Source organism: Mustela putorius, unplaced genomic scaffold (genome assembly GCF_011764305.1).
Source record: "Mustela putorius furo isolate JIRA1106 unplaced genomic scaffold, ASM1176430v1.1 tig00000788_pilon_pilon_pilon, whole genome shotgun sequence".
Lineage (NCBI taxonomy): Eukaryota > Metazoa > Chordata > Mammalia > Carnivora > Mustelidae > Mustela > Mustela putorius.
In genome coordinates this window covers 1,272,054-1,333,001 of record NW_025421481.1, presented here as the reverse complement: position 1 = coordinate 1,333,001, position 60,948 = coordinate 1,272,054, and the positions used below count along the sequence as shown (strand labels likewise).

Here is a 60,948-nt window from a genome sequence, read left to right as displayed (position 1 = left end):
AAAGTATATAATCTGCAAAAAGTAAGAGTTTGACTTCTTTTTTGCTGATTCGGATGCCTTTTATTTCTTTCTATTGTCTGCTGAGGTTAGGACTTCTAGTACTATGTGAACAGCAGTGGTGATAGTGGACATCCCTGCCGTGTTCCTCACCTTAGGGAAATAGCTCTCAGTTTTTCTCCATTGAGAAGATACTTGCTGTGGGTTTTTCATAGATGGCTTTTATGATATTGAGGCATGTATCCTCTATCCCTACACTGTGAGGATTTCAATTAAGAAAGGATGCTGTACTTTGTCAAATGCTTTTTCTGCATCTATTGAGAGTATTGCTGCATGTGGCTGCAAAAGGAGAATTACAGAATCAATCCCACTTGGTTGTGGTGAATAATCCTTTTAATGTACTGTTGAAGTCTATTGGCTAGTATTTTGGTGAGAATTTTTGCATCCGTGTTCATCAGGGATATTGGTGTGCTATTCTTTTTGATGGGGTCTTTATCTGGTTTGGGGATCAGGGTCTTTATCTGGTTTGGCCTCATAAAATGAGTTTGAACATTTTCCTTCCATTTCTCTTTTTTGGAACAGTTTCAGAAGAATAGGTATTAATTCTTTAAATGTTTGGTAGATTTCCACTGGGAAGCCATCTGGCCCTGGGCTCTTGTTTTTTTGGGAGATTTTTGATTATTGCTTCAATTTCCTTTCTGGTTTTGGGTCTGTTCAGGTTTTCTATTTCTTCCTGGTTCAGTTTTGGTAGTTTATATGTCTCTAGGACTGCATCCATTTCTTCCAGATTGTCTAATTTGTTGGCATATAGTTGTTCATAATATGTTGTATAATTGTTTGTATTTCTTTGGTGTTGGTTGTGATCTCTCCTTTCTTCTCTTTTTGATCAAGTCCGGCCAGGTGTTTACCAGTCTTACTATTAATTCTTTCAAAGAACCAACTCCTAGTTTCATTGACTTGTTCTACTGTTATTTTGGTTTCTGTTTCATTGATTTCTGCTCTGATCTTTATGATTTCTCTTCTCCTGCTGGGTTTAGGCTTTATTTGCTGTTCTTTCTCCAGCTCCTTTAGGTGTAGGGTTTGGTTGTGCGTATTTGAGACTTCTCTTGTTTCTTGAGAAAGGCTTGTATTGCTATATACTTTTGTCTTAGTACCATTTTTGCTGCATCCCAAAGATTTTGAACAGTTCTGTTTTCATTTTCATTTGTTTACATGAATTTTTAAAATTATTTAATTTCCTGGTTGACCCATTCATTCCTTAGTAGGATGCTCTTTAGCGTCCATGTATTCGAGATCTTTCCAACTTTACTCTTGTGATTGAGTTCAAGTTTCAAAGCATTTTGGTCCAAAAATATTCAGGAAATGATCCCAGTCTTTTGGTACTGGGTGAGACCTGATTTGTGACCCAGGATGTGATCTGTTATGGATAATGTTCCATGTGCACTAGAAAAGAATGTGTATTCTGTTGCTTTGGGATGAAATGTTCTGAATAGATCTGTGAAGTCGATGGACTTCACAGTCCAATGAACACTGGTCCAGTGTGTCATTTAAAGCCCTTATTTCCTTGTTGATCTTTTTTCTTTTCAGTGTTCGAGAATTCATTGTTTATGCAGCACACCCAGTGCTCCATGCAATATGTGCCCCGCATAATACCCACCACCAGGCTCACCACCCCCCCAAAACCCTCAGTTTGTTTCTCAGAGTCCACAGTCTCTCATGTTTTGTCTCCCCATCCAATTTCCCCCAGCTCATCTCTCTCCATCTCCCAATGCCCTCCATGTTATTCTTTATGCTCCACAAGTAGGTAAAACCATATAATTGACTCTCTCTGCTTGACTTATTTCACTCAGCATAATCTCTTACAGTCCTGTCCATGTTGATAACAAAAGTTGGGTATTCATCCTTTCTGATGGAGCCATAATACTCCATTGTATATACGGACCATATCTTATCTTCTTTATCCATTTGTCCATTGAAGGGCATCTTGGCTCTTTCCACCGTTTGGTGACTGTGACCATTGCTGCTATGAACATTGAGGTACAGATGGCCCTTCTTTTCACTACATCTTATCTTTGGGGTAAATACCTAGTAGTGCAATTGCAGGGTCATAGGGAAGCTCCATTTTTAATTTCTTAAGGAATCTCCACACTGTTTTCCAAAGTGGCTGTACTAACTTGTCCTTGTTGATCTTTTGATGATCTGTCCATTTCAGTGAGGGGGTTGCTAAGTCCCCTATTATTATTGTATGTTTAATTTTTTCATTAACTGGCTTATATAATTGGCTGCTCTTATGTTAGGGGCGTAAATATTTATAATTGTTAAATCTTCTTGTTGGATAGACCCTTTAAGTATGATAATAGTGTCCTTCCTCATCTCTTATTCCAGCTTCCTTTTGATGTCCATTAGCATGGTAAATGGTTTTCCCACCCCCTCACTTTAAATCTGGAGGTGTCTTTGGGTCGAAAATGAGTTCCTTGCAGACAGCATATTGATGTGTCTTTTTTTTTTATCCATTCTGATACTCTGTGTCTTTTGACTGGGACATTTAGCCCATTAACTTTCAGTGTAACTATCAAAAGATATGAATTTAGTGTCACGGTTAGAGGACCCCTTTCAGTATTTCCTGTAGGTCTGGTTTGGTGGTTGCAAATTCTTTGTTTCTGTTTATCCTGAAAGCTTTTTATTTCTTTCTATTTTTAATGACAGCCTCGCTGGATATAGTATCCTTGGCTGCATATTTTTCTCATTTAGTACCCTAAGTCTTACACTTCTTAAAAAAAGGTAGTCTGACAGGGTAGCTAACCAACCAGAGGCAGTGCTGGGAAATGAAAACTGGTGTGAATAGCTGGCTAAGAAAAAGGCCCCGTTTTTCCATCCTCCCGCGTTTCATTTACAGGACACTTAATTTTTCATTGTGCTTTCGTTTGGTAAATGTAAAGAAAGGGGAAGTTACCTATTTTTTTCTAAATTCTAAAATTTCTTAAAAATATATAACATGCAAAAGAATATATAATATGTATGTACTATATGGAGAATAAAAACAGAACAATTCAGTAGCCACCATCTGAGCATCCGCCTCAGATGCTCCCATTGTTCCTCCTCAGCTCTCAGCTCCCCTTTCCACTCCAGAGGAAGCCGTAAGATGCAGAGTTTTGATGGTAACTATTCATTCCTTTTCTCTAGTGTCATAACCTCTCTGTATTTTTCTAAACAACATGGTGGTGGTTTGCCTATTTTTTTAATAATTAATATAAAAGGACTTGTTTCTGAAATCCGTCCATGTTGATGGATGATAGCTATAGTTCATTTAGTTTTATTTCTCTAGTATTCGGTTGATGACATGTGGGTCATTTCCAAATTTGGTATACTATGAACAGGGCTACTGTAACTTATTGATATGTGTTAAGAATTTCTCCATGTTTGTACCCACAAGTGAATCTGCTAGGTAGCAGGGCTAAATACAAGCGCAATGGCTCCAATACCCGGCTTCTTCCTTCCCAGCAGTGGAGGAGGCTCCCCATCACTCCATCCCACCAACAGCCTCATTCCTACCATCTGGTGAACATATAATATTGCAGTGGTTTTAATGTGCATTTCCTTGATTATAATAGGAAATTGAATGTATTTCCGTTCAGAAACCCTTTTATTTTTATTCTATGAAATGCTTTTCTGACTTTTTCTGTTTTGTTTTTAATGTATTTTATATATTCTGGGTAGCATTTTTTATTGGTCATCTGTGCTTGCTTAATAAGCTCAGTTAATTTTGTGTTTTCATTCTCTATGATGTCCCCCCCCCCATAGTTTTTTGATAAGTAGTTTTAATGTACTGGATTTCAGGCTTTTTTTTTTTTTTCCTTATCATTTGCATGCTTTGTGACTTAACTAAGCCACAAGTTTTTTAAAAGTTACGTTAATGAAAAAAGTAGTTTCTAACAATATTGTTCACGATTAGATTCTTCCCTCCCACCATGAACAATGCTAAACAAGAAAAAAATTCAGGGGACTGTGGCTCTTGACACCTATCAGAGAACTTAGTAATTTAATGTAGTTATGATATACAACTTTTTGTAAGGTATCAGTTAACACTGAACTAATAATTTCATGGTATATCTCCTGCTGGCTTAGATCAGTTCATTTTGTCTCTAATGGTGTATACACAGTATAGATGACCCTATAACAATTTTGGATTAGAAAAATTGTTCTATTAATTCAGAAAATAGCCATACAAAGCAAAAAAAAAAAAAAAAAAAAGAGAGAGAGAGAGAGAGAGAAACAATGATAATTTTTATTTGCTAGCATTTATTGCTAGGTTAATTTATTACAAAGACAGTGATACTCTGTTGAACTTGGTTATAATTAAACACACTGTGCCAATTCAAGACCATTACACTTATTTCATAGGTAGAGGTGGAAACAGAAATTTTGTACCAAGCCCCACAACCAGCCGTGCTTCAAGTGAGTTTTAAAATTAATTGGTCCCTTCCTTGAGGAGGGTCTGGCTCAGAGGAATCAGGAACTGGCAGAGCTTCACTCTGTCCACCACTAAAAATATCTAAAGGTCTGTAAACTTGTGAATGCTGGTTCTTAAGTTTCCACTGTAAAATCGAACATCTTTTGTGGTACTCATCTGCTAGTCTTTTTATTGCTTGTCTGGAAAAATTATCCAAACTAGACCTGCATTTTTGCTAGTGCTCAGGCCTCAAAGCAGGGCATGTCACCTAACTGCACAAATTAATGCTATTAGGTCCAAATGTGAGATAAGTTTGATTATAAATACACAATTTCTGGAGTGACAGGCACTTAAAGCTCATTAAGTCAAATATAAAAATAGATTATATTAATAGGAAATATTTAGTGTTTATCAAATTATAAATCTAGGTTTTTGCCATTTTTAAAAAAGGGTACTGGAAACTGAAGAGATGACATTTGAATAAAGTGAACAATGCATTTTTTCATTAATTTTCATTCTGAGCGCTGAACACCACAATCTAAGGAAAAGACTTACCACAAAGCACCTAAAGTAACATTTGTAGATGGGTAGGAATGTTGTCAACCATTTCGAACTGTTTCCCTCCCATCTCTCAGTATCAAGGCATCCAGAGGACATTCCACAAGCGATTGTCAGCATTCTGAAACCAGGTCATGGGCCTGTATGTCAGAGAAGTTGAAAACCCTTAAGGAGGTAGCTCTCCTTCCTGGGTGCTCTTCCCCCAAAGGCCCAAGAGAGTTATGCTTCAGATTCTGCGCCTCTATTTTCACTTGGACTTCCATCATCTGGTTGCTCGTTTAACAGTACATATTTTCCGTCATTGGTTAGTGGTACGGACAGCATTAACTGAGCCAACGCTTCTGGATCCTGAAGTTAGGGGAGTTTAAGAAGGAGAAAAGAAAATGCTTAAAATGCACTTAAGAACCCCTGTGGGCTTGGCATTCGTGATGTCCTATAATCTAGCCTCACTTCTTCTGTTGTGTGTGCCTTCAGGTGAGTCTCCGTGCTTCTCCGAAAAAACTCAATTGTATTATTTCTAAAATCTAGAGCAAGGTTTTGTTTTCAGCCAAAATATTTTTCACACAAATCATAACTGTCTTTCCAGAAGGAATCCAGAGAGGAACTTACAAGACCTTTGTCTTCTAGGTCTTTAGCTTTTCTCTCTCTTTCACACTATACCAAGAGTTGGCAAACTATGGTCATCTGGGCTCATTGCCGGTTTTATTTATTTTATTTTATTTATTTATTCGAGTAAAATAAAATTCTATTTTATTAAATAAAATAAAATTCTATTTTATTTATTTAAGTGAAGTTTTATTGGAACACAGCCATTCATTGATATACTTTATTTGGCTGCTTTTGTGCTACAGTTGCTGAGTTGAGTAGTTGCAACAGATGTGAGCTTAAAAGCTTTACTATCTTGCCCTTTACAGAAAGTTTGTCAATCCCTGAAATATATCGTAAAATACTCACTTGTGCTCCTTGCTACTCTTGCATGCATATTGCTGTTAGTCCTTGGCCTTCCTGCCCTCCCCCAACAGACTGGAACTGCGCATACAGTACTAACTGTATGTTACTGCGCAAATTAAAACTTAAAAATCCAGTTCCTCAGTCACATTAGCTACATTCAGTCTGCATATTAAACAGTGCAGGTATAGGTCATCTCCATTATTAAAGTTCTGGACAATGCTGAACTAGAATCCTTCAGGGGAGGAACCAGAACTGTATTAATTACAGCTGTAATTCCAAGGTCTTCCCTTCAAACATGGCTCTCAAAATCTGTTTGGTGAATGAAAGACTGTAAGTAGCTGACAGACTGGGACGTGTGGGAATCTTCATGTCTAGTACATTTTCAGGTGAGGTCTGTCCGTGCTCTCAGGGACAAGACCTTTGAGCACATGGTAGATACTTAAAGTTCCTACCATCTTAATTTGAAAGAAAGAATATCTAGACAACAGTAGCAAGCACAAAACTGATAATATAAAGCAGGATTGTGGCAGTGATTATTAAGAACTCCACATGGGTTACCAGTGACATCGGACCTCTAGCAAGTTTGGTGGTCAGAATGCTTAAAAGGAAATCTCAAATTTGGCCACACTGCCTAGTGAACATCCTTGCTCCTTTTGAAAGAAATCTTAGTATGTAGAGAGAGTTGGAGCAGTTGTTAAAACCAGCACTAAAAGGCACCTTACCTTCTGAACCTCAATGATTTCTTTTCCCAAATTAATAGCGTAACATATCTGCAAGACAAGAAGAGTAGTTTGGCAAAGGTAGAAAAGGATAAAGAACTTTAGGAGGAAAATGTGACTGTGGAAGTACAGTGAGGTCACTGTTCCTTTCAGCGTGGGGACCGAGGACTTGGCCGTAGGAGACTCATCACGTGGGGTTCTGAACATTAGTGTCCACCTCTCCTGGTCTCCTGTGGCCCATTTGTGCTTAACAAAAATGTCCAGGTTCAGTGGCAACTGAAGTCACTCCGATGCTTAAAATTCTTAATGGAATACTTTATTCCTTTCTCTCTAAATCACACTCAGCTACCACATGTTCATGCACACAGTAGCAAACAGGTGTTTGCTAAAAGAGCTCATTAATTTTGATTAATACTAAGTAGCAAATACCGTCATAAAATTTTTCATACCAAAGGAGAAGAGTTTCCTGATGTCTGTTTCCTTGGTTTGCTCTGAGACTAGATTTTCTCCATTGTAACTTTTAATTTTTTTTAAAGAAAGAACAAACTTGAAGGCAACTGCTTTTTTAACATTTCCCGATATCTCTTCTAAACAACTGTATCCCACCCCACCATTAACACTCTTCATCACTCTGTTGAGGACAACATGCATTTTCCCCAGGGAAACTGTATTCTAGCTGGTTTTCTTTCAGTGGGGCCTTCCTAGAGGTATTCTCTAACCTCCTCAATAGGAAACAAGGAACAGTCAACTAAATATCCAGGGGATGGTGCAAAAACCCCTGTAAGTATCTGGACAGAGAGATTAGGGAGTCTTAAAATGAAAAAAATGAGACCTTTTCGCCTTCTGAGTTGCTTTCAAAAACGTATGTGCTCAGAGCCTCTCCCCCAGTGGATTCAGGCGTGCGGACCACAAAGCCAACCAGTCTTTTGTTCTCTTGATGAGCCGCGAACTGGGTAATGCTGGTGAGTTCAAACTGGAAATAACAGGAGCAGACCGAATATCGCACAACTGTTACGCAAAACCAAACCAGTTGTTCTCTGTGGAAACCATCATGGGAAGAGCGCACTACTAGGAGACAGGCAAAATCGGTGAAGTGCCTACTTTGAATTAAGGAATAACTGCTAAAGCCAGTGAGCATGTGGTACTTACATTGGCTCTTGTTACTTGAGTCTGAGGATCTATCAACCTGAAATTTGAAGAGAGTCGTCATATCACACAAGCTGGATACACTTATATTCTTAGAAGCATCTATAGAAGTTGCCAATGAAATCACACAAGTACACTTCAAATATGAAAACAGAAGGCCTGGCTGAGGGCAAGGCGGCACGGCTCCATGTGACTATCCAAAGGGAGGACATGCCATGGTTCCTGGCTCTGTGCAACCTGAGTAGTTAAAGCTCAGTGTGTATCTTCATGGAAGAACATAATAGAAAATTTCCCTTTTTTTTTTTTTTTTTTTTTAAGATTTTATTTCTCAGAGAGAGCACAAGCAGGTGGAGCGGCAGGCAGAGGGAAAAGCAGGCTCCCGCTGAACAAGGAACCTGATGCAGGACACGATCCCAGGACCCTGAGATTGTGACCCGAGCTGAAGGCAGATCTGCTTAACCAACTGAGCCACCCTGGCGCCCCGACAATTTCACATTTCAGTGCTTATCCAGAAAGGCCGCATTATAGTTCCGTATATGCATGGGTCATATCCTGAATAGTCGGCTGCTCAACAGCCATTTACTGACTACGGGTTTTCCTTTGAAGCGTTTGAGATACATCTTTTTTTTTTTTTTTTTTTTTTTTTAAATATGGGGTGAGGTAAGAGAATAGTGAATAGATTTTAACAAAACTATTCTATGTCAGTTTTGGTGTGGGAAGTACTATTTATGGAGCTGTTCTAGATGTATCTTGAATGGCACTCGGAGCACCTAATAATCAGGTTGATGTATCTAGGCAAATACACTAGATTACAGAATCCCTTGCTATCATATATATATATATACACAAATTTCTACTTTCTAAATGTGGTATTATCTATTGCTAATAGGCTATAAATTCTGTGGGTAAAAGCAAAAAAAATATATTGTGTTAAAAAAAAAAAAAGTTGCAATTCCATTTATATGAAATGTTCCAAATAGACAAATCTACAGACATAGAAGATGAGCGGCTAATGGCTGCCGCAGGCTGGGGTTTCAAGGGAAAGGGAGCGAGTGCTAATGGGTATGGTTTTCCTTGGGGATAATGAAGATGTCTGGAAACTGTGGTGATGGCTGCACAATTATGAATATATTAAAAACGCTCTGAATGGGTGAACTGTATTGGGAGTTCTGCCTCAGCAAAGCGGTTCTCTCCCCCACTGGCTACAGTCGGAAATACAAGCAGTTACACTTGGAAAAGCATCAGCTTTATGATCAGGGCTCTAACCTGCTGCTCAGCCCTGGTCCTGTGCAGGTCACCCTGACTTCTCACAACTGCCTCAGCTGTAAAATGGGGATAATAACCCTCCCACTTGGAAGACGTGGTGAAGGCAAGGAGAAATGTGTATGGAAAATGTGTATGGAATTTTAGCTCTACAGAGCTAAATAAATGTTACTTTTTATTTATGTCCCTATTAATGAACATGAATTTAAAGATTTAAAAAATATACATCATAAACAAGTTCCCTCAAATTGGGCTAAGTTCCCTTACTTAGTTAGGTATTTTGTAAAATTTTTTCATAAATAGAAACTTAAAACATATTTTCTGAGTAACTTAAGAGATTGCTGTCTAAATCAGGTAACATGGATTTGCCTCTTAATATCAGATTTCCTGGGTGCCTGGGTGGCTCAGTCGGTAAGCGTCTGCCTTTAGCTTGGGTCAGGGTCCCAGGGTTCTGCGATCAAGCCCCGCATCAGGCTCCCTGCTCAGCGGGAAGCCTGCTTCTCCCTCTCCCACTCCCCCCGCTTGTGTTCCCTCTCTCACTGTCCCTCTCTCTGTGAAATAAATAAAATCTTTTTAAAAAATCAGATTTTCTGTGGGACTTCTAAATTGTCTCAAAACATGAATTCCAGTTCCGGGATATGTGTGCATATACTGCGGTAAAATATACCCGACATAAAACTGACCACTGTCGACAATGCGTCCGTTTACCACACTGTACAACCATTACCGCTCTCAGGCTCCTAAACCATCTTCATCACCTCACCAGGGGGCTCCAAACACATTAAGGAGTCCCTCTCCATTTCTTCCCTCTCAGCTTCCGGCAAGCAGTCACCTGCTTTCTGTCTTTGGATTTGGCTACCGTGGACTTTTCATGTAAATGCTCATACAAAACAGCTGACACTCACGTCTGGCTTCTTTCACTTAGCAGAATGTTTTCAGAGTTCAACTATGTTGTACCTCATGTCAGAACTTCATTCTTCTTTAAGCCTGAATCATACTCCACTATATGTAAAATACCACATTTTGGGTAAAAATTTGTTGACAGACATCTGGATTGTTTCTACTTTTTAGCTATCATGAATTGCAAACATGCATATATATTTTTATCTGAACACTTGTTTTCAGATCTTTTGGGTATCTGCCAGGAGTGGGATTCTAGGTTTAATTCATGGAGGAACTGCCAGACTTTCCCCCGGAATGGCTGAACTGTCTTAACAATTCCCACCAGTGACAGATTCTGATTTTTTCACATCCTTACTAACACCTGTTACTTTACTTTTTTTTTTAATTACAGCCATCCTAGTGAGTATGAAGTGATACCTCCTTATGGAGCTGATTTGCATTTCCCTAATAACTAATGACAGAGCATCTTTTTATGTGCTTGTCGGCCATTTGTGTATCTCCTCTGGAGAAATGTCTACTCAGGGCCTTTGTCCATTTTTTGTTTTTTGGTCTTTTCGTTGATTCTTATAAGAGTTCTTTATAAATTATGAACATATACTTCTATTAAATACATGACTTGCAAATATTTCCTCCCATTCTGTGGACTGTCCTTGTGCTTTGATAGTGTTCTTGGATGTACTGACATTTTTCACAATGCTTTTACACGTATTTACTCTTGACATTTTTGGTGAAGATTATAAGAACAGTAAGCCAGTGCCCATAAAAAAGTGCAGGACAGACTTGGAGAAAAGTTCTAAATAAGTAAATATAAGGTTTTATTTGTAAGAAACTTATTCTCAGTATAAGGTTTATAATAAATGAAAAGGACTGATTTTAATGAATGGAAGACACTATATTCTGGTATTTAACAAAGTCCCAGTTAACTTTTTTTTTTTTTAAAGATTTTATTTGTTTGAAAGAGATCACAAGTAGGCAGAGAGGCAGACAGAGAGAGGAAGGGAAGCAGGCTCCCCACTGAGCAGAGAGCCCGATGCTGGGCTCGATCCCAGGACCCTGGGATCATGACCTGAGCAGAAGGCAGAGGCTTTAACTCACTGAGCCACCCAGGCACCGCCCCCCCCCCCCCCAGTTAACTTTTTTGAAGCTAACATTTAACTGAGCACTTTCCATTCTGTCAGCTGTGGTTGTAAATATTTTGTGTGTATTAACTCATTTACTCCTCATGACAACATAATGAGGTATAAATATGGTTATTTTCATCTTATAGCTGAAGAAACCAATGCACAGAGAGGAAAACTTGCCCAGGTCATACAACTAACAAACACCAAAAGCCAGAGGTAAACCTAGAAATTCTGGCTCTAAAGCAGTGCTGTCATCTCAGAGAAATCAAATGTAAACTTCATATATAATATAAAATTTTCTAGCAGCCACATCAAAGAGTGAATCAGGTGAAATAATGTACTTTATTTAATCTACAAGGTCTAAAATAATACTAGCTAGACATGTTATTAATATAAAAGTTGATGGGATATTTTGCATTTTGGGGGGTTAGTATGAGGTCTTAGAAATTTATTGTTTTTTACATTTAAAACATTCAGCTCAAACTTCAGTTCTGTTTCAAGTGCTGCATGTGGACCCAACACTGGACGGTGCGGCTTGTGCGGAAGCTGATGCGAACCATGGTGTGACCGTCCTCTGCTGTTGCTCGTATCCATCTTACCACCTGAGACCCCAAGTAATGTTGGTAACAGCACTTGGTGTCTTTATCTTCCCCCCAACAGATACTCATCAGACTTTATTTGTGGGGGTCTAGTCATCTCGGGCAGGTTCATGTTCTGTTTTCACTGTTAATTTTTATAAATAGTACATTCAGAAAGGAGCAAACCCTTCCTTTTTCAAGCTCTGAGATACACGGAGCAACTCCTGAGTGACGACGTCTTTGTGAACAGTAGGATTCACTCACCACTAAATTCCGGAAAGTATCAGTTCCTTAGGGGAGCACCTCCTACCCAACGTGTCTTATAAAATCAAACTGTAAAAACGAGTAGGGCAGAAACGGGAGTGACAGCCTCACGTACTCCGATCAAATACTCTCAGTGTGAACCTTCTAGATGAGTAAATGTGCCTTGCGTGGGCAACCAGATCAAGCTGTGAGAAGTCTGAAACGAACCAACATACCTCAGAGTCTGACTGGTGACCATCAGGTGGGACTCCGTCGTGCGGAAGATGTTGTGAATAGCCCGAGCGGCCAGTACTTGTCTCATCGCTTCATAAATCACTTCGGTAGTGTTGTCTGTTTTAACTGCCATGGATCCCAGAAACCGAACTATAAACATCTGTTGCAAAAGGGAATCTGCAAGACAGCATTTTCCACTCAGGAGCACACTCGCTTCCTGCTGGGCTGGCCCGTGCACCCCTCAGAGGGGCGGGTCGGAGAACCTGCTGGAAACCTCCCCCACACAGCTTCCTACCCGGCTTCTCAACAAACCCGCACTGCCAAAGCCCCGAGCCTCCTGCTGTCCGCATCTGGTCTCTCTGGAATTACTTCATTGGACTAGACAAGCACCTCTTACTGCATCTACACAATGAGACGGCAGAGCCACAAGGACATCCTTCCGGCGTGAAAACTTGGGTGACTAACGTAGGTGGCACTAGATGCATCTTTTCTCTGAAAATACGAGTGTCTCCACTCAGACAACAGAAAATGCAGTACTTTGGCCCTTGATAAAATCCTCTTAAAGGAGAAAATCTAAGGAATGGAAGACCTGATGGGATTCAAGTCGGTTCACGCACATCGTGTGTTCTGAAGGGCTGTGCATTCGCTTCCCCACCATTTTAAACGAAGAGGACTACTTTTCCCTCACTTGCTGTATTAATGTCTTTGCCCTTAAAAATAACTTAAGTAACAAAAGACTAGGAAAATGTAACTGATATAAAATTGTAAGTAGTTACTCCCATACGAAGATACTTTTTATAAGTTTGAAGGTTTAGTTTTATAGAGTTACGATGTGGAGTATATGGAAAGTCAGCCAGAGACAAGCGGGCAGATCTGAGCAGACCTGTTAGCTTCCTTCCTCTCCGCCTCCCGCCCCAACACTCTTCTGCCTAATTCTGTAAGGAGAACCGACTCTCAAGTGCTACTTTTACATTTAAGGAAGTGGCAACTCTAGTGATATTCTTTGGCTCCAGTCATGGGGTGTTAGAACGAGGTCTCGCCAGCACCTGTAGCTCCTAAGTTGCCTCGGCTGGGACCCAAGTGCTGCTCTCTGAGGCACAAGGTTATGTCAGCTCCACTGTAAGAATGCACGTCACACATCAAATATCTGAACTTGAATGAAGTAAATACCGTTCACTCATGTCCTCCTCAAATTCAAGAATAAATTGTGTGTCTTTGGCTAAAATGGAACCGCCTATTTGTGACTCACCCGGACTGCATTTTGCTGTGGCCCTTTCATCCCCTATCAGTCCATTCTGGAGTCCCCTGACACCGGATTTAGGCTCGGCAGCTTTCTTCGCAAGAGCTACCAAAAGGATGTGCGTGAGGCCAACGGTACACCTGTAGAAAATCTGTCTACTTCCCTTCAGTTTTCATCCAAGACCTGCCTTCGCTGCACATGCCCTACTGAGTTTCCAGGGAGCAACAAATCTGTGGGTCATAATTTTGCTTCACAGTCCAAGTCCTGGCTCCCCGGAATGTGACTTCACGTCTCACTTCAAGGACTCGTCATGCTGAGGGGAAAGGGTGAGCGCACCAAACCAGCCACTCACCTTCTGCTTCTGGAAATGTCTCGTCCTCGGTCTCACCAAAAGGGTTGATGCGCCTAGGGGAATGAATGGCCAGAGTCCAACAATCAAGACCTTTTCGGCTAAAAGGACACTAACTCTCCAACTAGAAGTCAGAACAGCAACAGTCTTGGCAGATGGGTGCCGACACAGAGACCCCAAGTGTACCTTCATTTCTCCCAGAGACGGCCTCCCTTAGCCCGTACCTGCTGCCCCTGTTCTGATCCAGGAATTCGGAGGCAGGAAGGACGATATCGAATTGGATGGGTGTCCCAGGTGCGATGAGCTCATCAGCGTCAGGGACAGGGACTGCTGCTGTGGGAACCATCTTGTCGTTCTCCAGCTCTACATTTCTCAGGTGCTGGCTGCGGTATAAAAGAGCGAGGGAAAAATCAAATCCCATTTAGCCTTATTTATGCCTTTACAATCACGTGAACACGTGCTGAATACTGATTCGACTTTTACAGATGGACAAGGGGACGATTTCAGTCCTTCAACTCGTTCTACAAATAAATCTTTACCGAACATCATTCGAGTCCTCGGTAAACAGCTTGAGGACCACCCCCTCCCCCCAGTTAGCTCTGCCGCACAGTATTCTGCATTAGGTTCTGTTACTTAGCACGTTACCTACTGCTCTAGGTCTTTCTTCCTGTCAGACAGGTTTTGGAGAGCGGGGGCTTTAGCTAAATCCTGTTTATTACATGGTACACAGAAGGCGCTCAAAAATGTTAACAGACTAAATACATCTTGGCCCAGCATTCACCACGTGGCTCTTTCTCCTCCACGCACCCTCCCTTGGAGCTACCCCACACTTCGCCTCGTTTCCTCCTCCATCCCAACCCCCCCTTTCCAACACCAGCTCCGATTCCTATTCCTCTACTAAGGCTTTCAAGCCAGCCCCGACCCGCCGTGCGTTCCCGTGCTGCTTCTCTGAGAGGCCCAGGGACAGTCTTGCACGGCGGCGTGCCCCCGAGCTCTGCTCTGTGCGCACACACGCGTCTGACACGTCTGACAGGACAGAGGGGGACCATCAGTACGGTGACCGGTCACGTGCCACCATGCCTCCTCCCTTTCAGTGTCAGGCTGTTGTAATTTAGCTTTTCACATCTTCCTGATCTTTTCCCCCCAGCTCGAGGGTAAGCTCCTTTGAGGGACAAAGGATGTCAAAGTATTTTGATTTCTTACACTATTTGGAGCACGAGGACGGCTCTGGATATCTCTGTTCATTTCTCTCAAATATGTCAACAACTGAATATACGTGTGAAATGACCTTAAAATAGCCACCTGACAGGTAAGCACGCGGACCGGGAAGTGGCTAGAAATACAACATGGGTGTGGAGACTGTCACTGCAAGGAGAGACTCTGCTTCACCATGGCCAGGACAGGGAAGCGCGGTCTCTAGGGAAGAAATCCTGAGGGCTCCTCGCTGCCAGCTTAATGTTCCCCCGACCCCGACGTCATATTGCCTCAGTCCAGAAGGGCAGAATCACGTCTGCCAGCTCCCTCAGTCTCTAAGGCAGGGCAGGAGTTCGTATGTGGAGAGCAACGGAGGAAGGGAGAAGTAGAAGCTTAAAGGGAGAAAAGTGAGTCCAAGATTCTGGCTCCCCAGACAGTCTATAAGGAGAGAATATAGGCAGTGACCCCATGGGGTGGGGTCTGCCCTTGAGTCTACAGCATCGGGAGCCACGGGAGACCCTGAACACAGGAGTGACACAGGGGAGCATCACCTGTGACCTCCATGTCACCCACTCTGATGGACACGTGCTTCCCGAGCATGTCCTGCTTCAAACACCCGCATCAAAGCAGCTCACAGAGCTGAGCTCTCCTCCCTTCTTGGTTCCTACTGACACCACTTTCCTTCATGTTTCTTGGTGGCTTTGTGGCCACCTTCCCTTCTGCGACAAATGCTGGAGTTCTTCAGGAATCTGTCCGAGGCTCCCGTCTTCTCCTACACTCCCTCCCTCGACGATCTCTTCCACGGCCATGTCCATTCCGTGGAGCTCCTGATTCGTATACTATACGCAGCCCTGGGATGGCCCATGTGCTCTAGAAGTGTGTCATCCGTTGACCACGTGACACTTGCTGGGCTACGTCGCGGGCCCCTCAATCTTGTGTCCAGAAGTGAACACTACCAACTCCTTTCACTCCCTGAATATGCCACCTTCTGCCCAGGTGCTCAACCCAGACGGTGGCTGTCGTCTGATTTGTCCTGTCCCTTCCACTCACACCTCACCATACCGTAAGTCCAGTAGATTTCGCCTCCCAAACAAGTCCCCGAGCTAGCTACTTTTTATGTCCTCTGCCACGATCCTAGTTTAAGACACCATCGCCGTCACCCGGACTGCTGCCACGGGTCCCTGACTCAACACCTACTTGCCCAGCTCTGAGTTCCGTGTCCCCCACCGCAGCCAGAGCTGCCCTTAGATCACGCACAGCGGCTCCACTCTGTCGGACACGCCCACGTCTGCCTCTCTGCACCCTTCGACGACTCCCCAGGGCCCTGACCATGACTTCTCGATCCGTTCTGCCTGCCTCCCTCCCTCCCCGGCCGCCCCCGCCCCGCCATCCCCGCGCGCCCACACTGTGCTTACAGTGGCCTCCTTCCAGTTTCTCAAACGCGCTAAGCTCTCTCCTGCCTTCCGGCCTCCAGACTGCTACCGGGAATGCAGGAGTCTGGCTCTTTGCAAGGGTGGCCAGTTCTCGTGGTTCACTTCTCAGTCTGATACTGTCTCCACAGGCAGGCCTCTCCGTGACAGCACCTTCGTCTCGAACACCGGAGCGCTTTCCTCCATTTTAACTAAGTATGTACCTTCTGCTGGTCTTCACCGACAAGACTCAGCTTTCTGACCTGGCCCAGGCCTGGGGCACAGAGCAGACACTCCGCGAATGAACCGGTACTGGACCAGCTGGAGGGATGAACGTGCATCAGAGCCGTGTTATCCGTGGAGTGAGGGAAGGCCACACATGGTATTTGCTTAGAAGTGAGTGGCAGTTTCTTCCCACGAACAGTTTCTCTGCTGCTTTCCCCTGTCATCAAAACATTTCTTTATTCCTAATGAGCTGGCCCTGAGAGGGACAGGAGCCCTCCCGCCGTCTCCACAGCTCTGGGCCGCCTGGCAGCCACATCCGTCACCCTCCCAGTCTCTTTGCTGATTCAGCTGCCTGGCTAGAGGTCTTTTTTGTTTCATGATTCTTCTGTGTGATTTACTTATTCCACAACAGGGAGAAAAATCAGTTACTGAATAATTAAATCTGAGGTACAAACTCTGTGGCTACAAACTAAAAAACCCAAACACAGTCTGGGTTGAGGTTTTTTTTGAAAGCCAGTCACACCTTTAATTACTAATACTAGTCAAATGATACATCGGCACCCTAGACAGTGTTAGAAGTGCAAAGGGACTGGGGAGGTCACCTAGTTTCGCATATTCTTGTGTCACAAATTCAAGGAGACAGAGGCCCAGAGAGCTGAGCCTCGTCAGCTCATCTAGCCGCGTTGAAGGCAGAGCCACCAGAAGCTCTCAGAATTCCAAGCCAGCATTCTCCAGCGTGCCTAGCTCGCTGTGCAGCTCACAGCTTTACAGAGGAGGCCAGTGTGTTCACCCACGACGAGGCTCATGGCCTAGCTCACTGGCCCGATCGGTGTTTCCAGTTCCATCAGAGCGCCCTCCGTAGAGCTGCCCTTCACGCACATGCTGCCTGCGTCAACGATGAAACCCAGCACTCAAGTGTCACCTGTTGCCCCTTGTCCATTTTTTACTACCTCTGCTCAGCTTCTCCTGTGCTGTCTTAGATACTCCAGCAGCAGCCCGTCGGGCGTCCCTGCCCTGTCCTTCGCCCCACCACGCCCCAGATCCAATATGCGCTATGTGCAGAGAGCCGCATGACAGCCTGTCCACCCCGGCTGCGACACGCCACTCGCCTCAGTCTGCAGTTCTGCTCCATGGCCCAGAGCCTAAGCAGGGTCCCCAATCACTGACATCAGACTCATGGCCACTTTCTGGCCTTCTCTTCTGCTCCTTCCCGCACACCAAGGTCTCCGCGTATGCACACTGGCAACCTGCCAAACAGCCCCGAGGTCCTGGGAACTGAACTCCTAGCTTTCTAATGACATCTGTCTGGACTAGGAGACAGTATCTGTGAACATTTATTTAATGGGTTCTTTCTACCATGCCACAGAAAAATGGGACACCACATACAGTCCTAATCGTAACCCATCTTTGGTGTGACCAATAATGCAGTTCTCTATTAGTTAACCAATTGGAAACTCCCATTAAGACAAAAGGTGAGATTCTTGGAATAAACCTTAAAGCTGTATTCAAGACAAGAGCGAAGCTAGATGCACGAAAGTGTTCACTGTACATGACTGTAGCAAACAGAGGGAAGGAGGCTGCCTAAATATTCAACAGCTAATAATAATAAATCACGGAAGAGTGTGGAGACTTACTAAAGAACAATTATAAGAAATGTAAAAACATGAAAAATATATGTGAAAAGAAAAATTTAACGCACATGTGAAAGTATCTATACACGTGCAGATAAGGCCTGGGCAGTAACACAGATGCAAAAAAGGTCATTTTGTTCCTTATTTAAGTTTCCTTTTGGTTCCAGAACTTTGTTGATGCTGACAGAAAAATGCAAGAAGCCCTGACCAGCAGACCTTCGAGGCAAGTCCTGTTTGCCCGGGCTGTGGCTGCACAGCCCAGGGGAAGGGTGGTGCCAGGGTCACCCAGGGTGCCGCGGCCGTGGCTCCCGGTTCTGCCCCTCACAGGTGACGTCACCGTGCGCAAACACCCCACCTCTCCCGGCAGCCTGAGCTCCCCCGCTAGGTGGTACGTGCGGAGAAATAACTGCTGTCCAATTCCTAGCTCACAACTATAGGCAAGCCGCTTTCCCACCGTCCTCTAATTACCTGGGACACGGGCTTTCTTGCTTTTTTCCGAAACTTGTAATGGGAGTCACTGCTTGGAGCGCCGTCTGATTCAACTTGATGGCGACTGCCTACAAACGCGTGGGGGGACAGGCTCAGTCCCGGGAGGGGCGCTCACCCTTCAGACAGAGCGAGGGCCGCGGATGCGGGGAAGGCAGCGCGAGTTACCTCTGGGTTGTCGGTCAGGTAGATCTGTCTGGAGATGTTGTTTATGGCGCATATCCACTGTGGAGAGAGGCCGTTACAAAATCTGCCGGACCCCGGTCACCGCTAGACTAGGACAGAAGTGGAAGAACAAACCCTACCTCCTCATTCTCCTTTCTGCTTTCTGCCTGGAGGATGATTCCCCTGCAATAAAGCACATCCACGTCAGTGCCTCCCGGGCCTCTGCCTGAGGCTTAGTCCACACACGCTGAACTCAGCTGGGTCCCAAAGGGAAGGGCCAGGAAGGCAGGATGACAGGAAGGGAAGAAAATGGGGTTCAGGCTCCCTGTTCATTTGCTGTGCGATCCTGGACAGATACTTCCCGAGGGATGTGAGTAGCTGGGCTTGGATCTACTAGCTCGAGGCTGGCGGTCCACAAGCCTGGACATGTTGGCTTCTCAGGTGACTGGGGCCACCAGGAGTCCGGCCCAGAGGCATTGGCAGACCCCCCCGCCGCCAAACCCATGGAGGGGAGAGGGGAACTGGACACAAATACCACTGCCCTTCCACTGGGGAGGGCTCCACCCTATCCAGGGACCCCACGGTGGTCGGGGCGGGGAGCATGGCTCTTATCCTGTTTTACAGAGAAGACCAAGGAGTTAGGTAACCGGGACTGGGATCCCAGGCCACTCCTGTCACCCAGGAGGGAGGACAAGGTCTAAAACAGCTCTGCCAACCACGCAGACGGTCTGCACTAAACTGACTTGGCCGGACACACTCCTGTCAACACAGGAGCTCAGTTCAGAGCCCCACATGGGAGCAAATGGAAGCAGAGCAGCCACAACTGAAGGGCGGGCGGTCCCTGCGGATGACCCCAAGTGATCTCTTCTGGGCCCCTGCAGTACATGGGGGTCTGCGGGACAGTACGGGGCCTGAGTGCACCAGCCATCTCGGGTTTCGGCCGGAGCAAAGAGCTCCACTCAGGCAGGTCTGGGGGACCTCCTCCTGCGCGCCCCCCCCCCGCTGCTCCCCAAAGAGGCCCCTGGCAGGGGCAGAGTCAATAGACCCCCGCCCAGCCTACGATTTCCCGTTGGGCGTGGTGATCTGGAAGCAGTAGCGGCGGTCTTCACAGTCCACGGCCATCACCGAGCAGTTGTCCAGGTCCTGGATCAGGCCTCCGGCCACAGCGCCCCGCGGCTGACACATGAGGTTCCCGCCTTGCGTGAAGAAGTAAAGCCTCTCCCAGGTGGTGGTGACCAGCCCTGTTTTACTGGAAGAACTGTGGTTTTAGAACACCCGCCAGTATGAGGAAGCCCGCGCAGCACCTCAAGGTCTGGCTGCCTCTCCCTGAGTACTGGTGACATTCTAGAAATAGTATTTCTTTACATCAAAGCAAAACTGCTTTGGAAAGAATCCAATGCAGAGGGGCAGATGAGGCGCAATTCAGCCTGGGTGACCCGGGAGTTAGGGGCTCTGCTCACACAGGAGATGCAGCCCGGGGCCAGCCCTGCGTGCCGGTGGCAGTCACCGCCCCCACCCGCCCAACGGCAGCCAAACACTGGCTTCTTGCAAGATCTGGAAACAGAATGAGTCCATCCCCGTTCGGAACTGAAAACCTAGATGCTCATTCCTCTAAGACATGGACCTGAACTGCTCTGAGTCCAGTGAGAGTCACCAGGATCCCCTCAGCTCCCGGCACCCGGAATCCTGGCGGCGTTTACCACACTGAGTTTTGCTCTTATTGGATGTTTTGTGCGCTGCTTCCAAGAGAAGTATCCAGTACCTGGCAAACACCACCAGCCCTGTAAGGTTTTCTAGCCAACACAGACTGACAGATATTTAACTTGTGATCTCAACGAGCTGGAAGAGCTTTGAGGAGCTCCACCTTGATAAGAAAACAGCTGGCCGTTCCTCTCTGTAGATCCTCCATTTGGGAAATATCTGGTACACTTACCTGATTCAGTGTTTATCAAGTAGCAGCTTTGTGCAAGGCACGAGGCATCCTGCCTCAATCATTAGTTATTTCCAAAAACTGGTACTAGCTAGCGTCCGAGTGCTTCCTACCTACTGGAAATGGCTTCATTTGGTCCTTGTAACAACTTTTTTCAGTAGGTGTGGTCATCGGCTCTATTTTGCACATAACGTGATTGAGGCCCAGCTAAGGCGGGGGTGACAGAACCAAATCAGGGTCCTCACCACACCAAATGGCCTCAGTCTGCTCCCGGACACAAGGAAGCCTGAGCCGCCTCCCTTCAAGCCAACGGGCCGCTAGTGTTACAGCGTGATTCTGTGTGTGAGAACCTGGAGGACCCCGAGGCTGGCTGACCCTCGGACTCCGGCCTCAGTGGCAGGCCTTGAGCACACGGCTCTCACCTGTCTGGGGCCAGGGCCAAGGGCGGGATGGGACAGAAACTCCTTACAGTCCAGGATGATGATGGTTAAGAACAGGCTATCTGCATACAGTCCCCGCGACCAGGGACAGGGACAGCCCAGCGCTCGGAGTCGGCACACCAGGTTCTTCTGAGTCTGGTTCACGCCCACCTCTCGGTGACCAGGGCGGCGTGGGGGTGGGAGTTCTTCCCCAGCACCAGCCACCCTCCCGACGACGCCGTCTAGCCTCCTGAGGGAAAACAGACTTCAGAAAAAGAGGCACGCAGGGGCATTCTCACCTTCTGAGATTAAGGTAACCAGCCTTCTGGATGAGGTTCCTGTTGATCTGTGGCGCGGCCACGTCAAAGTCTGGGGCGTAAACAGACTCATCAACAGAGAGCAGCTCCTGCTGGGACACGCGCATCTTCTCCGCTTCGGCTTCTAGTTCCACCTGAATGCTTAAGACAGAAGGCGTCAGGTCAGCTGCTCCTCACGCCGACCCAGCACGGCTGAGCAGCCCACGGCGAGCTGTGCCAGGCCTTCCTGCCCCATGGGGCTTCCTGCCCCGGAAGATAGACACGGTGGGACTCGAGTCTGCTCTGCTAGAAGTGGTCCTATATGGCCGCTGTTTTAGAACAGAACATGAGGAATACCACCGGACGATGCCTGAACCCAGCGAAACAACTTCTCTGCTGACAAAGTGGTATCCAGGCTTAGAACTGTTGATGCAATTTTCTTTTAAAAGACTCATTCATGGGGCACCTGGGTGGCTCAGTGGGTTAAGCCGCTGCCTTCGGCTCAGGTCATGATCTCAGGGTCCTGGGATCAAGTCCCGCATCGGGCTCTCTGCTCAGTGGGGAGCCTGCTTCCCTTCCACTCTCTCTGCCTGCCTCTCTGCCTACTTGTGATCTCAGTCTGTCAAATAAATAAATAAAATCTTTTAAAAAAAAAAAAACCTCATGCATCCATTGTAGAGAAAGGAGGAGGGGGAGAGAAAGAGCCTGCGCACACAAGGAGGGCGGAGCCTGACATGGGGCTCAACCCCGTCACCCTGAAATCACCACCGGAGCCAAAACCAAGAATCAGAGTCTTAAATGACTGAGCCACCAAGGCGCCCCATGCTGATGCAAACTTTAGGAGAAAAGCTTTGATGAGCCCATCCTCAGGGCTGCCATGCAGGCGCCTACGCTGGAAGAGAAGGACGGTGGGAGGGAAGGAAGGAAACCGCGGTCATGCCTGCCCTCCAGGCCGGCCCCAGGCGCCCCTAAGGGGAAAAACGGCCACTGGAGACTGGTCCCACCTCCTGCTCGTTTTTTTTTTTTTTTTTTAAGATTTTATTTATTTATTTGACAGACAGAAATCACAAGTAGGCAGAGAGGCAGGTAGAGAGAGAGAGAGAGAGAGGAGAAAGCAGGCTCCCTGCTGAGCAGAGAGCCCAATGTAGGGCTCGATCCCAGGACCCTGGGATCATGACCTGAGCCAAAGGTAGAGGCTTTAACCCACTGAGCCACCCAGGTGCCCCCCTCCTGGTCATTTTCCCAAGTGCAGTGACAATGACAAAGGCAATGCTTTCCCTTTTATGGCAGCCCTGCCACTGAGCCTGGGCAGCTCAGCCGTTGAAGCATTTGACTCTTCCTTTTGGCTCAGGTCATGATCTCAGGGTTGAGTCCTGAGATCCAGCCCCGCATCGGGCTCTGTGCAGAGTCTGCTAAAGTTATTCTCTGCCTCCCTCTGCCCCTCCCTGCACTTGCTCACTTGCTCTAAAATAAATTTTATTTTAAAGGTATCTTGAACTACAACATCCTCAAGAAAAAGAGCAACCTTCCTCTGTTTTTCCACACGACATAGAATCCCACACTCCTACTTCCATTGTGTCTGTCTGCTTCTCAGCTGCTCTCTCCCTTGCCCATGCTCCAGGAATCACGGAGCACTCCCAGAAACAGATCTGCAGTGTAAAGGAAACAAGCCTCCTTGGGGCTCGCTGTCGTGCACACTGGCAATGGAGGCAAGCCTGGCAGGACAGCCTGAAGAGAGGATGGTGTATTTTTAAAAAATAAGCATTTGAGGGGCGCCTGGGTGGCTCAGTGGGTTAAGCCTCTGCCTTCATCTCAGGTCATGATCTCAGGGTCCTGGGATGGAGCCCCACATCGGGCTCTCTGCTCAGCGGGGAGCCTGCTTCCTCCTTTCTCTCTGCCTGCCTCTCTGCCTACTTGTGATTGATCTCTGTCAAATAAATAAATAAAATCTTAAAAAAAAAAAAAAAAGCATTTGTGAGGCTGAGGAGTGATTTGTTAAATTAATTCCAAAAAAGCATAAAGCCCCACGATCAGTCATAAATGGCCATGATGGCCAGTTTCCTAAAGAGTCCCAGCACTTCCGGCTGTCAGCCCCTTGGTTCCAAAGGGGAAACAAGGCCACGTCTAAATCCACAGCCAGCCTACACCGGGCCCACGGACCGTGGAGGCCACTGTGACACAGGGAAGACCTCCCTCAGCACGGGCACTGGGACTTGACGGGAAAGTCCCTTCACAGATGCTTCATCTTTTCTTTAAGCTATATAATCTGTTCACGTGGTGGGCACACCTCTGGGCTCCCCACACAGTGGGGGCGGGGGTACACAGAAGGCCTTACTTTCCAACCTCAGGATTCCCGAATACCGGCAGCTCAGAAGGGGCCCGCTGCCCAGAGTCCCCATGGTGGCGGGGCTCCGTCCCTCCCTCCCAGCAGGAAAGGCAGAGGCCCCCGGACCCAGAGTGGAGTGCAGCCTTACCTCTGGACCATGTCCGCAACTGAGGATAAAAAGCTGTTCATATTTTGGGAAAACATCTCTGCTCCCTTCTTGAAGAAGTTAATCTGAAAGACAGGATGGTGATGTTCTGAAGGTCGCCTAGGAAAGGTGACCAGTGAGCGCATCCAGCGTGGGACTGAGCATGGGGGTAGCGACCCTGGCTGGCCAGCCGAGCTCCCCCACCCCCACGTCCGCGGAGTTCCTCCCAACCCAGTGCACTGCAGCCTGGGGACACTGGGAGCTCTTACGGACAGGCGGGGGAACATCAGGGATAATGTGAGTTCCCTGCCTGGCACATACTAGGTGAGGTGCGTCGGGAGTTCCTACTGACAATTATTTCCGTTGGTCTCATCGTCAGCTCTTCTCCTCTGCGAATTCTGTGAATTTTGGATAGAAAGCTTCTAGGGGGGCAAGGAGCGGGTCTACACCTCGGCGTCCCCAGGGGCTTCCATCAGCGGGTGACAGCTGACGTGCACGGCCAGAACCAGGCGAGCACTGGGTGGAGTGCGGCAGGAGGTGCTCAGAGCAGCAAACCCAGAGGCTGCCGTGAGCCCGTCAGTGAGTCATGCACGGCTTGAAACACGGGCTGGACAGAGGATGCGGCCGGGATGCTGCCCTTCCAACCCCGACGTCAACCCAGTGGGGACCGTGGGTGTGAAGGAGGCAGCACAGCTCTGGGCCTGAACAGCTGCCTGGACGGGTGAGCTCCCTTCCGGCCCCCAGCGTTCTGGGATGCGGGCTCTCTGTGCTCAGGGGAGGGTGGCCCCAGGAGGGCTCCATCTCCTTTGAAAATGAAACTTCAATTGCTGGCTTTTGGGGAACAAATAAAAAGCAAGTCCTTACTTCCTGTGATTCCAGGGTGTTCACTTTCCAGAAGGCTGGGTTGCCTCACAAGCCCTGATGGGCAGGGCACAGGGAGGGGCCTGCCTCTGTGCATGACTGACATCTGTCACCATCCCGCCCCAAAGCTCAAGTCTCCATTTCTTCCCATGGCCAAGGCTTTAAAAAATCCGAATACTGGGGGTGACCTGTTCCATCTTACGTGCCTAATCACAGAAAGGTAAGAGTTGAAAGCCTGAGTCATGAGTAAAGGGAAAAAAGGCTTAGTTTTGGACATGGGACTTCTCTCACATTCTGGGCCAGCTCAGGTGTCTGATCTGGAAGCAGCCCCTGCCCTGTGCGGTGGGCACGGAACCCGCCCACGCACCCTGGTGAGGCTGGCGGGCTTCGCATGCTCACATCCTGGGGAAGGATGTACCCCCATGCCCTTAGTTTTCACAGGAAGAGAACAGGATGATCACGATTATCCTAATGTAAGGTAATCATGTGGGGCCCTGCTCTGGCCCCGTGATCTTTTAATCATATGGAGATCAAAACAGCAAATGCCCTTCTGAATCTCTGAAACCTCAAACATCAAAGTCTGTTCAAGGAGCCTTCTGCATTTCTAAGGACACAGCCTCCCAGTGGCTTTCCTCTTTCCCCTCCCTGAACTCCCTGGAATTTATACTCCAAATTCCATGGCTTAGCTCCTCTGCTATTCTGTAAGTTCGGGGGGGTGCGGGTGGGGGGCTGCTCCTGCAATCCCTCAGTCTGATCCGAAGGGACGGCAGGGAGGGACGGATGAGATCCTGGCTGCTCCAGCCGCCGGCCATCGGATCTACCCTGTGACTACTATCCTGGACTTGATTTCTGGGATCTCATAAACCTGTACAGGTTTGCAAAACCCGTTTCAGGCATGACGACTGAATGGTGATCTCAGTGCAAACCTGTTCAACAAGGGCCAGGGGAGGCAGAAATGAAGTCAAACAGCCTGCACTGAAGCGGGTGGTGCCGAGAAGCCTGACTCAGTGCCGCATTATCCAGAGACCCAGATTCTCGGGCCTTCGGAGCCGCAGGAAGTACAGTGGTCTGACGGCCACCAACCAAAAAGGTGGACGCTTAGTCAACATGTATTTAAAATGGCTGATGAGGCTGGAGGAGAGCGAATGCTTTGGAATCATCCAAAAGATTTATGGGTTAGACAACAACTGGTCTAAGCAAAGGAGTTATAGTTTTCTGCAGGATGTGAAGTTTGCAGTGGGAGGGGTTTTCTAGTCTTGGTCTTGAAATCTTGGTACTTTGCACATGAAAAGGGAAATAGGCCTCCTCAGTCCTCAAAGATGCTGCTGCTGCCACCCATCAATGACTGCGGCATGCTCTGCTCTGTGTCCCCAGGCCTGGGGCGGGGTGGGGGGCAGTTTGCTAGCACCGCTGGGGGTGGCATTCACTTAGCTGACCCCCGGCTCTTTAGAGGCCAGGACTCGTGCTCCACAGGCCACCACTGTCAATCCAGGAAGAACAGACAGAACAGGAGGCATTCATGAGACAGCACAGGCAGCACCGGCGCTCTCCAGCACCCGGGCCCTCCGCCTGGCAGAGGTGTGAGAACGAAGGAGAGAGGCAGCACCAGCGCCCACCGCGAGCAGCTGGACGTTGCAGGGGTCCACTGTGGACCGGAGCCTAGGGCGGGACAGGGCCAGCTTTGGGTTTAACCCGGCTTTACCCAGAGGACACAGACAGATTATAGCACTCTGCTTAAATATCACCCCTGAAGGCAGAAGCCGTCTTGAGTTACCTCGCCTTTCAACGTCACAACCACATGAAAAGACGGATCCCTGAGCTTGAACGCCTGAAGATCCTCCCCTGCTCCCCTTTCCCAAACTGAAGGATACTGATGCTGTTTTCTGAAATACATGTATTTTTTAACATGTATTTTAAAAGAATAGATGCTCACACATGTGGCGTTTTAAATAAAAAGTTGCTGTTTTCTTCTCAACATTCTGCTTCCTGACATCCCCTTCTATTCCTAGGTTGTCAACTGAGAGAAGATATCCGGGTGTGTTTCCTGCATGCTGGGGTGCGGTGTTAGAGTCTGTGTAAGTGGGGCTCCAGCAGGGCAGGGATGGGGGGGTGCCATCCACCATGAATGGACACTCACTCCTGTCCCTGCCAGGGCCCCGCCCTGCCACTGGAGACTCCGGACAGACGAGTGTTCAGGAGACCACTAACGGGGGAAGAAGCCACATCCATCCCGGACAGACTTCAGCAAGCTACAGCAGTATTTTGCCACGGCCCAGATGCCAAGGTGCCGGCGATGACCTCAGCAGTGAGAAGAGCCCAGCTGAGGGTGAGCCTCGCCACACAGAGCAGCAGGGGACTGTGTGTGGGTCCTAAGCTAAAGGCCCAGGTCTACCAACCTGAGCAGTTCTGCTTCTCAGAACATTAGACCAGGCCTGGCTCTCGCCTGGCTCAGAGACAAAGTGTCATGCCAGCCCCCCCCTCCGGCCCCATGGGAGGCTTGGGACGGAGGCCGTCACTGCCTGCACGTCCAGCCTAACAATCGCCCCCCTGGAAGCTTTCCACGTGCATACATGGAGCCGTCTTGAGTTACCACCCAAGGTGGTGCGTACGTGTTTCTTCCTCTGAAACATGCTTCGGTTTCTCCTAAACGCTAGCTCAGCGGGCACACCGAGTGGTTCTCCCCAGCTGGCTCAGGGCTCAGGGCTCAGCCCTCAGGGGACGGGCACGGCCTACCTGTCCGTGGGCAAAGCCTATCATGGGCTCCATCATGGCCACGCGCTTCCTGTCCTGCAGCGCATTGAGAGCGCAGTAGTACTGGAGGGAAGAGAGGTGCTGTTTGCGTCGCGCGGCCGCCACCTCCTTCACGACATCCATCTTTACCTGGGTGAGAGGCGAAGGCAAACGTCAGGCTGTCTGAGGATGGGGCCGTTCGCAAGAGCATGAAGCTTCAGCAGTGTGTGTTTACTCATGAGACCCATTTCTGTGACCGATACAATAAAACTCAGATAAGGTTCCCCTTTATGTTTTAAAAACTCCCAATTAAAGAAGTATTAGCATCTCCGTGCTTATGAGGCTTCCCCGGGGTGAGGCCAAGTACTCCCCGAGCCTTTAGGAGAACAACTCAGGGGCCTGCACTGAAAGCCACAAACATTTTAGTTCACTCCTAAGACTGTATTCCAAGGAAGTAATTTAGCTCAAGGAAATCATGCAACAGAAGTAGGAATTTAGATGCATTCAAATGGGCAATATCATCTACAGCAGCAAAAAAGCACGAGTTAGAGAAGTGGAGCCAGCACCCATGGCAAGAAATTCAAGTGACCTGAATACGTATGCGGCAGATAAGCACAAGGTATCGAGCTAATCTGAAATCATTGTGCAAATGTAATTACACAGTGGTTCCAAGTTGCTGTCTAATAAACCACGTTGAAAAGCTAGAATAGGAAGGTAGAAGACTACTTATGAGATTCAGAATAATTAAAAATCTACGTATATGAAAGAAGAAAAAGAATTCATCAAGGTACCCCCACTGCCATGAACTCACAGCAGGAATGTAGGAAAGGAGCTTAAGTAAGTGAGGTGAGAAACACCATGTCACGTAGCTATTCTTACCTTCTCATTCTCCTTTTTTTTAGGCAGCCTGCTATATTTTGCCATTGAGAGGTCATGCTCTAAAAATAAAGAGGCATTTTAGCACCCAGATGGGTTGAAAGGCAAGAACATTCATTCAGCATCTCCACCCACACACATACTAAACCCACGCGCCAAGAACGGAGAGGATGCCTACCATTACTGGCGAGTCCAAAAAGATCCTTTAAAGTGCTAACCTCTGAACAAGAGAGAAAAAAAAAATAATCTTAGAGCAAAGGAAAGTAAAATATGCCAACCCCATATTGGCACATGCTTCCCCAAGAAATAAAAGTCCATGTGCAGAAGGAAGACGGCTCTGTGAGCCCCTCCTCCGGGCCTCTGCCCTCACATGGCTCTGGCCTCCTGGTCTGACTGGAGTTTGTGGCTTCAGCTGCATCCCAAACTTGGGAGCCTGACTGACCGTGACCACCCACTCCTTGTTGACAGCATCTGGGGGGTCCATGAAGCAGAGGGTCCCTGGGGGAAGTGGGCTGGAGTGTGCGGTGGACAGGTGCTCTTCAGGGAGACCTGGAGTATACAGCGAAGCTCGGACTCTCCTGCCCCCCACAAAAGAGTGTTCTAATTAATACCTCTTTCCTCATAATATCTGGACCATACTTAGAACCTAGAAAGGCCCTTTGGCTGGCCATTTTTAACATCTGGCAAAGCCACCACTAACAAAGGAATATGGGGGTGCTTATTTGCAAGAGCAAGTGCACGAGCAGGGGGGAAGGGCAGACGTGGAAGGAGAAGCAGGCTCCCCACTGAGGGACTCCCGGGATCATGACCTGAGCCAACGGCAGCTGCTTAACCGACTGAGCCACCCAGGCGCCCAGGGTATTTGTTTTAATGACAAAGTCTGAAGCTATCTAGCACAGGGTACCTGCGACAAGCCAACACACACCACCATTTCCTCCTGTGGGTGCCACGTGCCTCACGCATGAGGACATATAACAAAGTCCAAGACCGAGAAGAAAAAATGATGAGGTCAATGAGGGTGATGGCTGTCCAAGATTTTAAAAAAAAAAAACCACAGAGACATCTAGAAGAAAGCAATACTTTCTACGACTCTGCCACGATCAGTTTTGCTTCATCAAACAAAGGAAAGCATTTTCATACCTTTTATGTCTTTTTATGTTTGCCTCAAAACTGCCTCCAGCTTTCTAATCTCTCCTCATGTTATTCTTACGCCTTCCGGTATCGGCTGCTTTCTTTCCCTTTCTTCCCCTCTCCCTTTCACTTCCTACCGGAGCACTCTCCGGGGGCTTCCCTTCCCGGGTCAAAGAGCTTCCTTAATCGGTCTGTTCTCTTCATTTAGATATGTCCTTGGATCGGTGCAGAAATGGAAAAGGAGGCGAAACGTCAGGTAAAAACCAGCACGTGGAGGGGAGGCCAGGTTCTAGGCTGGTTCTCGAGCTGACTCAAGCATGACCTGGGCCAAACGCTTCACACTTGCATGCTGGTGTCGTCAGAGAAGGTTACTGTGATTCACTGTTTCCAAAGATACCGAAGAGGCTTCTCTTTTTACTATTACCACATAGTTTTATTCTCTTTAAAAAAAAAATCGCCATCCTAGGCAAATACTACTAATCCACACTTGGGTCCTACAGGCCCGACAAGGCCTGGTCATTATCACTGCCGGGACCCTCTGGCCCGGGCTGCCCCCCACCCCAAAGCTGAAAGACACAAATCTGACAACGCAGGTCGGGGTTGGGGGGGAGATTATTTTCTGTCTAAAAGACTCGGAGTTTGTTCTTAAAACGATATCCCCACACATTTCTATGATTTTAGTTAGAGAAAATCTTTATGAAAAAATGCACTAAGACTCTCAGTTCATACTGGATAATCAGCACAGGACTACATGCAGCTTTGGGATTTGCATGCTATTACAGACGAGCAACATACAAAACCGCTAAAAGTCCTGCTCAAGCAAGGCTTCTCTTCACACAAGATGACCTATCATTTATTGTTCTTTGTTATGTTTCAGCGCTGTCACACTGCCCCTGGCAAATGATCAGGTCTACCCCTGCTCCCTAGAGCCTCAGATGACATGATCACAGGGAATCTCCATATGGGTGGGTGTGGGGAGAAGACCATCTTTAAGATGTGCTGTGTCTTTCCTGCCTGAATAAAGTTTACATTTTAAGGTGAGTATATATATATACATATATATATGTATATATATGTGTGTGTATATATATATATGTATATATATATGACTTCATTTAAGGTGAAAATATATATATGTGTATATATATGACTTCATTTAAGGTGAAAATATATATATGCATATATATATGACTTCATTTAAGGTGAAAATATATATATATATGTATATATATATATGACTTCAGTTCAGAGCAAGAGAGCGGGAGAGCGAGCACGAGGCGGGTGGGGGAAGAAGGCAGAGGGAGAAGCTGAATTCCCAGTGAGCAGGGATTCTGATGTGGGGGTCGATCCCAGGACCCCAGGATCATGACCTGAGTCGAAGACAGACACTTAACCAACTCAGCCACCCAGGTGCCCCTGAAGAGGCAGTACTATACTGAACAGATCTCGGAGTACTTGGTTTAGATTTCTTTGGCCAGCAATTTTTATATCGGTGTTCTAGAAAATACAATTCTTCCATCTCTAAGCAGTGAATATTTTCAGTGACATAAAAAACAAAAAGACTAGAAAGTTTGGGTTCCCTTTCCTATTATCAACTACTTTTTCCCCCCAAGATTTTGGGTTCTTTTTAATTCATTTTTGGACTACCTTGATTTCCAAGAGATAGAAAATTACTCTAAAGCTTTGTTTTACTTTTTCATTGAAGAACCAAAAATAGTCTAGAAGGGCAACCAGACTCTCTGAACCAGTCCCAGATCTACCGACCCACTAAAATGTGAGCTCCAGGAAAACAGGGAGCTTGTCTGCCTTGTTCGTGGCTGCAGCTCAGGGTCTAGCACAGGTAAAGCGTGGTCCCTGCCCCTCTGTCCCTCTCTAAGCCACCCACATTACATTCCAAAGCATTCATGGCTCCCCCAAAACAGCATGCCTCCTATAAATGCTCCAAACCAGTAATACAAACCTTGCCATCTTTGTCTCCTTGGTAAACACTTATTCATCTTTCAAAACCCAGCACAGAGATCACCTCCTCCAGGAAGCCCTCTCTGGCACCCTAACTTCAAAAGGGTAATCACACCTTTCCGTGTGCTGTTTTTATTCCTTGTACCTCTCTTTCCGGCTGCCCTCATCACATAATGTTATGATTGTTTCCAAGTCAGTTTTTCTCATTAGCCTGTAACCTTCCTTTAGGGGAGCCAAGAACATAGTGGAGATTCAGTGGAAGTTAGCTAAACTGAAGTGCTCCAAAAAAGAAAGGCATTTCTCAATGATGCACAGATTTAAAGAAATTAATACAGTCAGAACAATTATGAAATGAATTGATGTTTTGCAGGTAACTGGCACCAAACTCAGCAACTTTACCTGTGAGATCCTTTTCTCGAAATTGTATAATAGGTAGAATCATTGTGTCTGCCAACTGTTTCGCCAGCTCTGTATGGAGAACATTAAGCTGAAAAAAGAGAGAAATCTTATTGAGAAAAATTAAACCCACTATAAAGAACACTTCTTTCCACACAGGATCACACTGGACAATTCTGTGTGTTTCAAGAGTTCTGCTACATTTCCTCAGCAAATAAACAACACTTCATGAAGCTGCAAATGATACAGGCCCAGAGGTACTCAAAACTAAATGCAAGGTTCTGAGCGGGCCTCAGTTAGGTTTGCTAAAGCAGTCTCTGAGCCCATGGCTACGGTCTGTGTACGGTGCAATCCAGGCTGAGCCACACCAGCTGGAGGAGAACGCGTTCATGTCCTTGCAGTGAGCACAGCTCACTGGGAGCACTCACCTTAGGTCACACGTTATCAGTCACAGTGCGCATGCTCCCCCTCAGAAGGGCTGAGGTCATACTTGCAAGACCGGCCTGCTAGGAGCCTACTAACCCTAAAACCACAGCAGCTGCAGGCCTGGGAGTTACTCTGGAGAGTTACATGCTTTGTATCCCTTGGTTCTCAGCCACTCTGAGAGTCCGGTCTTACTGACTGTACCCATGTACCAGGTGGACAAACAACTCTCCACATCCAGACAGCAAAGAGGCAGAACGGTTGGGATTTTCATCCTGGGCTACTGGAATCCGAACTCCAGGTTTCTCCCATTATACCGTGTTGGATAGAGAGTCTTGTGCTCACGAAGTTGCCCAAACTTCAAATGTCTGGTAGTCTAGACATCAGCAACGAACACATATTACTAAAGATGTTTTGGGATTCCTGCTTGGGGAACAAAGGGAAATCACCCAGCAGTCTTTTTGGCAGTGTGCATCTGGCCAAGCTTCTTTCAGCGATGACAGCAGTCACATACGAGCCCCCTCTGTACCCACAGCTCTCCCACCAACAGATCTGGTCCTTCAGGGCTGTACTTCCAGAACTGCTCTGAAAAGCTTACAGACAATCATTTGCCAGGCAGGGGAGCTGGAGGCCAAGCAGTTAATGTCCTGTCTTTCAATCATCAAGACAAAGCACGGCAGCTTTGTTCTGCTGAGAACGCAGGAGGACACACATGCCAATAAATGCCACCAAGACAGAATGTGTTAACTACTTTTCCTGAATAACTTCAGGGAGAAATGTACTGTTTTTTTTACTAACAGTTAAGTGAATGAAAGTCAATCAGTGTACCTACTATGTGTCTGGCTGTGTGTTCAATGCCCTGATACACATTATCTCATTTACATTTAATCTACAACAGCCCAGTTAGATGGGCTTTCTCGCTGCTGCCACTTACAAATGAAGACACCAAAATCAGGGTGATTACGTGGTTTTCTAGGCATCATTCACTTTTGGAATGGTAAATTTCCTATCGACTCATTGTCTTCCTTATTTCTTAAGGATCAAGGGGTTTGGCACCAACTTTTTGCCCTGGGGTTTTTGAGAGGGAAGGGACAATCACTTCTAACCACCGTGCCTTAGCTCAAGAGAGTGCAAAGAGATTACCTCTCGGCACTTCAATATCGTCATCCTGAAAATAAACCATTCCCTGCATGGTTACCGTGATGACAAAATAGTAACCTGAATAGAAAACACTCAGAGTAGAGGGCCTGACGCACACTCGCACACTCGTCGGCATATCCATAATGATGGTGAATTCCTGTTTCGGGTGCACTCAGTGGAAGTGATCTAGGAACCCTGCCTTTGGGGAAATCAACAAGGACAGAAATTTCTATATGCATACAACACGGAGTGTCTGGTTCCTAGGGATTCCATTAAAAATATGAGCCACAAAAAATCTCTACTTTTAGTTGTGTTTTTTCTGAGTCAAGTCACTTGTCTTGAAAATTTTCCAACCTGATACAGGCCCCGGTAGAGAAAACAACCTGAAAATCTACTCAGAAGCCGCCCACCTGAGCTAACGGCTTTCATGCACATAGGTCTCCACACCAAGAGGCTTGTTTGAGAAGCCCCGACAGGGCCGAGCTTCAGGGAGGCGGTCACACCACCTGTAACATCACACTCCCAGCCGTCCAGCCTTTGGGAATGATTCACTCCCCACCTAAAGCATCATCATTCCTGCCCATGAATGGAGGGTTATAAGTAAGTCTCTTAAACTGGAAATATCGGTTCTGGGTGTCTGACAACTAACCACATTTCCTTAGCAACTGGCTCTGGTCAAGCAAAGACCTGACTTCAGAGGGTGTAGTCAGCTGCTTCTCCCCCTGGGCTCCTCATTCATGGCTAATTAGGAAACATTTGTCTCCTCGCTTCCAAAAAAATTACTTTTTACTCCTCTATTACTTTTTTCCATTCATGCTCCTCCTCTTCTGGAAAAGACATCTAACCATTTTAAACATACACTGTGAAAAGAGTCAGAGTCGTGGAGAAAGTATGAAGCTGAAAAAGAACTGGACGACCGTTCTTTTATATCCTGTTATATCTCCCTTTACAACCTTTTATATCTGTTACAGCCCCAGTGCCTACAACAGTACTTACTACACAGCAGGTGGTCAATACGTGTTTGCTGAACAAGTATCAACGTGTTGGGTTGACTTGTGGACAGAATGACCCTGCAATGTTAGTTTCACATTTTATGAACTGAAGACGGTATCTCTTCTACACCAGCGCCTGGACAGCGAAACGGCACCTGCATATTCTTTTGCTTCTTCATCATCATTTTCTGCTGTGAGAACTGCAAGCTCCTTGAATGATGAAATACAATTTCGTACTGACCCAGTTCTGAAGAGGGTTCTGCTCAGCACCAGGAGCATCTGAGCTGCAGTGTTTATCATAACTGGGATTTATGTACTTCTCTTATAACAATTACCTGTTTTTCACAAATGTTCCCAATGTATTATGCAGTACAGCTACGACGACGGTTGCATGACACCCTCTGTGGTGGCGTGAATCCTGCCCACCCTCATCCTCCCCCAAAGAAAAGTCCAAGCAGAACATGTGAGTCTTCAGAAACGAGGTCTTCCCAGATGTGGTGACGGACCTCCAAATGAGACCACCCTCAGTTATCCAGGTAGGCCTTAATTCAATGACAAGTGTCCTTACACAAAGAAGAGACACAGAGGGAAGGAGTGAAGTGGGGTTGGGAGGAGGCCATGGCAAGGTGGAGACTGGATGCAGCCACTTGCCATGGGACAGTCAGGGGCAACAGAAGCCGGAAGAGGCCACGGAAGATTCCGCCTCGGGCCTCTGGAGGGAGCCTGGCCTTGCCAACAACTTGATTTCATACTCTGGCCTCCAGAAGTATGGGAGAGAATAAATGTCTACTGTTTTAAGCCACCTACTTGTAATTTATTACAAGCAGCTGGAGAAACCAATACACCCTTCTTAGGAAATGGAATTCTCAGAAATCTCTCTTGGTCCATTGTTCACGTATAACAAAGCTTTTCTCCTCACACCAGGAACAAACATAATCGCATACAACTTGTCCTATGAAATGAGCCTTGGAAGATCAGCAAGTTGAGATATACTCTGAGATATTTAAGGAGATATCTAAAATGGAAAGTGGGCCAACACAAAGATGAAATAAAGTTCAGGAAGGAATCAAATCAAATTTTGCCATGTTGTGATCTTACCTCATCTACCACTTTGGCAAAATAGTGGAGTGTAGAAATTACTTCTTCATCGCCTTTGCCAAGAGCAAAATTCTAAGACCAGAGAATAAAAGACCCGGGTATTAAGGCTTGGGGAGTCGGCGCTACCACCCCACCCACGTCCCACCACCCTCCACACCAGTCCCCACTCTGCCCCCGAGCACACAAGGTGTCGCGGTGTCTGGATGCAGAAAACGAGTGCGCTAGCCTCGTCCTGCCCCGCGACGCTCTCAGTCGCCCCTCCCTGACGATCCCTTCGTTGGCCATCGCCCTTCTGTCTGGTCATAACATCATCTTTGAGTTTAGTTCCTGGAACTGGGTTATTTCCTGGAATTTGATTCCTCAGATCACGAACCCTCAAGGCAGTGGGTGACTTCTGTAGGCTAATTAGAATATACCACAAAGACTTTGGGATAATCACCCCAATTAGAATTTATCAGGGGAAAGGAAAAGGCAAGACAAGAGAAAAAACAGGAGTGGACCACAAACGAAAAGAAAGAAGGAAATCAAAGCCTCTCAAGGATGCCCTTGGAGAATTCCTTACAAGACTACCACTCACGAGGGCCCCGAGCACAGCTTCACATGCCAGGTGAGTCCCCAGTTACCTGTTTCTCATACGCCAGCAGCTGCTTCGAGAGCTGGTGGGTGGCCAGGCACATCTCATTCTGCAGGGAGAGGAGAAAAGCAGGTAAGATGTGTCCAACACACACACAGGCACCAGAGAAACGTCACCTCAGAGAATCCCCTAAAAAAAATGTATGTGTGTGTCTGTGAAATAATTGTTCAGAAATTATTTGGAAAACAAGAGCAAAACAAATTAAAAGGGTTAAAGCTTGTTTCCCCCCACCCCCGCCAATTTACAAATTACTGCTCCTTCTGGTCAGTCAGTACAAAAAAATGCAGCGAGCAATTACGCTGTGCCCAGCATCCAAGAAAGACGCCGTCCCTGTCCTCACAGGATTTACTGGGGGAGCAGACATCAAAAAATGGTTACAAGCATGATGAGAACTGCAAAGGAAATCGCGGACATGTTAGGACTATAGTAGGAGCACGCAGATGGTCTCTGAGGAAGAGAGGTTCTAAGCGGACCCCTGAAGACAGACGAGGACTTAGCCATGGGAACCAGCTTTCTGGAGGAGAGACTTGCATGTGTAAAGCAGCACAGGCTGTCTTATCCAGGGAGGCCTTAATTCAATGACAAATGTCCTTATACAAAGAGAAGACAGCAGAGTGTAGTTGGAGCAGGGGGTGCAGGTGTGCAGGCGAGACGAGGCTGGCTGTGCGGGCAGAGGGCACACAAACTCCAGGGTCCACATCTGGCCTGGATTCTAAGTGCAGTGGGAATTTCAGCAGCACTGGGACCTGATCAGATCCAGCAAACCCAAGAGGGCTAGGTCGGTCCTGCTGGACAGGAACACGGAAGCACAGCTGCCCTGTCCTGGAAGGCCTGTTTTGTGCCACTTTTCACTGGCCTATATTGTTCATCTTCCTCTTCTCCGATTTATCCCTCTAATCTCTGGATGTGGGGCAGTTTTCCACCACTAGCCTCCCACAGTCGATGCCCTCCGTCTAGAACACGTGTTTTCCATCTCTAAAGCTCACTGAAAGCTTCTCTTCGGATTCAGGACTCACTCCTAGCAGAGGAGAGAGCCACAGGGTCTGACTGGAGAGGAGGGGAGGGCACCGGCTGGTCTTGGCCTTGGCCTTCACTTACTTTCTAATTCTAGGCTTGCTGTTCCTTTAGGGGCAAGGCCTGAACTCTGCAGGGGCTTGTTTTCTTTACCTTGGTTTTCCTTTGCAAGACCCATAGGAGTCCTAATCCTACTTTTTTCAGCCCTCTTTGCTGGCCGCCAGCCAACCTGTTCCCAGACTTCCTTCACTGGCCCCAAGGAATAGGCACTAATTGGCCCTGAAACATGGCTATCCCCCCTTTCCCCCGGAATAAAACAAACACATATAATAAAAGTTCCCGGCTTTGGCATCCTACCAGGGTGTCCCTCCTTTCAAAACAAACGAGAGCTGGTGGCCACAGAGCCAAGAGGAGGCAGGTGAACAGATGCACAAGCACTAGCCCCCCACCGGGGGAGGGGACGCGATGGCTGCCAGCACATGGCAGCCTCTCAACAAATGTGCTGATGAGTGAGTGAGCAAACACGGTTTAATACAACACTCGGAATCAGAGGTCAGAGGAAAATACCTCTAACCCCACAAGGTAACATCACAATGTGGGGGGGGGGGCAGGTACAATAAAATACCAAGAATGGACACGCATAAAACAATCTGCCAAGAAACAGTGCCTGTCGATCATCTCCAGCAGTGCCGTTTGGAAGATCAGACAGAGTGCACGGGCACAAGGGTCTTGGCCCACTCACTGGGATGATCGCCTGTTGTGTCAGAAAATCCCTTGCTCCTCTTCTCGGAGTTAGTGATGGGAGGGTTTAAGGTGGATTTGCTCAAGCTACTTTGGCATCTGCCTGGGGGCAGCGCCATGTGGACTGGGATTTGCAGACCTACAGACTTACCCTAACAGTAGCAGCTAACACGCAGAGCATTTAATCCATGACAGATGCCACACCAAGTGTATTCCATGCATTACCTCATTTAGTTCTGACAACCCCGTAGGTTAGGTTCTGATTTTACAGATGAAGTAACTATGGCACAGAGAGGTTAAGACACTTGCTGAAGGTCACACAGCCAGTTCGCAGCAGGGTTGGGATGTGAGCCCACATCTGTTCCATTCTAAGATATACTACCCTCCAGGATCCCAAGTCTTGCTAAGAGCTGAGGCCGCCTATGCTTTAGCCTAAAGTTGACAAACTTTTCCTCGAAGGGCCCGGACAGACATTAATTTTGGACATCGTCTCTCACAACTACTCACTCTGCTGCTGGAACATGAAACAGCCATAACAAGACAGAAATGAATGAGTGTGCCTTCCTTGTTTAAACATTATTTATAAAAACAGGAAGCCAGCCCAAGGGTGTAAATTGCTGATTCTGCTTTAGACACTAAATGTCTCTAGAGACCCACCCTCAGGATGCTCTCCATTAAACTATAATATTTCAAGTTCAAGGAACATATTCTATTTTTTTTTTAAGATTTTATTTATTTATTTGAGAGAGAGAAAACACAAGCAGGGGGTTGGGGTGGGCATAGGCAGAGAGAGAAGCAGGCTCCAGCTGAGTAAGCAGCGTGATGTGGGGCTCAGTCCCAGGACCCCGGGATCGTGACCTGAGCCAAAGGCAGACACTTAACCGACTGAGCCACTAAGCTGCCCCTGTTTTCTACTTTCTTAGGTCATTCTTTATCTTAGCTAAACCTAAAATATTACTGCCCTATATCTCTATCCTATAGCAACTGGTTAATATGCATGCCTTCAAACTAAGCAAGAAACACCAGCTACCTGAATTCTTCCTGACCACTTAGGGGCAAATGTCCCAAATGGAATGGGAAAAAACCTGGCTCCCAGGGGGGGGTGCACCTGGGCTCCCTGCCCAAAGCAAAGAAGGGGGCCCAACATTCGCCGCTGCTTTCCGCAACTGCTGCGTACAGCTGGACTCTGCCAGGTCTCACCCAGAAATTTCACCCTGTGACAATCCTGTGCCTTTTTCAGATGTGTGTGATTTCAGGCTGCACGATTCAGCTCCGCCAGTGGGATCTCACTGGGAACAGACGACAGGTCCAAACGACCTGTCACCTGCCCTGAAAAGAAGTGAACTCTGGGCGGAGCACATGCCGTGAAAAAATCTTTTGAACTAAACCAACTTTAATCTTACTCACACTTAATCTATTGTACACAGAGGTTTTATGAAACGCTTTGCCAACATCAGCCAATTACCCCACACCCTGTGAGGTCGGCCCACACGATTATCTCTGCGGCAAGGCTTGCAGCCCTGGAGCTGGGGTGCAGAGTAAGAAATACCAGTAACACAGACACCCGCAAACGTGCAGTGAGTCTTTTCTAGGTTCTTGATGGAGCTGTTAAGTGCCTGTCGTATATTATCACATTTAATCCTTTCAATGCTCCTACAGGTGAGGACTATCGCCATCCTCATTTTACAGACGAGGAGACAAAGGCTCAGAAAGGGCAGTAACTTTCTAAAATCACAACCAATACCCAGCAAGGCAAAGACCCAACGCAGATCTGCTGGACCTAAAATCGACACACGGCGTTTTTAACACCACGCTACTTCCAATCTAAAGGGCAAACGTGTTATCTGGCTGGCACTCAGTGGGCATGTCTCACGGGGCCCAGGGCTAGGAACATAAATCCCATACTTTTAGTTAGCTGTGGTTCAACGACAGAAGTGGCCTAAAATTCCGACTCTAAATGGAGTTCCGCGAGTAAGATTTTCTGTGACATTCTGGAACCACTCTGGCTATTAACGATGCTATTCAATGTCTCCTAAGTATCCTTAAAAAAGACCACTTCAGGAAGCATTCGCTGACAGCATCTCCTGTATCCCACAGCCCCTCCGTGGCTCCTGCCAAGGCAGCAACTTCAGTGGTCAGCAAACCCGAAAGGAAAACCAAGGTTTTAGCAGGACTGTTTATCTCGGGGTGGCACAGAGAGCCCACGACACTGTCACTGTCACCCCAAACCACCCAAACGCCCCTGCTGGCGACACATCCATGCCGGATGGCTACAGTGAGCTGGGAGCAGGGGCAGAGGAAACCCCGGGGGGGTCAAAGTCACCAAGTGCTTGCTTCCATCCCAGCAATGTCACCTCAAGCCCGTCGTGGAAAGTCTCAGTCACCAGGTGCTTACCACAAAGCCGGGGTCCGGGAGCCCGCAGGCTGGGTCGCGTACAGGAGTAGCAAGGGGCGCGAGGAACGGAGGCAGGAAGCTGTGCCGGGGGCAGGCGCTGAGGGGTGCCCACTGGGGACGGGGACGTTACCCGGGAGGCAACGGGGAAGCCCTGAGCAACGTGGGCAGGAGAGTGACAAGACCTGACAGGAGCAGAGGAAAGCTCAAGAGTGGCTGTGGTGGAGAGGCGCGCTGCAGGGGCCTGGCGGGAGGGCGGCGAGACCACCGAAGAGGTGCTGGAGACCTGTGACGAGTTTCTGAGGCAAAAACAGCAGCATGCAGTGCATGAGCGAGGAGGAGAAATCAAGGAAAACCGACCTCTGGTCGGAGGACTGAGGGAAGACGGCCCCCAGCGAGGACGCAGAGGACCCGAGGGGATTCAGGAGCGACAACAAAGCACACAGCGGGGCTGTGCTGGCGTTCAGCTGCAGATGTCCCCAACTTGGTTCTTCACCCCACACTTGGTTCTTCTACAGCTCTAACACTCAGAGGGGCCAGGCCTGGTGTGGGCACTGGAAGCGGAGAGTCCACTCTCTGGCATCTCCCGGCCCAGAGGGACAGGGAAACCGCACTCCTGTGCCGGAAGTGCTGGGAGCGACAAGTGCACGGTGCATCCGGGCACACAGAGACACCTCGGAGGTGAGGTCTTAACACCGGGAAGGTGATTTGTCAAGGGAAGGGTTTGATGGGGATTGCTGGCAGCAGGAACGGCAGAGCACAATCTCAAGACATGGGGAGGACCTGGCACATTCTGGAACAGCCAAACAAGAGGGCAGAGGATCAGGCTGATACTCGGTTCATGAAGAGCTTGCGTACCTTTGCTGAGGAGTTCAAACTCAACTGCACAGGGAGCCAGGGAAGCATGTGAAGACAGGGAGGGAGGGAGGTCTGGACGGAGGAGGCACTGAAAGGGGAAGACACTCCTGAAGGCAGGACGATGGATGGATCGGGGACCGCTGGATCGGGTTAGACTGAGCACTCACTCCCCACAGCACCAAGAGGAAAATGTCTTGAATAAAGACCCAGGGACAAGGGCTAGAAACAGATTTTGAAACCGCCAGACTTGCTCAAGGGATCTGAACCCTAGAAGCAAAAAATGAAGCAGAGGATTCTAGCGCAGTTTTAGAGAACACCTGGACTTAAAAGGGGCAGGCAGCAAGGTGCCAAGAAAGGAGAAAGATCTAGAAGGATGGGCAGAGAACTAGGAGGAGACCGGAAGGGACCTTGTCACAGGAACCAAAGCAAGACCGCTTCAAGGGGGGTGCCATTAAAGGATCAGGTGCTGGCCCAGGGCCCGAGGTGGAGAGGCTATGACTCAGGAACTAAACTGCTCCCCTGCGAAATGGAGGAGGGACGCCAGACTGAGGTGGCCTGAGGAGCAGGCATCAAATACCCAGTGAGGAAGTGAAGAGAGCAAGGACGGACTGCTCGGTCAACAAAGTCAGGATCAGAGGACCAAGCTTCTACTGAACCCAAATAACAGTCCCAGTACAATGTGCTACCTTAACTATTGTTATTATAAGACTTAGAAGATGATTAATACCCAGAGCCCTTTGTGCAGGAACTGATCCTCGCCTTTCACAGGTAAACTCTATTAACCTTTGCAACAATCAGTGAGGCGGCCATGATTACGGTCTCTGTTACCTGACAAGGTAATTCGGGCAAACAAGTGACCCTCCCAACACCACACAGCAAGTGGCCAAAGCCAGCACTGGAACTCAGATCTGTGAGTTCAAGGCCACACACTTAAGCCCTGTACCTAAGCAAGTAAGCCTTGCCCAGATTCATCTTCCATACTAATCTGAACACCACCAACGCCATGTGAGGAAAAGCTGTAGGTCCTGCAGCATGCAGAACAAGAGCAGGAATCCCAGTCTCTGAAGCAGTTTCTAGAAACCACTCAGGTTCTCTGCTCCCTCACTGAAGCTACTTTCATATTTCTCCTCAGTCCCTGTCATATCAACCTCAATTTGGCTGGTTTTCAGGGCTACTGAAATGCACTGACTAAAACAATTATGCATTAAAACTAATTCAACAAGGAAAGTCACTCTGGGATACAAAAAGGAACTGGCTCCCCCCTCACATACAGTGGGTCCCCGCTTCCCTGGGGGACACATTCTTAGACCCCCAACATCACAGCTAGTGTGGAATTCTACATATACTGTTTTTTCCTACACATACATACCTATGATAAAATTTAATTTATAAATTAGGCACAGTGAGAGATTCACAATAACCAAATGGAAAAATTACAATACAGTTGACCCTTGAACAACATGGGTTTGAAGGTCAACTTACATGCCAAGTTTTTTCAGTAAATACATACAGAGCTGAAAATGTATTCCTCCTTGTGATTTTCTTAATAACTTCTTTTCTCCAGCTTACTTTATGGTAAGAAGTACAGAATATGGTATTTACAACACCCCAAATATGTGTCAATCAACTCTATGTTATTGGAAGGCTTCTGGTCAACAGTAGGCCATTACTAGCTAAGCTTTGCGGGGAGTTAAAAGTTGTATGAGGATTTTCAGCTGTGCGGGGGTCAGCGCCCCAACCCCTCCATTGTTCAAGGGCCAACTGTAACTATAATAAAAGCTACGTGAATGTGGTCTCTGTCTCAAATATCTCATTGTGCTGTACGCACCCCTCTTCTTGTGATGATGTGAGACCATAAGATGCCCCCGTGGTGTGATGAAGTGAGGGGAACAGCACAGCTCTAGGCTACTACTAACCTTCTGCGGATACAGCGGAAGGAGGAGCACTTGCTTCTAGACCACAGTTGGTTGTGGGTAACGGGAACGTCGGAAAGTGAGCCCACAGTTAAAGGCGGAACCGTTGTGCTACACAGCTGTTTGGCTGTCTAATAGTGGGGATTGTTCTAGAGGGACAAGAACAACCTTGGAGAGCTCCTACTTCCTCAGCCTCTGCTGCCACTTCTGGAGGACAGTATGTCAAAAGAGTAGAGCGTACTGGGTTCAGGGTGAGAGTGAAGGTCTTGGAGTCAAAGACCTGAGTGCAAATTCTAGTTCTGTCACTATGATATTAGGCAAAATATACCACCTGAGTCTTAGTTTACTGATCTGCAAACATGTGCTATGGTAGTACCTCTCCTTTCTTGTGAGAGCTAAAGGAGATTCTACAAAGGAGATGCCAAGCTTAGTGTGTGGTATGTTTCTGTACCCAGTAAATGGAGACTATTATTTCTGTTATTACAGTAAGTAGTTCTGACCCTATCTGTTTTCCAAATCCTCCCCCGGCCCTATTATAAGCTCCCACTCCTGGAAGCCCCTCCTCCCATTTTGTTTCCCAATAGGTGCATTAGCTTGTGTAGCTTGAGATCTCTATACAGGGGCCCCCTAAACAATGCAGGGGTTAGGCGGCAAGCCCTGCCTTGTGCAGCCAAAAATATGTACATAACTTTGAACTGCCCCCGAACTTAATAGCATACTGTTAAACAGAAGCCTTACTAATAACATCAACAGTCAACACAAATTCTGTATATTATATGTATCATATACTTTATTCTTACAATAAAGTAAGCCAAAGAACAGAAAATGTTATTATGAAAATCTTAAGAGGGGGCCTCTGGGTGGCTCTGCTGGCTCAGCATCCCACTCTTGGTTTTGGTTCAGGTCACGATCTCAGGGTCATGTGATTAAGCCCCTTTGGGCTCTGGGTTCAGTGGGGAGTCTGCTTGGAATCTTGTCCCTCCCCAAACTTGTGCGCAATGCACACTCTCTCTAAATCTTTACAAAAAAGAAGAAAAAAAAGAAAGAAAATCTTAAGAGAAAATACATTTACAGTGCCGTATTTATAAAAAAGTCCACGTATAAATGGACCTGTGCTGTTCAAAGTCATGTTGTTCAAGTGTCAACTGTATATCAACATTTCTTAAGAAGAAAAATTTTTTCTTATAATACCAAATTTCTGTGTATCTTCTCTTCAAAATATTTTACTCCTATCACCTCCTACAACTTAAAAAGATACTATTCCCACCTCCAGTTTGGGCTTTTAGTTTTTAGGATGTGTAGTTCTGTATTCCAGAAGATTGAAGAACAGTTGTAGAGATAGAACTATGGGTGAGTAAGTCTGCTTTGCTGAAGGAAAATGAAAGTGGCTTAACAATGGTTCTCACCTCAAAAGAATCCATCCAAAATTTACTTAAAGAAAAAAAAAAAAAAGAAAAAAATTCTATCCAGACTGAAGGCACTGACTACAGAAGTTCATTATCTGTTGGAGGAGACAGATTCCAAAAATTGCTGGGTTTCGCTAAAATTGCTGGGGACATTTCACTGGTCCCTGTTTTCTCACCACAATACTCACAAGGAGATTACTAAGTAAATTTCATTGTAAGATCCTAAAAAATCCATTCTTTAAATATTAAAAATTTTTTAACCTCTCCAAGAAAGAAACAAAATTATGGCAGATGTTTTGATTATTTATGCAATTCTGTAAAATCTATGAAATGCAAAATCTGAGATTTAACTGAATATAGAAAAAGATGCGTCTATTCAGACACTAAGGAGATTTTAACCTTATCTAGCCAATCATCCTCAAAACAGCAGATCTTTTTATGTAACCCATCTCTGCTGTTAGTCCATGAGAAATGTGTATTGTCTCCTTCATTCAAGTGACCCCTAACAAGGTACTCAGTTCCCATGGCCTGCAAAGGCACATGTGACAGTCAAAAGACCAGATGTGACTTCTGGGACTGCCATAAAATGTGAAAAACAGCTCATGGACGGTAGCTTCGTTCTAGCATATACGTGAAATAAAATTTTAAAATTTTCCCCAAATCAGCTACAATCAGCAAAACTGCTCACAGAACTTTCCTCAAGTTTTCCTCACTCTTCCTCTTTCATAAACTGAGGTTCAATGGCTTTTGCCCTATCAGAAAACAGAAATTTACCACGTGGTCTGATTCAAAGTGAATCATTTATCACTTACCAGCAGTATATACCTGATTTTTAAAATACATTAATGCAAAAACATCTTGCTAAGTGCCTGTGTTTTTAAAAATGAGATTATAAAACCCTACTAATTTAATTCAACAGGTCTAGGTGCAAAATATTCAAGGAATAATGTTAAATAAACCAAGAAATAACTTAGAGGGAAAAAGTTGAGTGAAAACACTGGTGAAGTATTACTATACATATGTATACACACACCCATAAATATATGTATATAAACAAATTCATCAAAGAGGAGTCAAAGAAGTTTTGTTTTGTTTTTTTTTTTAAATTACAAAGAAACAAAAGAAGACACCTAAGCCTTCACATAAACCTGAAGACCAACTGACCCTGACCCAGCTGATCTGGATGCCGCTGGCCCCTGCTCGAATCTGTGGCTGAGTCTGGCAGCCTAAGCAGCCCTTCCCGCCAGCCTCTGCTGCAGGAAATGCCGAGGCAGGAGGAAGAGTTTCTGGCCAGTAGAGAACCCATGTGATGATCATGTGGTGTGAATTTAAAAAGCCGGTTTACAGACTCTTGGAATGCACGACCCACTTAATTTTGGCAAAATGTAGTTTTCTGGCTCAAAAGAAAAAAAAACGCGTAAGAAGGCATCTGGACATCTCCAAGCAAATGATTCTGACAGACATGGAGAGGCAGAACAGAAACTTTTGAGAGTGACAGAGACACTGTCCTTTTAGTCTTGGGTCTCCTAAACATTAAACGGGAGACAAATCATTTAATGACAATATTCAAATCACTGAATAGCAAGTAAGTTCTGGTCCAAGTCCAGTGAAAAAAAGTTTTATTTTCTTAAATTTTGAATATGTAGGGAATATAAAAAATACAATATAAATAGGGTTTTAAAAAATCAACATAATATGTCCCCAGTTTCTGAATGTCTTACCAAAACAGTATCACACATGAGCACATTTGTTTGGGTTTTAACACCAGTCCCAGTGAAGTTCCACTTGTATAATACATGAGAGATTGAGATTTCAAATCTGTATCTCCAGCCTGAATTTCAGATCTGAACCTTTAACAAGCTCTTTCTCCACTTTGATGTCCCGTGGACACCTCGCAATCAGCCTTTCAAGAAAGAATTATGATTGGCATCCCTGCCACCACACACACACACACACACACACACACACACACACCCTCCATCTCTTCCTATGTGCTCCTGACTCTCCACCCGTCATTCAACTCAAAGACCTGGACATCATTCCGGACTCATCTTTCACACATCTGACCCTTTCAGGTCCAATCAGTCACAATCTGCCTCCTGAACATCTCTGAAATTCATCCACTTCTTTCCATTTTACTGCCACTTTCCTAGTTCAAGCTACTCCAGGTTTAGTAGCTGAGAGTTTGGACTTCCGGTTCCAGCTGACTTGCTCTGACATATAGTAATGGGGTGGACTTGGACAAGTCACTTGTCATTGGAATCCTTAAGTCTCCTAACCCATAAAATGTGCATGGTGCCACCAATACCCACCTCACAGAGTTTCTGGGAAATTTAAATGAAAAAAATCCACGTAAAAGCCCTGAAATCATGTCCAGAAGCTATGCAATATTCAGTTGGATCTCGACTGTCAAAATCCTCCTCCCTTTGAGTGCTGAGCACAATTTCTCTGGGTTAGGCAACCTCTTCTCTTAGCGGTACTAACACTCCTAGATAAATGTTTTCTCTGTTTCCCCACCCAAACATAAGCACTCTAATGGAAAGGACTAAGTCTTTGTCCCATAGACGATATGAATAAATGACTAATAAAACAATGATAACAATAAATGATCACATATGAATATTAAGAGTTATATGAGAAATGACACACATAATTATTAGTGTATATTATATACTGAATGTGATATTTCCTTAGAGATCATCAATGAAAGAAACATTGACACACACAGATTTAAGTCAGCAAGGAATCAATAATCAAAAGCATCAGCCACCATAATATTTTGATGTGCAACATAATGAATTTTAAGTAACTTATTCCCTTAGAATATTAACATACACAGGCACTTCTCAATCATCAAAAAAAAAAAAATCACTTTTGCTACTCAGCAATTTATTTTCCATTCTTTTGCAAGTCGGGGATATTTGTTCCTCAAAACAAAGAAGCCACCCGATAGTTTCAGAAGTGTGACTCAAGCCCTCTCAGAGGAAGCATGTGGAAAACCCTCTCTACCCTCCCGCACTGACATCTAAGATTCCCATTTACGAGAAAGACAAAGAGCATGTCTCAGGATACTGACCCTTGCTCATTCACAAATGTTCTGTTCTGGGGCTGAATTTTTTTAAGAATTAAAACCAGTGACGTGGTCTTTCTCTACTGGTTTTACTAGCTACAGGAAAATGACCCATTTTCTTTAGCAGAGAAAACAGATTGTCCTCAGTTTTTTAAGGTGAAAGGAAGTGAGGGAATTGATTCTGATTTTACTTACAAATTTTCAGTGGCATTGTTCTGACCCCAATTCCTCTGTCCCTTGAGACAAGTTCAAGGTGAGGGCAGGGGGCTCCCACTCCCCTCCTCCCCGGGAGAGGGCAGGGCCGGCTACCTGGGCTCCATAGACGCGCTGCATCGCCTGGAGAAGCTGGTTGGTATAATCCGTGAGGGTGCCAGCATCTTCTTCAAACACACTCAGTAAAGAGCGAGTCTACGAGGAAAGAAGAGAAGTCCATTTATTCCTAAGTGGAAAAGTTACAGAGGAGGTAGAAACACACACACGTGCGCGCACACTCCTCTCTAAAATGGGGAAAGGAGATGCCTATTCTCCGGCTTTATTCTTTTACTGATAATACTAGGGAGGGTTGATTTCTGGAGCTTTAATTTAGAACTACATTCCTCATCCTTCAGACTACAATGCAGGGGCAAACTGAATACAATTTGAATGCTGGGGCCAGAGAAGGAAAGCCAATTTTTAGAGTAAGACTTGAGGGCTATTATCTGTCTCAATTTAGCCCCTACCTAAACACCAGGAGAGTCCATCTAATTGGGAAAAAAAAAAAAAAAAAAAAAAAAAAAAGTTTAAGAAAAGGCAGCCTCTCCTTCTGGCCCATAAACTGAACAAGATGCCAGATCTGTCTGTTTACCTGGGGTGTGGACGCCCAGCAGTGCATCACCCCAACAGCTAACCGCCAGTCTGGTTTTCTGCAAACTTGGACATCTTGCAGGAATGTGTCACTCTTTCCTCTTAAGATACTACAGTCAATTTCCACATCTTTCGTCATCTTTTTATTCAGCTAATTTTAAACTCGTGGCCAGGAAATTTTGTATACCCTGGGTCCACCAGCAGTGGATCTGGGCACAAAACTGAAATTGCAACTTAACAAGAATGCTAGCTCCGTCCCTTCAGGAAGGCTAACTACTCAGTGCCCCAGAGCAGCCGAGCAAGGTCATTAGAGGGAAGGTGTTTCCTGTTGCTCTTGTGCACAAAGCTGGACACATGGAACACTGAAGAAATATTTACATGGGAGATGGTGTCTAAGTAAGTATCGAGGCGTCACGTAAGTGACCATATCTACTCAAGGGACTTTACTTAATGTGTTCAGCACAGTGGGAAATTAAAATATTATGTCAGTGATAATGGAGTCTCTAAAAATAACCCATTAGGCATAGAATGGATAGTAAATTATAGAAATGCTTTTAATAAGATAATATCAAAGCACTTTACAGAGAACAATCTATTAAGGCTCATTATCTCTCTGCATACGCATTTCAAATCCTTCTTTCTTTTTCTAACCTCAGGTCAGAGAGCAGGGATGGACTTCAAAGCACCCTCAATCACCTGGGGGTTTGGATCATTCCGTCTCCCCTGGATTTTGTCTCTCAAACTCCAGTGTATTTTGCAGCAGGACACACTTGTCCTGGCTTCGCTGAGGCCTTCAAGGCTAAAAAATACCTTCTGTGAGACCAGGGTCCTCTCTTCACTATCAATCCTTATCAACAGAGGGACCAGATGCAATGAATATGGAAAACCTAAGACAGGTTTTCAAGAGCTCTCAATCACAGCAAAATACCAGAGCTCATACAGTATGTCATTCGTGTGCCAGAGCAGAGTTCTTCAAACCTTCTAAAATTAAAAACAATGGTTTGAAACACGTTACCAAGCAATATTTGTCTTTAGTATGCGTATACACTCCAATTTTTTCTGTTCTATTCTGTTCCCTTCCATTTGTAAACAAAAATCAGGACTGTGGCCCACTGGCTCTCATAATGGATGCATAGTTGTCAACCAGTAGGTGGAAAACATTGGTTCCAAACTCTTCGTTCTATCTTTTTAAAACAGACTTTTTATTTGGGGGGAGAAAAAAGATTGTATCCATTCCCAGATGCACACATCTCGGTCTTCTTCCTGTATCTGTCAAAACAACGTGCTGGGAACCTGGATTCAGAGGTGATTAGACCCGACTCTGTTCTACAGGAGCTTAGAGCCCGCTGCGCCTCTTAAAGCATCTGGGATCCCCATGGGACCAGGTCAGTCCTGGGTCCAAATTCAGGCTCTAACACTGCTGTGCAGGGTTACTGAAATAACAAACACACACAAAGCCCCTCCCAGTGTGTGATGTACAGTGGTAGCAGATGAAACTAATTATGAAAATACTGGATTCTGATTCCTTATTATATGCTGGACACTAAGGGCTTTACATGTATGATCTCATTTTTTCTGAGAACAGAGCTTCCTGAAGAAACAGAGAGAGCAGATATGGACAGGGCATCTCAGAGACTCAGAAAGGAAAGGAGAATGAATCTCTGTAGGATTTCACTTTAACACCACAGCAATACTTATCTGTACAGTTATCTATAAATGTTATCTAATAGGAAAGGACCTTTTGTCTCTTTGTATTCATGGTGTCAGTGCTGGAGGAGCTCACGTTTTTATGATTCTGGTATCTTCCTTTGCTATAACTAACATGTCTAGGAAAATGAGAAGGAAAGAATGATACAACTGGATTGAGATCTCATTTTTCTAACTACTACTGATCTCCATTTAGTCGAGTCCTATTAATTGTTTTTAGAACTCTCAAGAATGAAGTAGGATGGAAAATGAGAAGAGGAAAAGAGAAGGCTTATGTCAAGGTCTTCCAGAAAGAGAAAAGAAAATGAACCCTCCCTTTTACTCTGTACCTCCTATGAGACACTGTGCTGAGCACTAAATATTTACTTCATTTAATCCTTCCAACAACTTTATGAGGTAGGTACATGGATATTTAACCTTATGTTACAGATAATAAAACTGAGGCTCATCAAGGTCAAGAAAGTTGCTCAAGCTCCCACGGCTGGGAAGCAGCAGGGCTGGGATGTCAGTCTCGGTCTGATGGGCACCAACGGCCATGCTTCCTCCCCTGCAGGAGGCTGCACCTGTCACCCAACTGGCCGAGCTGTATCAGTGGGCATGCGCTGTGGTCCCCAGCCCAAGTCCTGCCTGGAGCCGGCTTCCCTTTGGTGATCCTGTCACGCTCTTGCCTATTAACTGCCAAATCTTTATCAGCAGCATTTCATTTGCTCACACTCTGGACATATTTACCGTGACCACCCACCGACAGGCGCACGGGCAGGAAAAATCCAGTCTTTCTAAGTAGGCCAGGATCATGACTGAAATAAACCTACCCAGCTATCTTAGGCACTGTTTTTGATATCTATGTTATCAGCTCCATATATGCTTGAATTCATATCTGAAGCAACAGGAATGTTCTATATTTGGAATGTAAGGAATGAGACCAAGGACCAGCTGAAGGTACACCAGACATCAAAGATTCTACTTAAAAATCCGAAAGACCCTGCTGCCTATCACTTGTAGGTAACAGCAATCATTTATGGAGTTGTTATGACATGAAAGACATGGGAAGACACTATACACATTATTCATTCTTCATAAGAATCACATTAAGTAACTATTTTTATTCTAATTGTACACATGTTGAAACTCAAGCTCAGAGAGGTCGAGTAACTTGCCTAAGGCAACAATGTCAGAATTAGGATGTCAGCTCCATCCTTTTCCTACTACCCTATACCTTTAAGAGTATGCCTAGCCAGAAAAACCAAACACACTAGGGCTACAGCCTCAGCTCCACATTGTCCCTCCATCTTAAAGAAACGGGGTGTTCCCTACTAAAATAGTCCTAGACATTTTTTATTCTCCAGAATAGCATCTGACCATATAATGGCACAATTTAAGTAACTCTGATTATAAAATATACATATTATCCTCCACAAGACCTAACCCCAGGTTGTTCTGAAGCACCTTGTTTGAGTAAAGAAAGCCCAGTTTGGTCAAGGAGGGCTGTTCGCAGTCGGACCACTCACTGCATGATCTCAGAACTAAGTCTTTCATTTCTCTGGGCTTCAGTTATGCCAACTGCAAAGGAAACACACACACACACAGAGATCAAGAAAACAGTCAGCAATACTGCTTTTGTCTTCACCTTATCTCAAAAGCGGACTACTTACACAAAAGCCACTGAGCCCCTGAAGAAGTCGGCGCGGCAGCTGCTCAGTGCTGTGTTTGTGTTCCTACCACAGCCCATTCACACGGCCCTGGCACTGCTTTCCTTATCTGTCTCCCGGGACAGACTGTGCCCCGTGGAGGGCAGGCACTCCTCCTACCTTGTCACAATATTCCCAGCACCTAGCAGCGCCTGGCAAGGAGTGGAGGCCCGCGACCGGCAACGGAGACCAGTCAGTAACTTTGTCCCCAAAACATTCTGCCTCTCACATATCAGAAATGTGTAACCAGAAATGGTATGTGTATGCACACACCAGTCTTCCATACACTGTGCAGTGCTAAAAAAGGACAAAATGAATAGATGTGTCTAAGGGCAGTCAACTGCTATTCAGCTCTTCTTGGGTCACTGAGTTCAGTTACAAAAGCGTTTGTGTTCACTTACTGAATCATGTGCAGGTTGCTGCAGCAACCCTCATAACTTCTCTTCAAAAAACCAGAAGAAACAAACAATAGATGGTTTCTTAGGATCTTTTCCTTTCAGTGAAACACTGTAGATCACCGATGATAGAAATGCCAGGTGCCAGGTAGCGCGTGAACAACACAGGCTAGCCTGCCTGGGTTCCAATCCTGGCTCTGCCATTGCCATTGGGCAAGTTATTTGACTTCTCTGCCCCTTGGTAATTTTCATAGGAGACCTACTTCAGACGACTGTTGGAAATATAAAGTGAATTATTATAGGCAAAGGATTTAGAATAATGTCTGGTGCAGAAAATGTACATGTGATATAGGTGATTGCTATTGTTTTTATTCTCTACACATGAAAGGAATCAGATTTGCTTTCCTCCAGTTCCAAATCCATGGGTTTCTGCAAGAATAAGGTTGCTTTAGGGACACACTCCATATAAGACTGCTAAATAAATATATTCTGATGACTATCAAAGACCTTGAAAGTTAGCTTCCATTGCACCAACCTCATGAAGAATCCTGGTCGGGTGACACCTAAGTCCCCAGAGCAGTAACAATTCCCTACATTAAGAGGAACATTACATGGGAATGCCAGTGCCACCAGACCTCCTCTTCCACATACAAGTTCAAAGTTATAAGCCATGCAATATAATTTTAAGCTTCTAAAGCCCCTTAAAGATCAACTGCTCCATGTGCCTCATTCTGCAGATGAGAAAACTGAACCAGCGACAGGGTGCGGATAAGTGACTTGCCTCAGTCACATGATAAGTCAGTGGCAGAACAAGAATTAGGATCCAGTTTTCCCAACTTGTTTGCCAGTCCTCCCTCTGCTTCCTCCCAGCTGAGCAAACCCTGTAAACCACTCAGAAATGGTGCATATTCACTCATGTGACAGTCAGAAATGCAGAATGTGACTTCTCAGTGAGGGAAACATAGGACAATCGGTTAGTGCAACCTCTCTGACCTGGCTCAGCCATCATCAGGATCGGTTAGGAAAGCAATATAGCTTTACACTTCCGGACGAGAAAGCAAACAGAAATCCCTGTCCCAAACGGTATCCTTAGAAATTCTAGATTATTATCTTCATATCTCACATGATGTGTGAGGACGGACAAAATGACTCCTCCAATGGGCTTCAGTCCCATTAAAATGCCACAGGTCTAGAGCTTTCAAAGGGGTCTTTAAAAAGTCAATCAGAGCAGCAGATGCCAATTAAAAAAAAAAAAAAGTCACAGCTTGCTCAAGTTTCTTAACTTGCCTACCTAAGGAAGATCACAAAGAAATGGACACAAGGCAACCAAGCACACTGCCGTTTGACTGCTGATTCTGAACTGGCAAGATGCAGAGTCCATCAAGAGATCATCCCCCAGAGTGTAATGTTCTAAGAAGAAAAAGGATAGGAAACGGAAAGGGAAGGAAAACAGGTTAATCTTACTCGAATTTTTGAGGAGTTGAGACACCCGGGTGGGATAAAAAGACCGATTCAAATAAACTCAGGAAGATGCAGAACCCGGAGAGTAGATACGAAGCCCGGGCAACGCTAATGCGGAGCAAAAAAGTTCCTTGAAGAAAAGGGCACTGAATTATAAGCTCCCGTCACTCTGCACTCATCTGTTCTATTTACACAGTAGCTTTCATCTGCAGAGCTCCAAGGACTTAACTTCATCTCGAGCGCGCTAATGAAGTCCCCCCCGTGCGACAAATGGGGCAGGTGTTGTAATTTTCGCTTGACAAAATGGGAAAACCATTTTGGGAAACCATGGGAAGGTTACCGCTGGGAAAGAGAGCTGGGCTCTCTGCCTCCCATCTCGGCCCTAACCCCGCCAGGACCCATCGCATCAGCAGCGGCAGCAGTAGTAATAACTAAGATAGACTTCTTCTGTACCAGACGTTGCCGCTACCAACTTTACAGGCGTTCCCTTACTTAATTCTGACAACTCTGTGAGGCGGGGACAATGATCATCCCTGTGTTCCAGATGACAAAACTGCGGCACAGAAAAGCTATTTGTCCGAGGAACTCAGCGAAGCTGCGGAGCCCGACTTTAGGCCGGGCAGCGTCCGTTTCAGCTGACTCTGGAAAAGGGGTCACGACACAAAGACTCTGGCCGCGCGGGGCTTTCTCGGGTTCTCCAGCCCCGCCTGAGGGGTGCCCCTTCCCGGCCCCTGCGCACACCCGGCCTCCACCCCGGAGCTCGAGGGGCCTCCCCGGCCTCCAGACCCCCGGGCGGGGGGACCGGAGCGGCGGGAGGTACCTGGGGGCTGTCCTGCAACGCCTCCTCCAGCAGGAGCTTGTCCACAGCGGGCATGGTGGCGCGGGGCCGGGCAGAAGGACGGAGGGCGGGAGGCGCGGCCGCCGAGGGTGCTTCGGGCTGAAGCGACGAGGCGGACGCTCTGTGCCCGCCGCAGCCCCGAGCGCGCCCACGGCTGGCCAGTGACCGCCTCCCCCGCAGCCTCCCGCCCGCCGGCCCTCCTCCCAGCCCAGCCCTCCGCGGAACCGGATCAACAGGAAGTGTGGCGAGCTCGCGCAGCCCGGCCACCGGAAGTGTGGCGGCCCCGCTTCCGCCGCCCAGCGCCGCCCCTCGCCTCGGGGATATCCACAGAGCATCTAAGCCGACCGGCGGGCTCCGTGCGCACGGGAGGGTGCGAGGTCTGCGGTTAGGCAGCTGGGTACTCCACGCTGGTGGAGGCCCCGAACGGGGAACGATAAGGTTTTATCTATTTGGCGCCTACCCAGAAGACTTTAGAATCGAAGGGGATGGGAAAGAACAGATTTTGCCCCTTGGTCCCGTGCCACTGCTTTAACGGAGGGAAGAGCCTACACACCACTCGTCCCAGATAAATCCCAGTGCCCCCGTGGCATCTCTGAGCGCACCTACTTCTAGAAACAATCATCTGTGTTACTCAGAGGTAGCCATTGTGGAATTCAGAGCTATAGGATGGCAGGCTTCCTGGGAGACTCCAAGGCCATCATTCCCAGTTGGCCGTAGCCAGCACCAGCCTTTCCTGAACCGTTGTCTGACCTCCATGGGGAAATCATTCGGCATCCTTTTTCCCTGCCATATTCTTTCTTCTTGGGTAGAATCATGCCTACACAATGTTTCTTCCTTTTCCTGTGTTTCCTATCTCTTTCATGAGACTGTTCAGTTAATCTCACTTCATAAACTCCCCCAACTCTCCTCACTGAAATCCTCCTCCAAAGGTCAGACTTAAGCTCTTCCTTTCCCCTCTCTGGCCCCAGAGATCACCACCACAGCTAGATCCTTGATTAATACCCAAGGTGGCTTACCAGGTAGTGCTTTTTCTTTCTCTGTGTAGATCTAACTCAATACTCAATATCAATACTCAAATACTCAATACTCAAAATCTTAATACTGAGATGTGGTAACAAATACTTGTTTGCTGTTAATGACACACAACCCTTTTCCAATTAAGAGAAGTTTCCCCCCCCCCCATCCTTCTAGCCATGGGAAACAAACAGTTATTAATTGCCTGCCAGACAAACAAATAATAAATTGCCTGGTGGTGATAAGAATAGTGTAAGATTGTACCAAGGGAAAAAAGTGCATACATTTTAATATGAAAATAGATGTTAAAAAAGACACAGTGCCCTCCATGATCCTTGAAAGAGCTCAGAAGTCTCCTTGGAAATCACCACAACATTTTTCATGTGCCACCTTATCTCCTAATTAAACTTACTTTTCCTCAAACGCCTGTATTCAAAATTAAGTGTTCTTACACAATGCCATTACTTTTCTACATTCTATTGCTACATTATGGGTAAACAGCCTCAGTGGGATTTCTTGGCAATGAAATATCATTTATAACATTGTTTCTTTGGGAGAATGCATCCCAAATCCAAAACAACTGAGTTACAAAGCCAACTCTAGGAATACAACACATTTGCAAATTGTTAATTTATGCCCTTCATTAGTTCATCTAATCATTTAATTAAATATAGACTGCTCAGTATTAAGTACTCTGCCTCCCACATATTTTACTGTCTTTACTATGCCTCTCATTTAAATTCTGAAGCCAAATATCCTCCTCTTCAACAGATAATCTGTGAAAAAACTATGTAAGAGGAATTTTTATGCAAACATGAGAAAAATTTTAAATGTTTGATGTAAAATTGTCTGTTTCTATTAAACTACTGTGAAGGTGAATTTCAAACATCTACCCACTGTGTCTGAAATCCCTAGAGAGCTGTGAGGTTGATGACAGGACATACAAAGATGGACAATTTAGAGCTTCCACGTCCTCTGGGGAGAGCAAGAATGAACTCTACAGAGCTGAAACCTTTTACCCATTGAAGATGAATGGGGAAAAAGACACAGGTTGTTTCCATAGACACCTATCTATGTCTCCTGTATTAAGCAGGGCTTTTTCCATTGGAAAGACAGAAATTGAACTCCAGTTAGTTGAAATAAAACATAAAATTCTGGGAGAGACTGAGAAGTAAGGAAACTATATTGCTTTGGTTATTTGCATGCCGAGGAGAATGCCCCAGAAGAGTGGGGGAAACTGAAGATATGAAAAGTGATATGACAATTGCAGGAACATGGTCCTTGAGTAGAAAAAAAGGAGTGAGATCCAAATCACATGTGATGGGGATAGAAACAGGGATAGTGTGTTCAGACTGATATGTGCGACAGTCGGTTGGTAGATTAAATGGGGAGGGTGAAGGAACTTTTTTCTGGTTGCTTTTATTTTCTCAGTAGAATAAGAAGCAAGGGTATCATAAAGTCATCTTGGGGCATGAAAAGATAAGACATAAGTATCAATACCCCCATTTTAAAGATACTACAACTGAGGCTCAAACAAATGACATGACAGAGCTAAGGTTCTAAAGGCCAGGATTCTGCCCACTATACCCCAAAAAGAATGGAGCCTTCTTGGCGGGAAGCCTAAGGTAAGTTGGCCCCAGGATCCCTCTCCTCTTCCCTCCCAGGTGCCCACACAGTGTCCTGACATACAGCAAATGCTTTTCAAATGGTTGTTGAATGAATGATTATTCCTGTTTTCTTCACCAAGACTCCCATGACCTCAGGCTTTCATTTGCTTTACCTTCTTCAGAGGAATCTGAAGAACCCCAAGGATGTTTGGAGTCCTTTAGGTCTTAGGGAATACCATGGAAAACAATAAAAAAAAAAGAGGGGGGAAGAGGGGCACCTGGGTGGCTCATTCAGTTGCACGACTGATCTTGCTTTCGGCTCAGGTCGTGATCTCAGGTCACGAGATCCAGCTCCATGTCAAGCTCCGTACTCAACAGAGTCTGCTTGAGATTCTCTCTCTCCCTCTCCCTCTGCCCCTCTTGCTCATGTGCACACACACACTCTCTCTCTCAAATTAAAAAAAAAAAATTTAAGGAGAAAGAAGAGGAAAGACCCTCATCGGTTCTGAGTATTATCTCATGGTGGGGATTGACCTTTGACTTTTGCTCAAGATACAAATCAGATCATGTCACTCTGCTACTTAAAACCCTTTGGTGATAGTACGAGCAATAATAATAATACCAAAAGGCACTTTATTGAGCTATTAGTATGTGCCATGTACTATTACTTACCTGCATTATCTTCTGGGGCATCTCATCCAAATTCTCCTTGAGTATTTGCTGTTATAATCACCATTTTAAAGATGAAGAAACTGAGGTCTAGGAAGTTTAAGGAACCTGCCCACAGTATGTAATTTCAGAAGTGGGATTCAAACTCAGGCCATCTGTCTCCAGCATAAGTCTCTGGAGGCCTCCTTCAACAGCTGGCTCCCAGCTACAGGGGAGCCTGTGCCTACAGGGTCACATCTGTAGTCCTTAACAGGTACCCAGGCCCCTGCGTGACCTGGTCTCTGATTCCCATGCTGATTTCATCTCCTACCATGACCCTTGGCACAGATGCCAAGGGAAGATCATTGCAGTCCTTGAAAATAGAGTTTGGTATGCTTGTGTCTCTGCAAAGAGTGTTTCTCTCAGCCTCAAATGCCCTTCCATCCATAAACCACTTAAGAAATACACCTTCCAAACTTCAGCTTCAATATAAGTTCTGTGTTCAGTAAAATTCAGTTCAATGCATGTTAATTAAGCATGTACTTGGTTCTAAACGCCAAGCAACATATTGGAGATTTTCTGTAAAAAAGACTTCCTGCCTTCAAGAGACCTTCAGTCTACTGATGGCAGGTAGTTTAAGATGTGACCTTCATTTTATCTTTTTTAAAGATTTATTATTTATTTGAGAGAGAGAGAGCAAGAACAGGGGGCAAGGAGAGAGAGAGAGAGAATCTCAAGCAGAGTCCCTGTTGAGCAGAGAGCCTGGCTCAGGGCTGGATCCTATAACCCCTGAGATCATGACCTGAGCCTAAATCAAGAGTTAGGCACCCCACTGACTGAGCTAGCTTGGCACCCTAAGAGGTGAACATTCTGATAGGTGAGGCACAGACTGCAAGGGAGCACATGGTAGGAGGCTAAGGTTGACATTTCTGGGCATCAGGAGAGGAGCGTGGACCAAAAAAGTGACCACCATGCATAGTCCATCTTTTGCTTGTGGCTTTGCCATGTCTGTGTTTGTGGCCCTGTCTGCTGCTAACGACAAGTCATTCTTATGAGTAAAATACATATTAGTAAGTTTAATATTAAGTTTAAATATTAGTAAGTTTATTTGTATAGTATATTTTATATAAATCTTTTGAACAGTGTTCCAAGAAATAAATTTTCGGGGAAAAAAGTGGATCCTAGAATTCACAATTTGGACACGAGGTACAGTGTAGGGGCATCTGGGTGGCTCAGTCAGTTAAGCATCGGACTCTTGGTCTCAGCTCAGGTCATGATCTCAGGTTCCTGAGATCGAGCCCTGTGTTGGGCTCCCCATTGAGAAGGAAGTCTGTTTCTTTCCCTCCTTTTCTGCCCCTCCTCCCGTTCAAGTTTTCTCTCTCTCTCCCTCTCTCAAATAAATACATCTTAAAAAAAAAAAAAAAAGGCACAGTGTAGTGCTATTATCAGTGTTAGAAGGGGCCAATTAATTATTCAAGTATCAGCCAATAACATTGACTGGTAGTTCTCCCCCAGTGTTTGAATATTGACTAGAAATAATGGTTCTTATTAATGCTACCAAACTTCATTTTTCCTGTTTGTTAAACAATTTTAGATAACCATAATAATCAATAAAGAGTACATAATCTTGGAAGAATTTTAAGAATAGCTTATGATATCAGGAATCTCTGAAATTTCCCAAGAATTCCTGATTTCTGGAATTTGGAAACAGGAGTGGGGGCCTGTAGGCCAAACTGAGACTTTCTTGCTTTAGGCCAGTTCTCCCTGATTTCCTCCATCTGCCTATGAGACTTGGTACTCACCCTTACTAGCGCTTGTGTTATCATCTTATTTATTAATGTGACTCAAATGTGAGACCCTAAACAACTAGGTTCATTTCCCACATCTTTATTTCTTTAGCTCCAAGCTCAGAACCTGGCTTTCAATTGGCTTTCAGGGAGAATTTGTACAGTGAGTGAGGGAATTCAGCTAGAGTTCGATTTGCCTATAACTAATTAGAAAAAAATTATTGTGTGTAAAGCACAACTGAAGTTTATTTCTCTTCTGTATTTAAGTAGCCAAGAGGTGGTCAGTCCAGGCCTAGCATGGCCTTCCAGAGTGCCAGTCACAGATTTGTCCTATCATTGTCCTGGCTTCCCTTCACAAAGTCATTCCATGGCTCAGGACAGCTTCTGGTCCTCCTGTCACTAAGTCAGCTTTCCAAGTAGCAACTTGGAGAAGGCAGGAGAGGACATGTTTCCACCAGAAACTGCACATACCACGTCTGCTTACATTCCATCGCATAAGCCAGGACTTAGTCATAATATGGCCACACATAGCTACGAAGGGAAGCTGGAAAGTCCAGCTTTTCCCAGGCTCCGTTTGCACAACTAAAAACCAAGGGTTCTCCTCATAGTCTGCTGATGGGAATGTATCTGCAGAAAATAGGCAGCTCCTCAAGATGGGAAACAAAGTTATCATATGACCCAGCAAGGCCCTCCTAGTGTCCACCCAAGAGATGGAAAACATCTGTCCACACCAAAACTTGTACAGGGATGTTCACAGTAGCACTCTTCATAACAGCCAAAAATGGGAAATAACCCGAATGTCTGTATACTATAGATAGATAAACAAAATACTGTTTATGGTATCCTCATACAATGGAACATTATTTGTTTTAATATTTTATTTATTTGAGATAGAGCAGGAGCAGGAGAGCAGAAGGTGAGGGAGAAGCAGATTCCCCACTGGGCCCTGGGATCATGACCTGAGTTGAAGTCAGACGCCTAACTAAATGAGCCACCCAGGCGTCCTCCAGTGGAATGCTATCATTATAATTTGGCAGTAAAAAGAATAAAGTTCTTATACATGCTACACTGTGGTTCAATCTTGAAAACACTATACTAAATAAAAGAGGCCAGACACAAAAGGCCACATGTTGTATGACTCCAACTACATGAAATGTCCAGAAGACAAAAATCCAGAAATTGAAAGTAGTTGCATGGTAGCCAGAGAAGCAGGAGGGAAGAGGGGATGGGGAGCAACTGCTAATAGGTATGGGGTTTATTTTGGAATAATGAAATGATCAGGACTTATAATGATAATCATACAAACTTGTGAGTGTGCTAAAAAAAAAACACGTTGAATTGTACATTT

General features: G+C 46.0%; 1 protein-coding gene across 3 annotated transcripts; it reads right to left on the bottom strand.

Moving 5' to 3' along the window:
• Nucleotides 1-4,260: 4,260 nt before the first annotated feature.
• On the bottom strand, nucleotides 4,261-54,777 carry APPL2 (adaptor protein, phosphotyrosine interacting with PH domain and leucine zipper 2). 3 transcript variants are annotated; one of them, XM_004743053.3, is made up of 21 exons: nucleotides 54,527-54,777; nucleotides 47,922-48,020; nucleotides 36,208-36,267; nucleotides 35,585-35,656; nucleotides 31,935-32,022; nucleotides 28,624-28,665; nucleotides 28,449-28,507; nucleotides 27,573-27,719; nucleotides 23,982-24,064; nucleotides 21,511-21,669; nucleotides 19,923-20,111; nucleotides 19,003-19,045; nucleotides 18,866-18,922; nucleotides 18,680-18,768; nucleotides 13,977-14,135; nucleotides 13,756-13,808; nucleotides 12,166-12,340; nucleotides 7,825-7,861; nucleotides 7,508-7,648; nucleotides 6,679-6,726; nucleotides 4,261-5,353 (listed from the first exon to the last, which is right to left on the bottom strand). In XM_004743053.3, the coding sequence occupies exons 1-21, from the start codon at nucleotides 54,578-54,580 to the stop codon at nucleotides 5,225-5,227; spliced, it is 1,983 nt and encodes a 660-aa protein (XP_004743110.1). In that variant the 5' UTR covers nucleotides 54,581-54,777; the 3' UTR covers nucleotides 4,261-5,224. The 3 variants fall into 3 exon arrangements, with proteins under 3 accessions (XP_004743110.1, XP_004743112.1, XP_012907005.1); XM_004743055.3 differs by having other exon boundaries at nucleotides 4,261-5,145; XM_013051551.2 differs by lacking the exon at nucleotides 54,527-54,777 and adding an exon at nucleotides 51,815-52,004.
• Between the last annotated feature and the right edge of the window lie 6,171 nt (nucleotides 54,778-60,948).

Coding starts and splice junctions, on each gene's coding strand:
- APPL2 (XM_004743053.3), bottom strand. CDS start 54,580: ATGCCCGCTGTGGACAAGCTCCTGCTGGAGGAGGCGTTGCAGGACAGC. Junction 13,809..13,976: donor GATCAGAACAGGGGCAGCAG/GTACGGGCTAAG, acceptor TCATTCCCCTAG/GCGCATCAACCCTTTTGGTG. Junction 12,341..13,755: donor GACATTTCCAGAAGCAGAAG/GTGAGTGGCTGG, acceptor GCTGTCTTGCAG/ATTCCCTTTTGCAACAGATG.